Source organism: Prionailurus bengalensis, chromosome F2 (genome assembly GCF_016509475.1).
Source record: "Prionailurus bengalensis isolate Pbe53 chromosome F2, Fcat_Pben_1.1_paternal_pri, whole genome shotgun sequence".
Classification (NCBI taxonomy): domain Eukaryota; kingdom Metazoa; phylum Chordata; class Mammalia; order Carnivora; family Felidae; genus Prionailurus; species Prionailurus bengalensis.
The window spans coordinates 6908550-6976662 of NC_057353.1; the positions used below are offsets into that span (position 1 = coordinate 6908550).

At 41.7% G+C, this 68113-nt stretch overlaps 1 protein-coding gene and 1 non-coding gene across 2 annotated transcripts; one reads left to right on the top strand and one right to left on the bottom strand.

The window, feature by feature from the left end:
* The first annotated feature begins 37471 nt into the window (after positions 1 to 37471).
* On the top strand, positions 37472 to 52495 carry RP1 (RP1 axonemal microtubule associated). Its single transcript, XM_043601083.1, has 4 exons — positions 37472 to 37601; positions 42327 to 42965; positions 43766 to 43937; positions 46360 to 52495. Exons 2-4 carry the CDS (start codon positions 42339 to 42341, stop codon positions 51984 to 51986), a joined length of 6426 nt encoding a protein of 2141 aa, XP_043457018.1. The 5' UTR covers positions 37472 to 37601; positions 42327 to 42338; the 3' UTR covers positions 51987 to 52495.
* A 308-nt stretch (positions 52496 to 52803) lies between these two features.
* Positions 52804 to 52888, bottom strand: TRNAR-UCG. The gene has a single exon. It is a non-coding gene; the product is annotated as a tRNA-Arg (tRNA).
* Positions 52889 to 68113: the final 15225 nt, after the last annotated feature.

The window sequence follows — 68113 nt, forward strand, 5'->3', positions numbered from 1 at the left end:
AATAACGTCTAGTCTTGGTTACTGTGGGGGAGGTGAGTGAACTAATTTTTCTCGTGGAGCATTTTTGCAGGTGTTTCTAAGATATTCTAGTTTTGAGAGGTTGTTTGGACACTTGTTCTTAAGTTCAAGAGCCTGTGGGCCATGCGTGGCACCTGGGAGATGAGCCCTAAAGCCCTGGGGACACTTGGAGGGTGTTAGGCAGAGCAGTAGCAGGCATAATCTTAGTTTTAGAAATAACAGCTGACATTTATTGACAACGGAGGCAAATAGGAGAGTGGCTCACGGTGGGGCAGGACTCGCTATATGCCTGAAGGCCACTTAGGAGGCTCTCAGGACCGTCTAACACGGGATGACAGAAATGAGAAGAACCACATCAAAGAACAGGAAAAGAATATTCAGGGAACGAGACGGAGTGGGGCTATATTAGGGACTCATGCAGTTTTTCACGTTCAATAAGTTAACACTCAAGCTGCAAACATCTTCCTCGTTTGCAGAGTGGGTACACTGAGAGGAGAGGCACGGACGTGTTAGGGCAAGTTCACAGGAAGAGGGATCACAGCACGTGGGCCCCGAGCTGGAAGCCCGCCCCCTCCCCCCCCACCCCGCGCCTGTGTCTGCAGGCAGGTGCCTCAGAGCTCCTTACATCCATACACTAAAGTGCTGCCTGAATGTTAGATATTATCTTAGATTTTTTTCCTTATCAGTTCAAGAGGAGGTTTGTTTGCGTTTCGATGAGGTGACTAGCTGTTCTGACTGCCGTGGAGCTGGCAGGAGCAACAGGGGACACACAGGGGCCCCCAGGCTCAATGCATTTGCTAGGTGCGCAGGCGAGAGGTCCCTCCTACGTCGCTCAGTGCTGTGTTCCCTGTACCCCCTCCCTAGCGAGAAGAATGTGGCTGGTCCCCGAGGTCTCTGCACCGAGGCAGGGTCCAGTGGCTCCGGCTCAGAACACCTGCCCCGAGTCTCCCAAACCTGTGTGAGCTATTTCACTGCCACCTTCCCGTTTCCACCTGTCAACTGAGGATAGGAAGGGCAGGGCTGTGGAAGGCCACCACCTACAGTGCTTAGTACATTGCGAGCACACAACATACAAACAAGTAGATCTTACTTGTCCTGGATCTGACACGTGGACTTCATTTGAGCTGGGAGACCCGCACCGTCTGTAGCATATTTGGTGTCATCCCCGTGTGGGTGGCCGTCAGTAGCTTTATGTGGGATGGAGTGGGACCCTCCGGGTGGGGATATGGGTACATGGCTGGCTCTCGGACTCCCCTGAGGATTGGAGACAAGGCTACTCGGCAGCCCCAGGAGCTGTGACAAAGATCTGGACACTAGAGAGATCGGAGCTGATCTCCAGAGGACCACACAGTGAAATTGCCCCGGCAGGGACTGGCGGTAGGAGTTGAGCCCCCTTACCCCATAGCCTGGCCTCATGGACTGAAAAGCCAGTCCAGGTAAACCTCCTACTGCTAACGCTTCTTAATAAATCCCCAATCGCCTCAATTCGCTTGGTATATTTGAAATTAGTGGCATAATACCTTCATTAAAACACACTATGAAATCTCTCTCTTCCTTTTGGACAACCATAATTTATGTGTTTAAAATTTGTAATGTGGATTCTGAGTAGGCTCGAAGTGATTGGTAAATTACTTGCCATCGACACCATAGTAACAGGTGTTTCCTTTCTGTTTATATTTGCTGTATTCAGTGTCTTAGAATAATTTAATAGCAACATAACGTAAAAGCCAAACAACACCCTTAGAAACTTGTAAACACAGGGCGCCTGGGTGGCTCAGTCGTTCAGCGTCTGACTTTGGCTCAGGTCACAATCTCACGGTTCACAAGTTCAGGTCCCACATCGGGTGAGCTTGAGACCTGCTTTGGGTGAGCATGAGCCCCGCTTTGGGGGGGCATGAGCCCCACTTCGGGGGAGCCCCGCTTCTCTCTCTCTCTCTGCCCCTTGATCCCTTGCACGCTCTCTCTCTCAAAAAAAAAAAAAAAAAAAAAAAAGAGAAACGGAGACTGGGGCATTACCACAGCTGAGGGATTTCTTCAGTACAAGGAAACGCTAGAGGAGTTTGGCAGGCCTATGACAACTAGTCAAGTCAGGCAGGAAGTGAACAGCACAAACCATTAACTTATAAAAGTTGTGGCATTTCAGATGTCAGTGGTGTATAAACTCCACCCACTGGATTATTTTATTCCAGGTTGATTTACGTAGTCACAAAAGAATTTTAGTAACTATAAAACAGAAAAAAAGATCAACAAGAGGTATCATTGCTAGAACATTCTATGAGCACACCTCTGCTTTCTATGCACGGTTGGTGAATGCCGAATTCCGATTAATTATGCATCCTGCTAATATATGAATTAATATCAGAATAGCATACATGCAATACCTGTACTTGAATAATGGAAACACATTCAAGTGCAAATGAAAATAATTTTTGTTTTCCCTTGAGAAGGTGTTTCAAAATTTTATAGCATTTCAAGGACATTAATATAAATATTACTTATTGCAACAAAGTACCAGAGCTAAGAAGGTCTATGACATTGGCTGTCAAATGAATGGATGGTCCCTAACTTGTCTAGAGAAAGATGAGGTCCTTACAGTTAACAGTAAGTAATTTAAAATGAATCCTCCCAGAACACTCAGCAGCTTTTCTATTACGCCAAGGATTCAAGGCTCAGAATTTCAAATTCCTTGTCTTATGTCATATGTAAAGCTAGTGAATATGGGTGTAACATTTTCATGCCCATTAAGAAAACGAAGATTGACGGATGCCTGCTTTGTTTCAAATAGTTGCATTAGTCACATCTCAAGTTCCTTGATGTTTGAGACAAGGCTTTCCCAAGGAGCATATCGAAATGATAACATTTGTTTAGGATACATACACTAGTCTCTAGAATAAGTTAAAAGAAACATTTTTAGTAATATTAGGGTGTGGTGAAGTGTTACTATTAATTTATAATTATTCAGATTTCAATATGAATAGATTAAAACAGCATTTTCAGAGTAGATATCACACAGTTGGCGCCTTGTTTAGCACAGAAGAGAAAAGGCCTCTGAAGGTTTTGTGCAAAGAACAAGGGGTCAAATGCCTTCTGTTTCTACAGGCTCTGCCCTGAGTGAGTGCTGCAGGCTCGTCAGGCAGGCCGGCCACACTGGGGCATCCTTTACCAAGACCTGGAAGGCCCAGGTCTCACAATACTCAAGATATCCCAGTTGTAATTGTGGTCTCTTTCCCTTAAGTCTACACCCTGTTATCTTCTCCCCAGGTCTTACCACCCTGATAGGGAAGGAAATCAAATCTAAAGAAAGAATGAGGAGAGCGTAATTCGTTTCCTCCTAAGGCCCAGAACAGAAGGTCTAGCCCTTGGGGTTGGCTCTGGCTGCTATGGGGCTTCCTAAGGAGATCAGAGATTGGGAACGGGTCAAAAGGGAGGAGGTCCGCGGCCACTTGTCCCCTCAGTCATACTGGAAGTCTGGATTCCTGAGACATGCGCACTTGTTGGGAAGGGCCTCTCAAAGAGAACTGCAGGGCAGGAGAGGGTCATTTACCTCCTGGGGTCTCCATTTCCATATATGTGATGCAGATAAAACACCTCTTTTGTAAGGTGGTTTGGTAATTAAGAACCCAACACATTTTAAATGCCTTACAAGTGTTAGGTATTATTTTTAGACACCGAAATCTTCATTTCCTGGCCCCAAGGCCCACTCATTTGCCTAACACATGGAAATAGCCGAAAAGGACCAATCTATAAACAGTCTAATTGAAATGTTGGCCATTTCATCACAAATGTGGGTAAATGCACCTTGAGGAGCTACCTCAAGATATGCTTATGTGATTGATTTGGTGGCCCGTGCATGGCTTTTCTGCACAGAGATGTTAACTCTCTTCAGAACATTCTAGGCCAGGTCTCCTGTGGGTGGGGCTTGGCAGCTTTCATCCCTGTCCTGGTATTCTTTTTTTTTAATTATATTTTTTAGTTTGTTTGTTTGTGCATTTATTTATTTGAGAGATAGAAAGAGAGAGAGAGAGAGAGAGAGAGAGAGCGAGCAGGGGAGGGGCAGAGAGAGAGAGAGTGAGAGAATCCCAAGCAGGCTCCACGGTGTTAGAACAGAGCCTGATGCAGGGCTCGAACTCATGAACCGTGAGATCGTGACCTGAGCCAAAATCAAGAGTCAGATGCTTAACCGACTGAGCCACCCAGGTGCCTCCGTCCTGGTATTCTTGATAGGGCCAGTCAGCTCAGGGAACAGATATCCTTTGGGATTTACAGCAGTGGTCTTCAACTTGTGAAGGCCTGTTTTCTTACTGTAGGCTTCTTTACTAGAAGGGTTTCTCCTATCTGGTCATGATGGAGTCTGATGGTGACACTAAAATGAATGCCTCCAAATGCCGGGTGCCTGTGCCACGGTTTACGACAAAGGTGGGGTGTAGAGTCTGGAGCCCGAGTCTGGCCTGGGTTTGAAACGCACACCCGTGGTGCAAACATGGTGAGCACCCAAGTTCTCTAAACCCAATTTCCTTCTTGGTGACACAGGGAGAAGAGTAGGATTGGCCTTAGGAAGTGGTCATCAGGTCATTCTTCCCTACATGGGCATGATGGGAGACAGTTCACACAGTCCGTGGACAGAAGACTTGTGGTTAAGGGTTGGAGAGGAGCCTAGCCTTCACTGTTACTCTCTGTGGGCACAAAGCTGGGCTTGGAGGGCCCTGGGCCCTAAACAAGCATGACTGCTCTAAACAAGCATGAGGTTGTTCAGGGCCTTTGGTTAGCTGGGCATCTTCTGTATTAGTGTCGTAGGGCTGTCGTAATGAAGCACGGTGGACCGGGTTGTTTAAGAAACAGAAATTTATTGTCTCACAGTCTGGAGACTAGAAGTCCAAGATCAAGGTGTCAGCAGGGCTGGTTCCTTCTGAGGGCTGTGAGCGGGAATCCAGTCCAAGCCTGGTCCTTGTTGGCAATATCTGATGTACCTGGACTTCTAGAGTATCACTCCAATCCCTGCCGCCATTTCTGCATGGCATTCCTCGTGTGTGTGTGTGTGTGTGTGTCCAAATTTCTCCTTTTTATAAAGATACCAGTCACATAGGATGAAGGGCCCACTCTATCCAGTATCACCTCATCTTGATGAATTGTATCTGCAATAATCCTATTTCCAAATAAGGTCACTTTCCGAGGACTGTGGGTCAGGCCTTCAATATATGAATTTGGGGGGTGAGGACAGGACACAATTTAGCCCATCATGCCTTCCCTTTTCCTAATGATAATCTTTTACTCCTTTCAATACAAAATTAATCGATGTTCTCCTGATAAGAGAGGGAGACAGGAAGACTTGAATCCCTACTTCAGAAGGCAGTGAGCTTCCCCCAGGCTATCCTAGAGGTCGGCCAAGATGCTAAAACTTAAAATAGGTCCTATGTATTCCGCCTTCCAAATCAAAGGAAAGTTCCCATATCTCAGGTTGTACTCTCTGAGGAGAGTGAAAGACCTCACCTGGCAAAGCCTCACCCCTCCTATTTCCTTCCCTGCTGTGGGAAGGACTGGCCAGAGCAGGTGCTGGTCAGATCGGAGCCATTCAGTTCGAGAATCTCCATCCAGTGGCTGCCTTATTCCGCCTTACTCATTAAGAGCTGTCCTAGCTCAGTTAGGTTGCCTTCTCCTGTTTGAGCTGCGTTTTGTAACCCAAGCTGGCCCCAGAGCGCTGTGATCAACAGGCAGTAAAGAGCTGAGCTCGAAGCCACATCTATCTCCCCAGACCCTGGCCTCCACCCCACTTGTCTGGAAGTGAAATCAAGGGAAAAGAGAAGAGATTTAATGGTGACTAATTATTTACAAAGGGCTCAAACAAGCAACTGCTACAGGCCACAGAGACAAAACCACCTCACGAGGCCAGGGAAGGTGTGTTGAACTTGACCGAATGGAGTAGGCATGTTCACAGGGCCCCAGGTGCACCCTGTGGGGAATGCTGAGGACAGTGCTCTTGGTCCTGGACACCCCCCTGGTCAGCCTCTGCTGGGAGCCCTGAGGGTGGTGGTGGGGGGAACCAGAGCTGACCAACCCCTCCTGGCTTAACCTTGGCCTTGGGTGTTCCCTGCTTTTCTTACACATGGTTTGAATACTTAAATCCCTGTAGCTCAAAAGGCAATCTGGCCTTTGCTTTTCCAAAGATAAATCTTAAAGGAAAAACTCTTCAATATAGGCAATTATTGTGTCTCCTTACGTCTACATGCCTGTTTGACATATTTTTGTCAAACTTTGCTTTAGTCACAGAATGTACTATTGTTATTCATCAGTTAAGGGCTTTAGACTTACAGAGGGATGCCTGCACTTGGCAAAATTAGTAGAGAACTTCCATTATATTCTGGTAAAAGGGCCAATTTAATATGGGCATCAATATCGAAGCAATTTTTTTCTTTTACAGTTCAGATCCAAACACCCTTCAGGAAACTACAAAAGGCTTTATTTTAACAGCATAATTCAAAGCTTATCAAGGTCACAGACATTTCACTTATTATCAAGAGGCTTCCCGAGGAAAAGTGAAGTAAAAATATAGGCTTCCAGAGCTTTACTTTTTAACAGGTAGGATGGAGAGGGAAAAATGTTCCCACTGGTTTTGAGGTAATTATTTTCAGCAGAATGGTCTTTCAATGCAGAAAGCAATGGGAAACTAGACCTCCCTTTGTAGATACAGGTGAAAAAAATCCACTCTGTGTCGGAGAAGAATCTGTTTTAAAGTCACGGATTTGAGAACGTTTCATAAAATTTCGGGGTCCCTTGAGCATTTCTCTAAAATCTTTAGAAGAAATGTTTATAGTCAGTGTGATCTATTTGTGATTGCTTCAGTAGATCAGGCATTGCTGAAATACCCAAACTGTTTACTTTTTGTCTGTATGTGTGTATTGGGGGTGGGGAAGGTGGAGGGAGATTTGTTTCTAGTGTAATGCCTGGCAAATAGCAGGTGTTTCTCTCAGATAATTTCTGTTGCACATAACCGAAACGTGAAAAATGGACTTAAATGTATTTCTTTCTTCCTAAAAAATGTGAAATACAGTCTAGGGTTGATACGGTGGATCTGGAACGCGGAGACTCAGAATTCTTCCATCTTTTCATTCTGCTGTGGCTGGCTCCCATTCCCTGGATCGCCTTATGGTCCAAGATGGCTGTGAAGCCATTGAACCACATTTTAGGACGTGAAGGAGGAAGAAGGGGGGAAAAAAGGAACCCCTCCTTATTAATGAGTCTTCTTGAAAGAACCGTACAAGACTCCCGCTTCTACCTCAGTGGTTAGAACGGTAACGTGGTCCACAGGTGGCTACAACAGACACTGGGAAATGTGCTTGATTCCTTTTACCAAAAATAAAGAAAAAATGGATTTTGAGATACAGCTAGCAATCCTTGCTATAGAGCTCAAAGAATATTTGTTTGATTGGATTGGATCAATTGGTCAGAACTGGTGTACATGAGATATTTTGTCGGTTCATCTTCTCTCATGAAAAACTGGGTAGGAAGCTTCTTATCATACCTTGCAGTGTGATAAGTGTGGGGTTTGGGAGAGAGAACGCTGGTCCTGAACAACATTGACCTTGACTTTCTGTGGGCAAGGACATTGGAACCCTTGTGCTCTCTTGTCCTTCAAGAAGTTGGGTGTGAACACGAATAGTGTGAGACAAAGGCTTTCAAGTTCCATCAGGTGAAAATCAAATGCTTTGAGGGTGAATGGGATTGATCTGACCTCTCCAGTTCCCTCCATACAGTCAGCACATGGGACGAGATCTAGGGAAGACCCCAGTTCCCTCACGCATTCACAGAATGTTCTCATCACTCTTCAGAAACAAATTATGCGGGTATTCCGTGTTCTGTGTCTCTTTGCTTTCGTCTTGTTTAAGGTACTTGTCAAAGTGTTCTTCGCTATTTTCAGATAAATCAGCAAGCACACAAATAAGAACACAGTTTCTCATAGGAACCTAATGGCCAACACTTGTTGAAAAGGAAACCTGGGTTTGCGGTCTAGATTAAGTAATGTGTGCTTGTTCATAATTTCAGTTCTCAGCCTGCTAAACTCCATTGTTAAACAGGAAACAGAAAGAATGCCATCAGGCCCAACAGAAATCCAAATATAACTGAAGTCTGGCACATCACTCATGATGCGAGTCTTGAAGGTACGGTTGCTTTGAAACTCGCGCTATTGTTGCTGCTGTGAGCGTTACCTCCTTAGCCCTGTGTGGTCTCCATGGGCTGTGAATGGCGGCTATCACTGTATCATGGAGGATGTGTTCACTCCGTCACTTGCCAACCCTCCATTCCGCCCTTTCTGGCTGTCTAGGCTCTCCCTTCCCTTGAGAAGGGCGGAGAGTGTGAGCTCTGTGCTGGTCCTGCCTGGAGCAGGTACACCACCTCCTCCCACCCACCTTTCTTTGTTGGTAATTCCTCACCCTCACTCCTTTCTCCTTGTTTGCTCATGGAAGTCTCCCCTGGCCCACAGACTAATCTAATTTTCCCAGGGCAGCTGCTGACTTTCCACAGCATGCCTCACACTTGTCATGACTTGTTTAGAGCTCATCTTCCCTGGGAGACTTGGATTCAGGGTCACGGGGATTGTGTCTTCTGGTTCATGGCTCTAGCGCATGTGTTAGCTTAGTGCCTGACACATAATAGGTGCTTAGTGAATATTTGTTCGTTGTCTGACAGATGCAGTCCCTCCCCCCCCATCACCATAGACAGGTTCCCAGGGCCAGGCATGTACTCAGAGCCTCTGTCAATGACTACATAGAATGGAGGTCTTGGTCCCCAAGGCTGGTGAAATCGATCTGTTCACTCCCTCCCTTTTCAGATGAAGCAATGGTTTTAGTTTCCAGGTCTGACAAACAAATTACCACAAACTGGGTGGTTTAGATGAGAGAGTGTTATTGTTTCCACAGTTCTGGAGACTAGTAGCCCAAGACGAAGATGTCAGTAGGGCTGGTTCCTTCTGAGAGCAGAGAGAGAGAAGGATCAGTGGCCTGCCTTCCTCCTAGCTTCTGGTGTTTGTTGGCAATACTTGGTGATCCTTGGCTTGGAGAAGCATCACCTTGATCTCTGAGTTCATCTTCACATGGTATTCTCTCTCAGGACATGCCAGTCTCCATATTTCCCCTTTTTATAAGGACACCAGCCATATGGAGTTAGGGCCCACCTTAATGACCTCCCTTTGACTCCATCATCTGCAAAGATCCTGCTTCCAAGCAGGAAGCAACTACCGAGGGCTAGGACGTTAATGATCTTTTGAGGGGGACACAATTAACACATAGAAATGATTCAGTTCACAGCACATTGTCCCCTCCGTTGAAAGATGATGCTCCTGACTCACCATTTTTGGAACGAGGGGTTGGGTTTTTTCCCAAGGTCTAGTCTTATTTGTTATCTTTTGTGAGCAAGAACAGTAAGACAGAGGAAAGCTTGGGTTATAAATTAAGGGGTTAGTTCACTCAGGCAATGGAGCTTGTTTGCTAGGTTTGGAAAATGGTCTTCACGTGGTGTTTTCAACGGATTGTCGTTAGACCTACTTGGCTGCATATCTACCAAGAAGTGCGGTCACTGGAGTTCATTTATTCCCATGGATCAATAAACAATTATTTAGAGAAAGTGACTTTGTCAACAATTTAATTAAAGTCACCCAACCTTTGAAATGAGAAGTAATTCCAGGTTTGCCACATATTAGCTGTATGGCCTTAGGCAAGTCACTTAATTGTCTGGACATCAGCATGCTATCTGTAAAGCATGTACTGGATTAGGTAACCTCCAAGGACCCTCCTGACTGGAACCTTCTGGGATTACGTAGTTCTTTTAGTGTTGAAAGCAGAAAAGTTCTCTAAGGAATTGGGCTGTGCAGAGTATAAAAAGGAATCAGTTGTTAAAAGACATTTCCGATTCATTAGCGTAAGTAGGTATGAGGTGGTTCCAGGCTCAGCGTAGAAGGAAAGGCTTGGTCCTTCCCATCATCCATTTTTCTGTGCTCATTGTCCACTCTTTGCAAGCAACAGACCAGCACACAGGACACATGTCCTCTGCTAACAGGGCACTATTCCCCTGACCCACCCCAGTGGTCACACACTGGTGGGTTTGTAGTGTCAGAGTTTGCATGGTTCGACTGTGTCATTTTCATCCTCAAAATAAGTAATTTTCTAAGGAGTTATTTATTCGCGTGTCTGCTAACGTATTTTAGAACCCGATCAGAGTTTTAGTTACTTGTTACTAGGTACAACTGAGCCTTTGAGGTGTCCGCACTCACTCTTGATCATCTTGGCATAAAAACTTCTGCTAATAATAGCATCTTGACTATAAACAAAGATCTTTAGATGCTCTGTCCTTCCATTGTACCGCCTCTTACAATGCTCAATGTATCCTAATCCCTTTTCTTTATTTTGTCATAAAACTGTGACCCCTGATTGCAGGGAGGATACAAAGTAGACCAGCTGTCTAAACCGTGTTTGGATAAATCAGTCATCACCCTCCTTTTTTCCAAGAAAAATGAGACATAGTGCCTTGAGTGAGGCGTAGACCCTGCTTTCCATTCGGTCTTTCCAAAGCAAACAGAAAAGAGGCGCAAATGTCTGCTAACTGTGCTGTGTCACCCGTGTGGGCATTCAGTTTTCAGGATGCAGCCATCCTTACTGTGAGCAGAGAGGGAGGCCAAACTATCAGTGTTTTGTCTCACTTAACACTGAGATAAAAAATAACATCAGGAGAAAGAGAATTGATTAGTGAACTTATTTCTAGTTTCATGTTTGAAAAGAATATAGAGTTTGATACGAAGTCAGGGAGACAAGCTCTCAATACAGCAGCCTTTCCCTCAAATTTGAGAATGCCTTGAGTTACAGTTAAGTAGTATCTAATTTCAGAGCTTTACTTTTTGCAAAAAAAAATCCCCCTTGACAACAGTATAATGAGGTGAGGAGTTGATTTACAGCAACGTAACAATAAAGTCAATCATCAAAGTTTTATCCCAACATTTTACATTCTGTGTTAGGTATCAGTCACTAGGTGAGGTGTTGAGCATAGATGGTATTTAAAAAAAAATTTTTTTTTTAATGCTTATTTATTTTTGAGACAGAGAGAGACAGAGCATGAACGGGGGAGGGTCAGAGAGGGGGAGACACAGAATCCGAAACAGGCTCCAGGCTCCGAGCTGTCAGCACAGAGCCCGACGCGGGGCTCGAACTCACAGAGTTCGAGATAGTGACCTGAGCCGAAGTCGGCTGCTCAACCGACTGAGCCACCCAGGCGCCCCGAGCATACATGGTATTTAAAGCAACACAACCTTATGGGATTAGAACAGCTCCGATTTACAGAGGGAGAAGACAACACAGAGGGAGTTCAATAGTCTCCTCAGGTTCATCCAGTTAGGAAATAGCATGCCCAGGATTCATGCATGGAGCAGGCCATTTGACTCAAGCCCTGAGCTCTTTCCAAATATTCTGGGGCCCCAAACAGGGGCCTGATTGGCACAATTGGGGCCGGTGTCACACAGCTTTGCTGCTGAGGGAATCCGACGACTACAAAGGCCTCGCTTGGACACGGACTCCTACGGCATCATTATTCCGAGCCAGGCCAGTACTGGTGGAGTTAGAAGGAGGAGGGCTGGAAGCAGGCACGAAGGGGCATGCAGAGGTGAGGGAAGCAGTTCCTCAGAGTACTTTTGGGAGGAAACAAAGTACGCACATCATTACGATAAAAGGGACAATAAGAGTCCCATGAGGAACTGTGAAATAATGATCTTGAGAGTCTAAGGAGGGAGAGATCCTGGTAGCAAAACCCATTCTGAACTCCACTCCATCGATGACCACGGACGGTAGTGGGCTGCATCACTGGGGAGAAGATAAGGAAAGGCATATTTGAGGACAGGGCACGGGGATGGTTCTAAAGGATGGTGAGGGTCTTGGTAAGAGGAAATTCAGGTGGGAGGTGGCCTTCAAAGCAGGGGGAATGATACGAGAGAGGCATAAGGGTGGTGCTACTGTACAAACAGAAAAGATGCTACCGTAGAATAGCATCATTTGGGACAAGTACTGGAAAACGCAGCCCAAGGTTCGTAAGACTGGGGCCTGGGAATATTCCAGTCCAGGGACTTCAAACTCAGTCTCATGGTTCTCCAAGGAGCCTAGGACCGGGCTTCAGTGAGTCTGTGAAGTTCTATTTGGAACTTGGAGAATGTGTCCGTGTTTCAGTTATTTATTGCTGCATAACCAACCACTCCAAAGCAAATTAAAATCGGAGGGACCTGAGACAGCAATTTATTATTTCTTATGATTTTGCAATCTAGGCTGGCTCAGCCAGGAGTTAGAACTTTGCCCTAGAACTCCAACCAGGCGTTTGGGGTCCTATCACCTATTTTCAGGCTCCTTCATGTTTAATGCCTGTCTTTCTGCCAAGAGTTTGGAGAAACAGCTAACCCCATCCGGAGGCTCCCTGTCAAAGGCCACCTTGGGGGACGTGTCCACAATTTACACGGAAACTCCCTTCGCTGTCAAGTACAGAACTTCTACAAAAGGGCGGACATCAGTTTGGCTCAGTGTGAATCAGAACTTTCTTATATCTGGAGCTAACTTGTCCTCAACCAGGGAGCCCTCCACTTTTAGATGAAGTGAAGAAGGGGATGCATAACTGTGACTCAGGGATTCTGCAAAAGCAATTCCTTCACTCTAAGACGATGGATGGTCTTACCACGACCTGAATTAGTTGTTCCCTAACGTAACAATGCTATTGAGATGCAGAAAAGCCACTGAGATGTCTGGAAACAGTGGGGTACTTGATCACTGGAAGCATAGAAGATGTCCATTTCCGCAGCATCACGATTACCTAACTGGTGGGAGAGTTCTTTCTTACCCTGCAGGTATGAGCAGAGAGGAGGAGGACACCGCTTTCTCAATCACTCACGCTTTGCTGCCTTAGAAATCTCCCAGCCCAGGGGCGCCTGGGTGGCGCAGTCGGTTAAGCGTCCGACTTCAGCCAGGTCACGATCTCGCGGTCCGTGAGTTCGAGCCCCGCGTCGGGCTCTGGGCTGATGGCTCGGAGCCTGGAGCCTGTTTCCGATTCTGTGTCTCCCTCTCTCTCTGCCCCTCCCCCGTTCATGCTCTGTCTCTCTCTGTCCCAAAAATAAATAAACGTTGAAGAAAAAAAAAAAAAAGAAATCTCCCAGCCCATGTGCTATTTACATATCCTAAGGAGAAAAGAAAAAAAATGAATGAATATGTCAGACTCTTACCACTGATTAAGGCTGGTAATCAGCCTTGGACATCTGCTCGCTTAACAACTTTATTAGCAGCCACAGAGTGTATTTGTACTTCTCTTGCATTGCTTAAGGACGACCTAATTTACATTGGGCCTCTTCTCAGGCTTTAAAGACATCCTTCAAAGGTATGTTAGATATCAAAAGAATCTTTGACAGCTTGTGTTAAAAAAAAAAATGATGTCACGTGGGTCACAAGGAAGAGATTCCAACCTAGGGGTTCCCATTTTGATTTGGGACCTGAGTGTAATAAATTATCTTTGTCATAGAACGTAACAGTTCTGGTCATATCCCAAAATGCAGGGAAAATGTTAGACGTCTGAAAGCAAAAACACCAGGAAGTGATTTATTTCAGGACAAGAGTTAATCTCTTTCCACTTTGGGTCCGGAAATTCATGGGCTTTGTTTCCTAGATAAGACTCCCTACAGCTCTGGCCAACAGGAATAAGGTGGTGAGGCAATCCTAGGTGTGGACAGTGTTATCAATAGCCTAGGGTTAAATTTGATAGCTATTTCTGACAACCAGGCTTGATTAAATTCATCAATCAGAATATGCTTTAGATTTCTTTATGATGCTGATATTTGTAGTTGCTCTATTACTCAACAATTTTAAATATAAAACAAAAACTTTAAGAGAAAGCTATCTGAGTAATGGGAAGAAACTATTTTTAGTGTAAAAAATGTCAGTTGTTTATATGTGACTTCCATGTAAGGGAGAAAATGCTACTGCCATTATAGTAACTGAAAGAAAAATGTTAGAAATAACGAATCTGCATGCCAAGTTTACGGTCTATGTGGTTTTCCTTTTGTGAATAATTACTTTTTTGTTTGTACAAAATAATGAATAATGTATTATTAAATTCACATGTCCTTCCTACATGGTAAGTATGTTATGGAGCAGTCACATGTGTTGCGAATTGCTAAGTGTTAATAATTGTGGCTAACATGATTTCTTGGTGTTATGTTACTTCATCTCTTTAAATCCTCAAAATGAAATTTAAGGCAGATATGATAACCTTATTGTAGATGAGGAGATAGAGGCTTAGACTGTGTGATTACCCAGGACACAGAGCTAGAAAGGGTACAGGTGGGGCTCAAATCTAGGTGTGTCCGTTGTCAAACTAGGCATTTCGTCAATGTGCTCCCCCGGCTTTTCACACAGTACATTGATAACCTCAGACTTGGATAAATTCCATTGGTGAGAAACTTGGTAGACATTTTCACACAGGAGAAGTTGGAAGCAATGAAGTGTTTTCTAATTATAGAGTGAGAAATGGCTCAGAGAAATCGAGTAATTTCTTAAAGGATATTAGTTGACAAAAAGTAGTTGAAAGTTTACAGGATAATTCTGTATTTCGTGTCTTTTGCCTTGGATTTTTGCTCTGGAAGTGAAATGTTTTATTTTGTAATTTTAAAAAATATTTGTTTATTTTATCTTTGAGGGGGGGAGGGGCAGAGAGGGAGGGACACAGAGAATCCCGAGTGGGCTCGGCGCCCCAGTGGGAAGCCTGACGCAGGGCTCGAACTTACGCAACTGTGAGGTCATGACCTGAACCGAAGTCAGATGCCTTACTGACTGAGCCACCCAGGCGCCCCTGGAAGTGAAATATTTAAAAATTTCTAACAAGGGTCCCACGAGGATGTGGTTCTTTCCAAATAAGAATACATTATGGTTTCACAAAATGAGTTGCTCTGTTTTTTTTTTTTTTTTTTTTTGTCCGGTGGGTCAAAGGAAGGACTCCAGCATTTGTGGCACAGAAGACACTGTGCTAAGCAAGTTACTTCATTTAATTCTGACAGCACACTGGGGGCTGGGTGTTAGTGTAGACATTTTTCAGCTGGCAAAACAGTGTCAGGAAAGTTAAGTGCCTCAACACAAGTCGTACACGCTATAAGCCACAGGGCTGGGATTTGGACGCATGTCTGCCTCTTAGAATTCTTCTTAGAATTCTATTTATTGTCCCTTGAAAAATGAGGGAAATGAAATCATTTCCCCAAATAAGCAGATTCTTAATTAACCTTCCAATTGTTTTTGTTCCAACGCTTCATTCTGAAGGTTGGATATACGGTCAATGAGAGTTGCGACTCGAAATCTACAGCAAGTTTGAAGAGCTGTGTTGGTGTTGTTGTTCCGAGAACTGCCAATCTAATCAACATAGCTTTTGTCTAGGAAAGGGAAGTCAGGGGCTTCAAGTGTCCAGATTTCCACTTGCGTTATCGCAGTAGACACACAGCTGCAAATCAGTAACTACAGACCGGCTCCTTTGATGATTCTCCACATTTCCCTCCAAATGAGGGAGAAAAGTAAGAAAACTGATGTTGAGTCTAGTCAGCATGTTTTACCCATAAAGATTCAAGAAGCTGAAACGTAGGATCGATTCTGAAGGCTGAAGAGCACGGGGGCATTAATGACTCACCTTCCTGGGCAGATGTGCTCCTCCCTGTCGCAAGGAAGGCTTTGCTCACTCGTGTTGTATCTCCATCCTCTGTCAGTCTGGGGTGTTTGGATTATCGAGTCAGCTGCAGGAATGAGTCCTACTATTTCTCTTAAGGGCTGGGGTAGCTTCCTTAAAACACCTGGTCCCATAAGTCTGTTCAGACCCTGATTCAAAGCCTTGGATAATAGATGGGGCGCCTGGGTGGCTCAGTCCGTTACGTGGTGACTTCGGCTTAGATCATGATCTTGCGGTTCGTGAGTTCGAGCCCTGTGTTGGACTCTGTGCTGACAGCTCAGAGCCTGGAGCCTGCTTTGGATTCTGTGTCTCCCTCTCTCTCTTTCTCTCTCCCGTTTGCTCTCTCTCTCATAAATACATAAAGATTAAAAAAAAAAATTAAAGCCTTGGATAATATAGATCCAGGATGCCGGAAGCCACCCTACAATGACCAGCAATGAAAATGTGCTTGCTGAATATCAGTGGTTAGGGAAGGTGGGAACTTTAGACTCCACTCCATACCCTGGCATTTCCCCTCACCTTTGAGTCTAGGTTCCTCTTGCCCACAAGTTAATTCCGTTTACCAATCCCCTCTTCAAAATGGGTCTGCACACACGGACCTACAATATTCACCCACTTCTCTCCGAGCCTGTCTCTAGAGATAGCTCTTAGAGGCAGCTGATGTCCTAGGAAGTGTAGTATTCTGCTTCTGCTTTATCCTCACATGCTGCCTGGATCAGGACACGCCTTCTGTTTGGATTTGGAGAGCCCTGGATCAGGGCTCAGCATACGGCGGCAGAAAAAGCAAGAGTTCGAGCCAGATGAACTTAACGGAAATATTGGCTCCAACGTGCATTTAACTGGCCATGGGACCCAAGACAAGTCTCAGCTTCCTCATATGTAGAAGGAGATGAATAATTGCTGTGCAGGGTTGTTGTAAGCTCAGAGTCAGTGCGTATAAAGCACCTGCTTTAATGACTGGCATGTATTAGCCATTTGATAACTGTTAGTGTTTATGATGTCTTTCAATGAACTATTTGGACAGTGGGAAGCAAAATGTAACTCAGACATACTTAAGACTCTGGCATTGGGGCGCCTGGGTGGCGCAGTTGGTTAAGCGTCCGACTTCAGCCAGGTCACTATCTCGCGGTCCGTGAGTTCGAGCCCCGCGTCGGGCTCTGGGCTGATGGCTCAGAGCCTGGAGCCTGTTTCCGATTCTGTGTCTCCCTCTCTCTCTGCCCCTCCCCCGTTCATGCTCTGTCTCTCTCTGTCCCAAAAATAAATAAACGTTGAAAAAAAAAAAAAAAGACTCTGGCATAGTTTGTAATATTGAAAACAAGGAAACCAGGACTCGAGTTCTCCTCTACTAGTCCAGGGATTTTTAGAGAATGCCTATCCTGGTTTTGGTGAGGCTTCATCTCTCTTAGGTATTTTAAAGATAGATCTGACAAGGAAGAGGAAATTCTCCCTGTAGTACTGTATCTGGATGTGGCAACCAGGGAAAGCCAAGGAAACCTTTGAACCTATTGGAAACTTTAAAATTTAGGCTGAAGAACAGGAGGGGTTGACAACTTACGGAGGTTCCTTAGACACTGGAATGGTTTTACAAATAAAGTGCCTGAAACCAAAACTCTTAGGTCATCTAAAATTAGACTGGACAAACACTCGAGCTATGCTGGCAGGGAAATGAACAAGGTGGCCTAAGGACTTTTTCCATTTTTAATTTTTGTCAGTCTATGGAAAGCTCTCTTACTTTTTTTTTTTTTTTTTTTGTATTTTCGAATGTATTTTTTTTCTTTAGCCCTCTTGGTATTTTTTTTCCCCTCAGATATATTTATAAATTCTACAACGCTTAAAATTACAGCAAAAATGCCATTTCATACTGTTAAGTTTAGTCCATTTTAAATCCTGTCTTGCAAATTTCTCCTCCTACAAAGCAAAGCTGTCCCATCATGTTGCCTTATGGCCATTGCTATTTTTGAATTACATTTAGAGTAGAGTTAATCCACCTTTGATGAAGAATTTAGTATCCATTGGCAGGTCAACTTGTGATTTTATGTTGTGAATATAGCTGCAGATTATGGAGCATGGTTGAACTTAAAGTATTCTCAGGGATGGAAAAGCAGTCCAAATGCAGAAGGATCCTTTGTGCTGTAAAGATTAAAGAAGCAATCTTGCAAGAACAATGCTTCCACGATGGACAAGGCTTTCAGGACGGCCTGTCACAGAGGAGTGCAACTGGTTGTGAGCATACGGAAGGGAGTTGGGTGTGAAAAAGCAAACAGAAGAATGGGGAAGCAGTAGGAGAGGCCAGTGTGGGACTGAGAGGGACCCAGAGAACGTTAATCATGGCACTGACGTTCAGAGCTGGGCTCAGAATCCAGACTGGTGCAGGAAGCACGTTTGGAAGATTAGAGCAAGCAGTCGGGCTGGAGTTTAGGAAAGTAGCTGCCGTGTTAGGATCCCACCGTGGCAGGAAGCAGGGCCCAGGGAAGGATCTGGATAATGGGCTTTGGCAACAGAAAAGGACACAAGCTGGCATTTCAGTCTAGCCTGAGGTTTTATAATTGCCATGTTAGGTCACAAGCTAGTGTTGGCAGCCTGTAGGTGCACGTAAGTGAGAGTAATGGGGGGAACATGCTGTTGAGTGAGATTTACAGGAAGAGAGGGGGTTGCTGACTTTATAACAGCTCCAGACATAGGTCTACCTTGATTTCAGTGGCCCTTGGCTTTCAGTTTCTACTCAGATGCTGGATCTTCCACCTGGGAAGTAAAATGTGAAGGAATTAAACAGACACTTCTAGAATGTCTACCATTTAAAAAGTACCTAGAAGAGGTACATTGAACTAAGACAGCAGCCCAGGACATAGCTTTTTTTATTTCTATTTTACAGAATATAGGGAGGCTCAGATGGGTGATTCACCCTAGTGCACACAATAATAAGCGGTAGCTTTTAGATCTGATTCCAGGTCTGTGTGATTCCAAAGTCCCCACTGTTTCCACTCGTCCATATTGCTTCCTACAGAGACCCAGTGACTCCAGGGGCTGGACTTGGCATAGAGCAGCTTTTCGGTAAGTATCAGGTGCTGTCGACTTTCTCCTTGCCCATATCTCTTTCTCCTACTAATCTCTTAGAGATCCATTCTTTGATTTTCCCCCCAATTTTTAAAAATACTGTATTTTTTAGAGCAGGATGAGGTTCATGGCAACACTGAGCAGAAGGTACAAAGATTTCCCAACACTATTACAGTAACAACCTAATGAGGATCCAGCCTCTACTCCTGTTCTAACATCCATCCTCCTAGTAGTAACCAGAGTGAACTCTAAAATATAAATCAGATTACTCAGGAAATAAACTCCAAACTCCTTACTATGGCCTAGATAGCCTTAAGTAATCTGGTCTCTTTTCAGTTTCTCTGATATTACCTTTCTTTACTTTTTACTTTGTTCATATTTTCCAGCCATGCTGGCCTCGTTCCTGTCTCAGGGCCTTTGCACATGCTGTCCTTGCTGTTTGGAGTACATTTCTTCTATATCTTTGAATAGCATTTTTTGTCTTTCAGATTTAGTTTTCCCCTTATATGTTCCCTTCTCAGAGAGGACTTCCCTGGGAAACTAAGTAGCTCTTATTACTTTCTACTAAATTAACCTACTTTTATCTTTTTCAAATCATTTTTGTGTCAAATTATCTTATTTACTAATTTTCTCTTTATTTCGTCTTTATTTTTTTTCTTTTTGTTTTTCCTTTTGTTTTTCTTTTCCTTTCCTTTCCTTTCCTTTCCTTTCCTTTCCTTTCCTTTCCTTTCCTTTCCTTTCCTGTTCTCTCCTCTCCTCTCCTTCCCTTCCCCTTTTCTTTATTCTTTCTTTCTTTCTTTCTTTCTTTCTTTCTTTCTTTCTTTCTACCTGTATTTCTTTCAGCTCTTATGGCATAGAAGGTCACCCCAAAGTTAGTGGCTAAAGCAATACCGAACTCACAGTTCTTTGAGTGAGTCAATTAGACTGGGCTCAAGTGAGTGATCTTCTGGGTTAGACTGGGCTTACTCATGCATATATGGTCAGGTAGGTGGCTCTGCCTCTGAGGGCTGGTTGCCTGTTGGCTGGGGTGGCTGGGGCACCTGGATGAGGTTTCTCTCATCATTTAGCCGGCCAGCCCAGGCTTATTTATGTGGTAGATAATAGGACTGTCAGAAGAATAGAGTGCATCCGTTCTCTTGAGGTTTTGGCATATTGTCACTTCCGCCTCATTCTATTGGTCAAAGCTGCCCAAATTCAAGGGGTGGGGAACAGACATCACCTCTTAATTTACAGATTACCTTGTAAAGGGGTGTGGCTATAGAGAAAAAATACATACTGCTAATCATTTTTGCAAACAACCCACCGTAGCTGTGTATATTTAGACTTCATTTTAGATTCTTAGCATCTGAATCCCTTTTTGAGTTTGGGAGATTACCCACCTTATGGATTTTCGTAGGGCAGAGATTATTTCTTCCTGTAGGAACGGAACAAGCCTCATATTTTCATCCCCCCCCCCCCCCCACCTAAGGCACAGGCAGTTGTGCAGATTGGAAGAGAACAAGGTAAGCCAGCAGACTCCCGGGGGAATTGATTTTTTGGTGGGGGTGTCTCCAGCTCTGCGGTATAGAGCGGCTTTCCTCATCGGGTCAGTTCTATGCAAGGTTTGCTATGTTGTTTCTGGAGTCGTAAGTTTGAGCCTTATTCTTTAGACATCTCACAGATTCTGTAAACCCCTCCATAAATACTTTAAATACTTTAAAGTATTAAAGTATTTTAATATACTTTAATACTTTAAAATACTCTTTAAAATACTTTAAAATACTCTTTATTTAATTAAAAAAAATTTTTTTTTTCAACGTTTATTTATTTTTGGGACAGAGAGAGACAGAGCATGAACGGGGGAGGGGCAGAGAGAGAGGGAGACACAGAATTGGAAACAGGCTCCAGGCTCTGAGCCATCAGCCCAGAGCCTGATGTGGGGCTCGAACTCACAGACCGCGAGATCGTGACCTGGCTGAAGTCGGACGCTTAACCGACTGCGCCACCCAGGTGCCCCAATTTAATTTTAAATACTCTTTAAAATACTCTCTTTTTTTTTTTTTTTTTTTTTTTGGTAATCTCCCAGGGTCAGATTTGGTTGCTTTGCTACAAAGAGCTCTGTTGCAGCAGTTGGTATCAGCAATGGAGTTCATTTTTCTCATATAACAGGAAGAGTTAGGTAGTTACCAGGTTAGCCCAGCTGCTCAGACAGCTTATCAGGATTCTCCTTCTATTTTCCTACCTGGCCATCCTTAGTGTGTATAGTTGTATCTTCATGCTGTTGCCTCCTGCTAGCTCTGTGTATTCCTTTCATGTTCGAGGCAGGCAGGGGGAACATGGGCTGGCACAGGCTGTGTCTGTTTATTTTATTAAAAAAAGCAAAAGTTTCTAGCAGTGCCCCTTTAGATCTTCCCTCACACTGTCTTGGCCTAAATAAGACCACCTAGATGGTGGACCTGAGAGATTGGGAGGGGAGTATCTGACTCTAACCTCCATGAGGAAGGCACGAAGGGAGGAGGCTAGAGAATGTGTGTTGAATAAGGTGATGGCCGGTGCCCATCACATTCTTGGTCCCTCTCACTATAATGATGGTTCCTGGGGACCAGAGGCTATGCTATACTCATTGCAGTCTGTCCACTGCTTAGCAAAACGTTTGGCACATTCATTGACTGACTAGCAACGGCTGGAGTTTTCTTTTTAAAATATACCTTATCTAGGGGCACCTGGGTGGCTCGGTTGGTTGAGCGTCCGACTTCGGCTCAGGTCATGACCTCGCAGTCTGTGAGTTCAAGCCCCGCGTCGGGCTCTGTGCCGACAGCTCGGAGCCTGGAGCCTGCTTCAGATTCTGCGTCTTTCTCTGGCCCTTTCCTTCTCGAGCTCTGTCTGTCTGTCTCCCTCTCAAAAATAAATAAACTTAAAAAAATTAAAAACATACCTTATCTTTTGCATTACAGAACTACCCAGGCCCAGGCCAATTATTAAAGATTTGTTTTCATGCAACTCTCCCCAGTCTTTTCCATCCTCTGCCTGCATTGCGTTCTCATCTGGAATATCGTTTTTGTCTTGTCCTTTTTTCCTTCTCAAAAATCTGTATTAGTGCTGTTGCAGGAAATCTCCATCTCTCAGCCTGGGATTCAACTCCCTGCATTAGCTGTCTCTTCCCTCTCCCACATCAGCGACTTAATTGGTAATCACTCACAAATCCAGCTAATCTCGTGGCCATCTGGTATACATCGTCATATCCAGTGTATGCAGGGTGACAGACGGCAGGGCTTATGGGGACAAAGGCAAAAGGCTTCACTGTGAAGGGAATAGGTGAGACCAGATACGGGGAAGACTCTCTGTATGGGATGGGCTGCCACACTGCTCTGTTGAAAGCGTAGGGTCAGTTACCATTCACTTTGAACTTGTGTTTAGTTCACAGTCTCATTGGGAGCACTCCTATCAGGCAGGGGGCTAGGACTCGTATCGGGATTGGACTGAGCTGGTCCAATCAGTGGAGTGCTGACAGCAGTCTCTTTGTCCCCAGCTAAGTGGAGCATTCACCAAGATCAAGAATAGCAGATTGAAACACAGTCTGGCCCACAGCGCTGAGAGTACAGGGAAGGCTCAAGTTCTGGGGCATGCAGGTGTCCAAGGGCTCCCTGTCCCGCTGAGCAGGAGCCAAGTCATTCCTAAACCCCTAGAGAGGATAGGACCACGGACAGTCAGCCTTGGAACTTGTTGGTCTGAGACTGGGGAGGCTGAGTCTACAATTTGTAGCCTCAGTGGTGGCAGTCAGAGCGTGTCCATTAGGTATGGACTGGCGATAGAGTCCACTTGACGTCTTCTCTCTCCCTTTACGAGCATTCCACTTTTTCTTGGGAATTTTCTGGTGTGCTTAGAGGGAGATTTTGAAAAACCAAGGGGGCCAATGATGCTAGATCTCAACTTATTTGATGAATAATCATTCAAGCCAGTTTTACAATGAAACAGTATAGACATAGATAAATTTGGCATGATGTTTTTCAGGCAAAATTGAGTTAAATTTCAAACTTCAGTTTAAACTCCAGTCTATGATTATGCATTCATTCATTTCATTAGGGGTGCTAGAAGGGAAGGAACAGAAATAGAGAATTCTAAGACAAATCAAGGGCCACTGGAGACACTGTAATGATTATGAAAGTTGTTCATTAAAGATATGTGTACTAAGAATTTAAACTGAATTCAGAAATTTCCATTTTTAGAATGAGTTAAAAAGACCATGCTTGGGTTTAAAAAAATATTCTCTAACAGGAAAGGAAAGTTCTTGATGATAGCATTTGGTGCTAAGGATTAGAATAAAACTGCTATTTGGAGAGAATATCTAAATGTCTTCTTTCTTAAGGTAAAAATGTCAAGCCAGAGTAAAATTTCAAGGTGTTTTTCTCACTTAAAAAAAAGTAACCTACATCTGTCTTCAAATAAACAAATCCTTCTGAATAGTGCACTTGATTCAAGAATGTCTATGTCCTCGGGGCGCCTGGGTGGCACAGTCGGTTAAGCGTCCGACTTCAGCCAGGTCACGATCTCGCGGTCCGTGAGTTCGAGCCCCGCGTCAGGCTCTGGGCTGATGGCCCAGAGCCTGGAGCCTGTTTCCGATTCTGTGTCTCCCTCTCTCTCTGCCCCTCCCCCGTTCATGCTCTGTCTCTCTCTGTCCCCAAAATAAATAAACGTTGAAAAAAAAAATTAAAAAAAAAAAAAGAATGTCTATGTCCTCTAAGCAATAAGGATCCTCCAAATAATTTAAACTAACAGTCTAATCACATGGATAGGTTGGAACTTTCCTGCATCATTGTTTTATAGCAAATTGGTATCTTTAAGCACCTAAATATTTCTCTGTGGTAGGGTGCTAAGAATCCACCTGGGGACAGGGGGCACCTGGCTCTCTCAGTCGATAAAGCATGGCACTCTTGGTCTCAGGGTTGTGAGTTTGAGTCCCACATGAGGTGTAGAGATTATTTAAAAATAAAATCTTAAAAAGAAAAGAATACCCCAGGGGAAATTTACCCCACATCACTCTTTTCACTGGCAGCTTCTAATAACTGACTTGAAATCCCAAGAATTACCTATCAGTTGAGAAAGAAAATTATAAACCTAAGATCTATTTACCTGATTATTCTAAGCAGAAACTTTGCTTTATTGTTTTGCCAAGGTATTTAGGAATAATTTTGTGTATTGACTTACTTGTCTCTTAAACATAGCTTGGTTATATACGTTTTGAAGATAACTGCATTTTCTTTCACTCATGCTGAAGTTATTCCTTTTTTTGGTGAAATAAAACTTATTCCTTACCAGTATTTTGATCACTCTTGAAGACTTTATGGAAGATATGATTTACATATCTTTTTAGAGATATTTTTATAGATATATAAAATCTATATATATCTTTTTAGAGATATTTTAGTGCCTATTTTTTAGGCACATTTTTTAGAGAAACCCGTTTTTTTTCATTCAGTAAATACTTACCAAATTCTGACTAAGTGATTATAACTCAATAATTTGCCCTGAATTAAAAATAAGTTTTGTCAAACCACAGAAGTGATAAGCTATAATTTAGTATGGCTTAAATTCTTGGGATATGTAGAATTCTACTTCAATACTATTTTTCTGTAAGACTATAACAGACTTCAAGACATTTAAATCAGAATCATTTTGAATTTTATTTATCTGTCTATTTATTTATTTATTTATTTATATTTATGAGAGAGAGAGAGAGAGAGAGAGAGAGAGAGAGAGAGAGAGATATTGCAAGGGGGAAGGGGCAGAGAGAGGGAGAGAGAGGGAATCCCAAGCAGGCTCCGTCCTGTCAGCATACAGCCCAATGGGGGCAGGGGTGGGGGGGGCGGTTCTTGAACTCACGAACCATGAGATCATGACCTGAGCTGAAGTCAAGAGTTGGATGGTTAATCGACTGAGCCACTCAGGTGCCCCTCATTTTGAATTTTAATTTGGAGTACATTTAGATCAGTTTCATCTGATTAGCCACTAATGGGAATGTGAAATTCCACTGTGATTTGGGTTTTTTCTGTTATCTCAACAGGACGTAGGCTATCTTGTCCATTTTAGGCCCTGTCCATGTCATAAACTCTAAATACGTAATTCTAGAGTTTGCTCATTTCATTACATGAGTAATAACATTCACCTTTTTCACAATTCTTTCTCTCAGCGATTCCAAGGCACAGATTACATCCTGTACTTGAATGCTTCTAAAATCTTTTGCTTCTTTTAATCTCTCTCCCAATCTGTAGTGTCATATTAATAACCGCTGTTTGAACATTATCACCTGCATGTCTTTCAAGGACCTTAACGAAGTTGGTTAAGATGGAATGGATTTATGCAATTCCTGACTTAATATCCTCTCCTCTTATGTTGGCTACTGTTGTTTGTGACACTGTAATTTTGCCCAGGCGTGAAAAAGTCAAGTTGTCCATTGTAATGAGGCCGTAGCAGGCACTCAGTAAGAGTCAACCCTTGCCAATTTTGCCCCACCTGCTTCATACAAGTTTTGCTGAACTGTGCTCTGTGCTGGATTCTTTACTTATAAAAGATTATTCATTTAAAGCATTAAATAAATTATCTATCTCCTTGCCTTCTATAATCAACCTATTGTTATGCTATTTTTGGGTCTACCTCTGAAGTTTTGGGGGAATAATTTCCTTCCTTTCTATTCCTGTTTTCATTACTCTAACTCAGGCCCTCAGGAACTCTTGATTTAACTATTTTTAGAGCCACCTCCCTGGTCTGTCATCACCGTCTCCTCCCTCCAAATTATCTGACTTAGCAATGTCAGGGAAGTGTGCAGTCCTGATGAAGTCATTTCCCTGCTCAAAAATCTCAGTGCATTTCCATGTTCTGTAGAATGGAATAAAAATTCCTTAGCCTGGATTTTTTGATTCTCACACAGATAGGCTTCAACATTAACTAGAGAACATTACTGCAAGGTGGTAAGGGGCTGTACTATTTACTAATTGTGTGTCCTTTGGTAAATTACTATTCCTTTCTCAACACCAGTATTCCTACCTGAAAAACAGGGACGATAATAGTACATATCTCACAGAGTTATCATGAAGATTAAATAAATAATTCATTTAAAGCATTAAGCATGGTGCCTGTCAAAAATAAGTAATCCATACATATATTTTTAAAGTTTATTTATTTTGAGAGACAGTGCAAGCAGGGGAGGGGCAGTGAGAGAGGAGAGAGAGAATCCCAAGTATGCTCTGTGCTGACAGCATAGAGCCCAATGTGGGGCTTGATCTGATGAACTGTGAGATCATGACCTGAGCTGAAAGCAAGGGTTGGACACTTAACAGACTGAGCCACCCAGGCGCTCCAGTAATCGATACATTATAATATTATTATTACAGAGCTGCTAGATGAGTTGATAAACAGATGTTATTCGTGGAATTTGGTATCCATTCAGTTCTACTCTGTAAGTTTTGCAAATGGGGAAATGAGTCTGCTATGGCCCTGGGAATTATGGCTCCCCACTATTTAGTTCCTGTGTATTTCTAATTAGCAATTATCTCCAGACGAAGGGCTATGCCTGTTATGTTGTATGGAGCACATTAAAACTGTCGTCACCACTTGCCTAACAAGACTAGTCATAAAACCCTAAAGTCTACCAATTGGTGAATGGATAAAATATGGTATATTCATGCACCAGAATACAATAAAAAGGAATGATGTACTGATACATGCTAAAACATCACCGAACCTCAAAAACATTATGCTGAGTAAAAAAAGCCAGACACAAGAGATTCTATATTGTATGATTCCATTTATATGAAATGTCATGAATAGGCAAATCTATAAGGAAAGAAAGATTACCGCCTGGAGAAATATCGGTAAATGGGGACAAAGTGTCTTTCCGGGTTGACGGAAACGTGTGAGAATAGTTATATGTTCTTTTATGACATGTGTCACCCATACCACAATCAAGACATAGGACTGTCCAATCACTACAAAGATCTCCCTTGGGCTACCCCTTTATGGTCACACTCACTGTTTCCCAACACCATCCCTACCCCTGACAACCATTAATCTGTTTCTCTGCCTCCATAATTTTGTCATTTCAAGAATTTTATATAAATGAACTCATACAGTATGTGAGCCCATTTATATTTAATGTAATTTTTGGTATCTTAGGGCTTAAATATGCCACACTATTTTTAAATTTTCTGTTCTGTTTTTTCATTTTTCTATTTTTTCCTTCATGCCTTCTTTTAGAGTTTTTGGAGTTCCATTTTGATTTATCTATATTATTTTTGAGCATATCTCTTTGTGTATGTTAGTGGTTGCTCTAGGTATTACATTATACCTATATAATGATCAATTTACTGAGGTAGACATTTTACCAGTTTAAATGTAGAAAGCTTCGCTCCCTTTAAACTCTCTCATTTATAATTGTTTTAATATTTCCCCTACATACATTGAGAATTATGTAAAGCAATATTATACTTTTTGCTTCAACTGTCAAAAATCATTTAAAAATTTAAGAGAAGGAAAGTCTACTATATTTACTCATATTTTTGGTTTTTTTTTCAAAAATTTTTTTAACATTTATTTATTTTTGAGACAGAGAGAGAGAATTAATGGGGGAGGGTCAGAGAGAGGGAGACACAGAATCTGAAACAGGCTTCAGGCTCTGAGCTGTCAGCACAGAGCCCGACACAGGACTCGAACTCACGGACTGCGAGATCATGACCTGAGCTGAAGTCGGCTGCTTAACCCACTGAGCCGCCCAGGCGCCCCGTATTTTTGGTCTTTTTAAACAAAGTTTATTTTTGAGAGAGAGAGAGCGCGCGTGGGAGTGTGCGAGTGGTGGGGAGGGGCAGAGAGGGAGAGAGGCTCAGCATTGTTAGCGCAGAGTCCCCATGCAGGGCTCAAACTCACAAACCATGAGATCATGACCTGAGCTGAAATCAAGAGCCAGACAATAACTGAGTCACCCAGGCATCCCTTTGGTCTTTCTGTTGCTCTTTTTTTCCCTTCGTGATATTCCAAGATTCTTTTTATCATTTCCTTTCTATTAGATAACTTCCTTTATCAATTCTTTTAGAGTAAGTCTGCTGGTGACAAATTCTCTTAGCTTTCCTTCATGTGAACATGTCTTGATTACCTTTCATTCCTCAAGGATGTTTTCACTGGATCTAGAACTCTGGTTGACAGCTATTTTATTTCAGCATTTGAAAAATGGTTGCAACTTCCTTTTCACTTCTGTGGTTTCTGATGAGAAATCTGCTGTCACTCAAATTGTTTTTCCCTTATAGGTAATGTGTCATTTCTCTATTCTGTTTTCCAAATTTTGTCTTCAGTTTTCTGAAGTTTGATAATGATGTGTCTTTGTGTGAATTTCTTTTAGTTTATTGTCTTTGGGGGCTCAGTTGGCTTCTTGAATCTGCAGTTTGTCTTTTGCACAATTGGGGAAATTTTCAGCCACTATTTCTGAGAATTTTTTTTTTTCCAGCTCTACCTTCTTTCTTTTTTCCTTCTGCAATTCTGATGATCCAAATGTTAGCTCTTTTGTTAAGGTCCTAGAATTTTCCGAGGTTCTATTTTTAAAAAACCTATTCTCTCATTGTTGTTCAGATTGAGTAATTTCTATTGTTCAATCTTCAAGTTCACTGATTCTACTTCTGTCTTTATTGTGCTGATGAGAACATCCATTGAGCTCTTAAATTCCAGTTATTATATATTTTCAGTTCTAGGATTTCCATTTAATTCTTCTTTATGTCTTCTATTTCACTGCCAAGGCTTTTTATTTTTTGTTTCAAGGTGTTTGTCATTACTTATTGAAGCATTTTTATAATGGCTGCTTTAAAATTATTGTCAGATAGGGGCGCCTGGGTGGCGCAGTCGGTTAAGCATCCGACTTCAGCCAGGTCACGATCTCGCGGTCCGTGAGCTCGAGCCCCGCGTCAGGCTCTGGGCTGATGGCTCGGAGCCTGGAGCCTGTTTCCGATTCTGTGTCTCCCTCTCTCTCTGCCCCTCCCCCGTTCATGCTTTGTCTCTCTCTGTCCCAAAAATAAATAAAAACGTTGAAAAAAAAATTAAAAAAAAAATAAAATTATTGTCAGATAATCCCAACTTTTTTGTCATGTTGGTGTTGGCATTTTTGATGTCCTTTTCAGTCAAGGTCAGATTTTCCTGGTTCTTGGTATGAAGAATGATTTTTTTTAATTGTATCCTAGATATTTTGGGTATTATGAGACTGTGGATCCTGTTTAAAACTTGTTTTAGCAGATCTTCTTTGACACAGTGCTGCCAGGAGAAAGGGAGTACCTCTCTTTAGTGTCAGGTGTGGATGGAAGTTCAGGTTCCCCACATTGCCTCATTTGGCATCCTGGGGAAGGGGGACCTTGTTACTTCTGGGTAGATGTGGATTTAAGTAGTGTAGGAAGTTCAAAGTGATGTCAGGTGTCTTTATGTAAGTGTAAATACATTTTAAATACCATCAAATCTGTGATCCAGAATGTCAAATTATAGCATGTGGATTTCAGGTTTCCTGTGTGGTCTCATTGACCAGTGGGAAGAGGTGGCCTCACTACTATCAAATAGTGGTGAAAGCTTTGGCTTTCTTTTGGGTTCCTTCTGTGGATTCATTACTGCTGGTGGGGATGGAAGTGCTGAGTCGCTACTTGGTCTTCACTGATGTCATCTCAGCATGGGAAAGGGAGAGATGCCACCATGAAGCTGGAGAAGAAGAGAAGTCAACACTCTTCAAGGCAGATGGAGGTTTCTTTTTCTCCATGGTGTGCGGCTGTGGTTGAAGATATTGTTTCTTCCTTGCTAGGGTTGCCCTTTTCCTAGACCTTTGGCTAGAGAGAGCTGGCTTCTGTTGGGCCATTTTTAAATCTGATTCCATTGGTGTTTCTGAGTTGCTGGCTTCTCTAGTACCCAGTCTGGATGCATGAAGCAAAAAGACAACCCAGGGAATGGACTGCCATATCATTCCTTGTGTCCTAAGATTCCTAGTCCTTCTGCCTCCTTCTCTGTATTTATTTTATATATAATGTCCAAGGTTTTTAGTTTTACTTAGCAAGAGGAATTAGAAGTGGTCTTTTATTACAATCCTGTAGATCCTTGAGATTCTGTTCATGTAAAAAAAAAATCCATTTTCTCTTTATTGTTCAAGTTGGGTAATTTCTTTTTTTTTTTTTTTTTTTTTTTTAACGTTTATTTATTTTTGGGACAGAGAGAGACAGAGCATGAACGGGGGAGGGGCAGAGAGAGAGGGAGACACAGAATCGGAAACAGGCTCCAGGCTCCGAGCCATCAGCCCAGAGCCCGACGCGGGGCTCAAACTCACGGACCGCGAGATCGTGACCTGGCTGAAGTCGGACGCTTAACCGACTGCGCCACCCAGGTGCCCCCAAGTTGGGTAATTTCTATTGTTCCACCTTCAAGTTCACTGATTCTTCATGTCTTCTCCATGGTCTGTTGAGACCATATACTCAGCTCTTAAATTTCAGGTATTATATATTTTCAGATCTAAGATTTCCATTTGGTTCCTCTTTATATCTTCTATTTGTTTGCCAAGGCTTTCTTGGTCTGGATAATAAATTTTTATCAACTAATCTGACCATTTTGTTTTGCCACTCTGCTTTATAATGTAGGGGTATTGATTTGCAGGACCTATAAGGAACTTATATAATGGCCAGACAAGCAAGTAATGGGGTTTATCAAAAAGGCACCCTCTTCATTGTAAAAAAAGTTAAGCTTTGAAATCCCATCATAAGAAAGCAAGGTAAACAGAAAGAAAATCAAAAGTATTTTCAACATGTAGATAGGTGTAATTTTTTTCTCTGAAAAAGAAATGATTTCACCAACAACTTACACATTTTTGTTCATAGAAGTACAGTCCACAAGAACCTGAGACTGGTAAGAACCCAAATGCCCTTTAACCAGTGAATGAATAAGGAAAATAAAACAAATTTTAAAAATCCATAAAATGAATTACAGTTTGGCAATAACCAGGAATGAGGTACTGATACATGCTATAAAATGGATGAAACTTAAGAAGTATGCTACACTACGCTAAATGAAAGAAGCCACGCATCACTAAAGACCACATATTATATGATTCCATTTATATGAAATTTCCAGAATATGCAATTAGAGACAGAAAGAGATTCCTGGTTGTCTCTGGCTGGTGTGCGGGTGGTTGGATGCGTACAAAGTTTCTGGGGTGTTCTAAAATTAGAATGTTCTAAATATTCTCAAACTATATTATGGTGATGGTTGCACAACTCTGTGAATATCTCATTGAATCATCCACTTTAAATGGATTAATTTCATGGTATATAAATTGTAACTCAAGAAAGCTGTTTAAAAGTAGAGAGAACCACGGTGGGGTGTTCAATGGACGTGTGTGGGAAGCTTTGTGCCCTCTGTTGTCATTGTAGGGAGTTATTTGTGCCTAAGGAAAGGGTAAATGACTCGGCTGTGAGAACAGCATGGGGTGGTTTTGCATATACACTGACCATGATTCCATTTTTATGAAAGGTCCGGAACAGGCAAATCCTATTAAAAAATGGTGCAAAATAACAGGGGGAATCTAGTGAAAATTAGAAGTTTTAACTATAGTTACTAGGCTAATAGCAAGTATCATGACAACAATAATCCACGTATACTGAAATCTCTGTTTTTAGTTCTTCTCTCTCTGTTACGATCGTTTTGGTCAGATCTCCAGCAGTAACCTTCTCTTGTTCTTTTATTTGGGCTGAATCCCTCCATCTTGGCATTTGGTCCAAGTCTCTGCCTTCTTCCGTGTGTTTGAAAAGTCCTTTATGTTTCCTGTTCCTGAGAGTAATGGCTTCGTGAAGAAGAGGTCACGTGGTGCCCAGGGCCTGGAGCTTCACGGAGTGGCTGCTCCATCCTTCGGGCCAGAGGCTCTCCTTGCCTGCAGTGGGCAGTTTTTCGACCTCGGCCAGAGCGTGGTGGATTTCGCCCACTTGTGCTCTGCTCTGCTTGTTAAGTGAGACCCGATACCACTTCCGCTAGGCTGGAGGCTGTGCGGAGCCCTCGGGTCAGGAGACGTGCTGTGGTCGGGGTTTCTGCTGGTCTGCTGGGGAAAGCACCCATCACCCCGGGACCGAGGTTAGCTTGACCGAGAAGGGCAGCACCACCAGAGTGTAGGGGTGCGGGGCTTGGTGTGAGCAGGCTAGGCAGCCAGTGCTGGGGCAGAGCTGCTTTCTGCAGGTGGCTCTGTGTTGACGCTGAGGGAGGGGCCGGGGAGAGAAACGGCTCCTGCTGGCTCTCCTTTGTCCCCAGAGAGGCGTCTGTGGTCAACACTGCCTCTCAGGGCCTCCTCCAAGAAGAGAGAATTATCCCCGTCTGGGTGCCCCAGGCGTTCTTCAGCTCACAGTTTCCAAGGCAGTCTGCCCCCACTCCTCCCTCCCCACCTCTGCCCCCTCCGCCCCCTCCCCCGGGGCTGTGTGCCAGGCTCCTCCCCAGGAGCAGGGCAGTGCCCTCAGTGCTCTTTCTCAGCTGAGCCCGCTGACCTTTAAATAAAACTCGTCTTCTAGCCCCGCTGGTCGAGAGAACTCTGGAATATCAGCACCGCTCGTTTTCACAGCCAATGGCTTTGGGGAACTGTTCTCCGTGTCTGATCCCCTGTACCTGTGTACTCTTCTCTCTCTCTCTGCAACCAGGGCTTTCTCCCCTCCACAGCACCTGTGATCAGTTTCTCCCCCAAACCATGTTTCTGTACTAATTGCCTTCTTCTGAGTGGCTTTTTCCTCCTTTTAGTTGTGGTTTGTTTTGTTAGTCTTCAGGTTCATTCCTGGGATATTTAGAATGATTTGATACTTGTCTAGTTGTGTTTGAGGGACGACAGGAGCCTAGGGTTCTGCTATGCTGTCATCTTAGCCCCGCCTTCCTATACCACATCCGTGTATACTGAAATCTTTGCTAGTTAATCTCTTTCTTCCAAGAAGCATTCCATACGACATCTTGCTTAGTAGAGTCTATCTGGGCCGAGTTTGTTTTCCCGTTAGGCGCTAAGCATCATGAGGACAGAAGCTGGGCCTGTCTTATCTCTCGTCCCGTTGCAGGATCCAACACCAGAGATCAGGCTGTTTTGCTTAGTCTTGGGGGACTCTAGGTTGCAGACAGGCAGGCTGAGGTGTGGGAAATGCTCTGTAGGTGGGCCCAGCAATGCCCGATTCAGCAAGGCTGGGTACAGGCAGTAAGCTGTGAAGGATATATGTCAGGGAAAATCGAGGGTACAGACCAAGAAATGGTCCTGTCCTATCAGATCATAGCAGGTTAGTGCTGCGCAGTGTGAGTGAGCCTCTATCATGCTGCTTGATAAATCTTCCCATATACACAGTTGCTTTCTGAATATGCTAGCCTTTAATGCCTGCTTCCAAAAGGGGGGAAAGGGAAAAAGGGGGGGGGATCAGAGGTGCTGTCCCTTTAAATCCCGTTAGCTACTTCAGGCAGTGGGAGTTGCAACCATTGCCACCCACCTCTGTATGTGCCCCCATGACCAGGAGCAGTAATTAGGAATTAGAACACAGAATGCCAGTATTTGGAGGACAAGGTCGTTATTACTCACCCTGGCTCCCACAAGCTGCTTCAGGAATGCAGGCTCTTTTCCCCATAGTTGCCTGCCCCAGGGCTGGTGGAGGAGAGATAAGTGGCGACTACCATGCCAGTGGCTGAAATAGACCAAACTTGACCACAATTTTAGCAGCCAAGCCTTCTGGAAGCTGTGAGCATTCACATAGCGTCCAGAGTTCCAAAAGAGTTGCTTCAGAGTTTCTGCCAATGCAAGTGCTTTCCAGGTATTCCGAGTCCTAGCACCTTCTACCACACCATTTCCCCACCACCTACCCCTGTATTTAACTTCAGTTTCTAACACAATATCCAAATCATCAAAGTAAATATTTTACAGTAATCTTGGAAACTACTCCTCTTCTCAAAACCCTCCTTTGGTTTCTCATCTCGCTTCAAAGTCTTTACTAAAGGGCACAGGGCCTTACGTAGCTTGGTGTCCTGCCACTCACTGTAGGCACCCTGACCTTTCTATCACTTCCCAAGTACCTCACATACTTCCCACACACTCTTGACCCAGGACCTTTGCACTTGCATCCTCCGCTAGAAACGCTCATCTCTCGGATGCCTAATGCCCCTTCCCCTCACTGCTTCCAGGTATCTGCCCACACAGCACCTTCTCACGGAGGCCTCCTCTGACCTCCAGCACTGCTACTTGGTTTCATGTTTCTTCATAGCACCTAGCATCGTGTAACATGCTGTCCACTTGTTTGTTTACGATCCGTTTCCGCTGGATAACATAAACTCCACGAAAGCAGAGATGTTTTCTGTTGCATTCGTTGCTGTGTGTGCCTGGTGCACAACGTGTGCATTAAATGTCTGTAGAATTAATGAATGAACAAATACATGAGGGAGGTTGTGTGACAAACCCCAAGTTTGCAGGGCAGTGCTGCTGTGGGCTGAATTATGTGCCTCCAAGATTCGTATCTTGAAGCCCTAACCCTGCAACGTGATGCAATTTGGAGATGGGGCCCTTGGGAAGTAATCAGGTCATGAGGGTGGGACCCTCATAGGGATTAGTGCCCTTCTAAGAAAAGACACGGGAGAGCTCTCTCACTCAGGTAAGCATGAGCACTTGCACTCTCCCTGCCCTCTAGCTGTGTGAGGACACAGTAAGAAGCTGGCTGTCTGCAAACCAGGAAGAGGGCCTCGCCGGCAACCAGACTGACTGGTACTTTGACCTTGGACTTCCCAGTTTCCAGAACGGTGAGAAATCAATGTCTGTTGTTCAAGCCACCCGGTTTGTAGTATCCTGTTACAGCAGCCTGAGAAGACAGGTTGCCTAAGACAGATGCCACTGTCATAATCCGGGAGACGTTTGACGTGAGGGATGGTTTCCAAGACAGAGACCTCTCAGGTTCGACATCCAGCAACGTAACTTCATCAGAATGGACTATACTCAGACTTCCATTTGGGTTGGATGGAAATGACAGAGGGTGTGTTCCATGCTAACTGTACAAAATGATGATGCATCCTGATTAAATCTGGTATCTGCCCTGGGTTCGTTGGGCCTGCCTGGAGAGGTAAATTCTAGCAGTTAAGATGAAGGAGGGTTCTTCAGGCATCGATCTCTCTATAACCTACTGTATTAAACACAAGCAGAGGAGCATTCCTGTAGTAGACATTTATCGATTGTCTACCGGGTACAAGGCACTGAGTTATTTCTGGAAATTCTGAGGCGATAGATAAGTTGCACTTCTGGTGCTTAATGAGCTTACTAAGAAATCACCAGTTGTGGGGCAGTATGAAATGTGCAAGAGTGTGTATTTTTACAAATAAGAGATTACAGTGGAGGGTATCTATTTCAGCAGGGAATGTTCACGTAGTGGGAAGGCAAGGGGTTCATGAGAGGTTTCTGAGGTGAACTGAGTATTGGACGAAGAGAGGCAAAGGTGGATGGTGATGGAGGGCAGGGAGTTTGGGCTACGAGAAGGCATTCCAAGTGAAAGAAACACTAGGCCCAAAAGTTTGAGCCACATTTAAGAAGCATCAAATAATTCAATCCAGAGTCAGACACGTGGGTTGAGATGAGACTGGAAAGGTAAGCTGGTCAGATCATAAAAGGTAAGCAGGGCAGGGTGTGGGGTGTTTGAGCAAAGGCTGCAAGGACCGTGAGAGTGTTTAAAAAGATTAACATGGAAAAAATAATTTCCATTCATTATTAGGACATTTAGGCACTCTCTGCCAAACACATTAATCCTAGTTAATCCTCACGATGAGCCTATAAGGGATTTCCTCACATTTCATGGCCAGGAAACAGGCGGAGGAGAAACGAAGTCAATGGCCTGAGACCACAGAGCTAGGGGGAAGGAGGAGACAGGAGGTGAAGTAAAGTCTGACTAACTTCAAAGCACGTATGCTCAACCACTGTGGACTGCAGTCCCTGGGATCTGGCTTCTCTGCCAGTGGTGACCACGTAGAATGGAACGGAGTCCATGTATGTCAGACAGGTCACCTCAGATATCATGGCCACTGAAGCCATTAGCAGGGAAGAACCTTAAAGTGAGCTGTGTCATAGAGGCTTCTGGCATTTCTTAGACTCCTTATAATCAAAGTGTGGTGGAATGCCAGCAGCCACCGGCATCAGTGGATCAGAAATGCAGACTCGAGGGTCCCACCCCAGACCTACTGAGTCAGACGCGACGGTTTAGCAACATCCCCAGGGGATTCATTTGCAACTTCAAGCTTGAGGAAGAATGATGTAGACTTTCCACACTGGCGTCTGCCAGAGACAAGTGCCATGGGAAAGAGCACGGTGGCACGATTGGGCAACAGGTGCACTTAGTCCCTCTTCCCAACTGGAGTCGTGGGAATGCGGCATGTGCCATGGGAGATGCTTAGAAAAGGAGAGCTCCTTTGTGCTGACGTATGAAATTCTACTTTTGCTAAAAGTGCCCGGAAGAAGTTCTTTAGTTGACATTTTTTCATTGTTCATTAGAACCGATGGATGTGAATTGTTTATCAGATGTGGGTTATAGGATTCAAAATAATGTCAACAGAAATGCCTCATTAGTCTAACTATTTCAGGGCTGGTTATATCTAACTCTGAATTTTGTAAATGTGCACTTCAATTTGGAGCTAGTAATGATGCCATCCATGCCTATTTCTACCCTGTAAACATAAATTTCTTTATTGAGTCAATAGGCATGTCTTTGTGTGAATAGTGATGATTATAAATGGACTTTGTATCAAAGTTAGACATTATCGTTTCTCGTATCTACCCCTCCCTCCCAACTTCTTTCCTTCCCTTCCTTCATCTTTCCTTCCTTCACTTGGTGACTCTTTCTCCTCCCTCCCTTACTCTTTTTTACTTTTTAATAGCTGACTTCTTATGAAGTCAGTGTTTACCAGGCAGAGCGTGCCATTTCATAATCTTTTTCCTTTTGTGATCTGTTTGGAGACAACATTCGAGAGCACATGTTTGAACCTGATCCTTTTTTCCTGGAGGACTGCTTACTTTGTTTTTGTGGTTCAGAGCAGAGGCGGGAAGCTTGGAAAGAAATCTGATTAGGTGAGGTATCTTCAAATCAGATTAGACTACAGGTAGCCATTAGAGGCAGCAGGTGCATCTGGGGACCTCGTGTGTGACAAAGTCTTGCAACTTGCTCAAATCCCATCATGATTAAGCAAAGCAGAAGAGTGCTGTGTATGCAGAAGCATAAAATCACTTTGAGTGGTGCCTCTCTTATTTGTCTTGTGTTAGGCTGAGTAGCCAAATTGTTCACACAGCCATTTTCATTAGAACTACATTGATGCCGTGATAAACAGGAATGCTTAAATGACTACCATGAGCAAACACTGACTTGGAATACTTATCAAAGAATGATAAAATGTCAAACGACTTCATTTTTAGCAGCATAACAGCCTTTTCTCTTTAACATAAATAAATGGGAACTTAAGGCTGTCTGAGACAGAAAAGCTTATGAATTGGTGATCTTCTCCTGAGAATGAGACTGGGTAAGCAAGACACTGCCAGAAAAACTCTTAATTAGGAAGACTTCAGAGCTGTGCCGCACACTAGGAACTAGTTTGTTTCTGGCTGTGGTCCCCTTAAGGTAAATTCTGTCTGGTGATTAGCATCACCTTGGATTAAATTAATTGGCTGTACTCAATCCCTGAGTGGATACACTAAGAATAAATCCAACGACATTAGTTTCCTCGCATGAAATGAGCAGGTTACCTATCCAGTAACCTTACATGAATTATACAAACAACTTAAGACATTTTTTTCTGTAAAAGGGAAGCTTCAAGTTCTGGTAAGTACAAAACTATTTGCATCTTTATTTTGAAAACAATCTGTTTAGCTAGTTGTATTTTATTTTCCATCTTATATCTAGACTACATATGTGTTCCATCTTTAACCGTTAGAAAAAAGGAATCAATCTTGCTAATGATCATTACTTTTTATCCAAACATGCCAGAAACCTTCACAATATGCCGATATTGAAGTAGGAGGGAACTTCAGTATCAGGAAATCAAGAAAGTCTAGTATATTCAAGCGGGGGTAGAGTTTTTTGTTCTTTGTTTTTTTCTGATTACAAAGGCACTGTTTACCCATTGGAGGATTCTGTGCAATCCATTAAAGAAGGAAGTTACTTTTAATTCACCAATGCTTATGATCACCATAGGGGATAATTGGTGTATTTCCTTTTTTGAACTCGCACCCCCAACCCCACCTCACAGAATTATGATAATCTGTGTAATGGACTAATTTTTCATGTAATGTCAAATCTCTGAATTGCCACAGAACTGACCGTATGACTATACTAATATTATTTTGTTGTCTACTTCATTCTTCTTTCTGAATTGCCTGAATTCCTAGCGTGTTGTACATTAAATTTAAGATATAATTAGTGAAATGACACACGTACAGCTTATAGGTCTCTAATTTGCTTTATCAAGTGAATGGTGGTGGGGGCAGGCACAGCCCTCTTGGTAGAGCAACTATTTAGCTCTGGGCAGTACAGATATTGAGAGCAACGACGGCACAGGGAGGCCATAACCATGGGTGAGCCCAGTGAACCAAAAGGTGTTGAAGACATCTGCTTGATCTTAAAAAGCAATACAAGTATTCACGATCATTCCACAGTCTGACTTTTGGCAACGAAGAGAACACAGAGCGGAGGGGAAGATATTAGCAGCAGGCTGTCGAGCCACTGGAAGCCCGTTGCACTATAATGTGGACTGCAGGGAGGAGATTTTGTTAGCCAGGTCCTCTAGGAAAGTAGGAATCTGCTTTCCTCTTGGTACATCTTTGCACCGGCCTAACCTGCTGGGAGAAGAATCAGACCGCTTCAGGCTACTTTGTTTCCAGATATCCCCTAAGTATATTACTGCCTTATCCCAACTTCAGTGGGTGTAGAATAAACCTTACCATTTAACAAGTATAGAAAGGAATATTTTAAAATTTTCATTCACATTCTGATTGGTTTTTAAGGCTGATTAAGAAAGGTGCACATTTGGGACACCTAGGTGGCTCAGTCAGTTGAGCATCCAACGTCGGCCCAGGGTTGTGATCTCCCGGTTCACGGGTTTGAGCCCCGCTCAAAGCCTGGAGCCTGCTTCGGATTCTGTGTCGCCCTCTCTCTCTGTCCTTCCCCAACTTGTGCTCTCTCTCTCTCTCTCAAAAATAAATAAACATTAAAAAGATTTTCTTTTTTTTTAAAAAGGTGCACCCGTGTCTTTGGCGGAAGCTGCACTGATCCCTGCCATCTTCCTGCAGGGCATCTCCACCACTCGGCCTCTGACATCTCAGCTTCACACAGGCTCTCCTGTGGAAGCTGCCATTCCTTCCCACCCTCAGTGCCACTCCCACAGGCTGGGCTACCAATCCCTTCTTCGTATTCTCACGACGCCCTGCTCCTCCTTTATTGGGCTAGTCATTTCCCTGCGAATTTCTCAGGGAAATTGTAGAAGATACATAGGATTATGTCAAGGCAGAGGCTGAGACATTTCCTCTGGAAGGAATCTGGCTTGTACTTTCTTCTCCAATAATGATAATGCTGTGCACTATATGCCCACAGATCCTTCAATTCAATAACACTGAATCTTTATCATGTTCTGTGTTACACACACAATGCCCACCTTACTGTAGACTCTTAAACCTCACCTGCACGTATACAAAATCTCACCATTACAAAACTTCCCCGCTGACTTCTACGCATCCCGAGAGATCCTCTTATGTGCAATGAGGACCATCTGGATTTATATTTTATTTGTTTTCCCTACAGTCTCCTCCTCAAGAAGCCTAGCAGCCGTCCTGCTACAGGTTCTTTTTCTACAAGGGCTCATTCACTCCTGGGCATATGGCATTTTCACAGGACATGGTACCCTCATCTTCTTCCCTTCATGCATCAGGTTTAAAACCAGTGCTCAGGGTTGGGCAGCAGTAGGGTAGCACAGTGGGGGCCACCTTTTCCCTCCAACTGTCCTCATGTTCTATGTCCTCCTTCCTGGTGCCAGCACAAAATCTCCGTTCTTTTATTTGAGCCACAAAACAAAACAAAACAGAAGGAAACAAAAACCAAAGCCACCCCCAAAACAACCCCCTTAGCCTAGCAGCTTACATAACGGTGTCCTAACTTGATGATCAGGTCAACAGTTCTCCAAGTAGTGCAAACCAGGCAGAAGACTATTGCAATTAAAAGTCTCACTATGGGGCGCCTGGGTGGCTCCATCGGTTAAGTGTCTGAGACTTCAGCTCAGGTCATGATCTCGAGGTTCTTGAGTTCGAGCCCTGCATCGGGCTCTGTGCTGACAGCTCAGAGCCTGGAGCCTGCTTCAGATTCTGTGTCTCCCTCTCTCTCTGCCCCTCCCTCACGCGCACTTTGTCTCTCTCAAAAATAAATAAACGCTAAAAAAATTAAAAAAAAATCTCACTATACACTTACAGATAAATACAATTTTCCAAAATTAAGTGGAAAATGTGTTTCAAACACTATTAATGTAAACTATTTTAAAAAAAAATTTTTTTTTCAACGTTTATTTATTTTTGGGACAGAGAGAGACAGAGCATGAACGGGGGAGGGACAGAGAGAGAGGGAGACACAGAATCGGAAACAGGCTCCAGGCTCTGAGCCATCAGCCCAGAGCCCGACGCGGGGCTCGAACTCACGGACCACGAGATCGTCACCTGGCTGAAGTCAGATGCTCAACCGACTGCGCCACCCAGGCACCCCTAATGTTAACTATTTTAAAATGAGTATGTAAGTACACCAACCTAAAAAGTTACTGGAGGCAGAATTCTGAAGTCTTTTATTTAAATACGGAAAGAATTTATCTCTGACAGTTAGTGAGGGCATGGAGATTAAGTAGCACCCCAAGGTCAGTGCACAGTTTATCAGCTGAGGATAAGAAGAGGTGCAGTTTTGCTGACTCCATTGCAAAGGTGGATTCTCCAGCTCTGGGAGCACATGCCTGCTACATCCTTCATTGTCTTAAGTACTTTAATTACTGTAAACTGCTTAGGGAGGGAGTAGGGGGCACATATGGAACTTCCAGGCTGATCTCGGAGTTTATTTTCCTAAATAACACATCAATAAAATTTGTAAGTCGTCCTGGGGATATGTGAAGAATCAGACAACAGTTTGCAAACATTTAAGTAGGTGATTTGGGTCAAATTTATAGCTGATTTATAATGACAAACATGCCTTTTTCATCTCTGTAATACTGACCACTTATATTTAGTTTGTTCAATTTGTCTTTACGGCTGCAGGCCTGTCAAAAGATACTAATAATTACATTGATTTAAAACAACAGAAAAGAGGGGCGCCTGGATGGCTCAGTCGGTTAAGCGTCTGACTTCGGCTCAGGTCACGATCTCACAGTTTGTGAGTTCGAGCCCTGCGTCGGGCATCTGTGCTGACAGCTCAGAGCCTGGAGCCTGCCTCAGATTCTGTGTCTCCCTTCTCTCTGCCCCTACCCCAACTCATGCTCTGTCTCCCTCTGTCTCAGAAATAAATAAACACTAAAACAACAGAAAACAGTCACACAGTGTGACAAATGAGAAATGAACCCAGAAACAGACACACCCTTCCCTGAGCCGCTCAACTGTCAGTCAGACTCTGGTTTCACTTGGAAAGTAGAGACAAAAACCTCAGTGACTGGCTGAAAAGGGCCTTTAAATTCCCTCCTAAAGTTTTAATTTTAGAACCACCGATGGGAGCAGTCCCTAGATCGCATCATTTTTAGCAACTCATAGCAAAGCTGCCCTGTAGTAAGAAATATTTGTTTAGTGCAGAGTTTCCAAAAGTAGATTAATGGTATGTTAGATATTTTCCCTGCATTTTTTTATATCTGTAATCGAAACATTTTACATTATCTTAATGGCCCCCATCTAAGGATTCACATGATTCATTTCTTCTAGAATTTAATGTCAAGAAACATTTTCCTCTAGGTGAACTCATCTGGTTGTATGCAATAATTTGAGCTTGATAAACTTTTCCTGTCTCCCCCTTTTTCCTGGCAGTCAAGGAAAAAACCCCCAAATACATCTATCTATCGTATAACAAATACATATGTGTGTATGTGTGTGTGTGTGTATACACACACACACACACACACATACTGGAAATGGCATGGCACATATATTTTATAAACGGCTTTTTCACTTAGTAATAAATTATGATCATTTTTTATGCCAATAAACATAAACTCATTTTTAATGGTTGTACAGCTGTCCATTGCATGGCTGTATATATAATTTATTTAACGACACCCCTATTGGTGTCTTTAGATTGTTTTCATCTTTAAATTACACATATCCTTATTTAACTGTTTTACTTGTGTCTTTTTATTGTAAGCCCCTTACAAGTTATCATTCAAAATAGGCAAAATAATAATGAATAATGAATGAATGCATGGATTCATGAAATCCTAGGAACAGCCTAGATACCTACAAGTATAATTAGATTACATTTGAATTATCATGTATTGTTTATGGTGTTGTCACTGTCGAGATGAATAATTTTTTCCCTTTCGAGGTCTCGGCCAAAATGAGCGAAACTTCTTCCACTAGTTTTTCCGTGATTCATCCAACCTCTTCTGAAGGTCAAGGTCCTTCTCCTCGCCATTTGAGCGTCATGCATCCTGTTGTGGCCAAAAAGATCAGCTTCTACAAAAGTGGAGACCCGCAATTCGGTGGGGTCAGGGTGGTGGTCAACCCTCGTTCCTTTAAGACATTTGATGCTTTGCTGGATAACCTGTCAAGGAAGGTGCCCTTACCTTTCGGGGTGAGGAACATCAGCACCCCTCGGGGAAGGCACAGCATCACACGCCTGGAGGAGCTGGAGGACGGCGAATCGTACCTGTGCTCCCACCGGAGGAAGGTGCAGCCGGTGGACCTCGACAAGGCCCGCCGGCGCCCGCGACCCTGGTACAGCAGCCGGGCCATCAGCACGCACGCGCACAGCTCCCCACCCACGGCGCCCGCCGCCGCCGCCGCTCCCGGCATGCTACGCGCGCCGCGGAGGCTCGTGGTCTTTAAAAATGGCGACCCGAAGACGAGGCGCACGGTCGTTCTGAACCGAAGGGTTACCCAGAGCTTCCAGGCCTTCCTGCAGCACTTGATGGAGGTCATGCGGTTCCCGGTGACCAAGCTGTACGCCACGGACGGAAGGAGGGTGAGTGTTCAGGTGCTTCTCACGTCTGAGCTCCCGCCGTGTGGGACGTGGAAGGAGGCCCTGGAGAAGGAAGGCTTCTTGTGCCTGTGTGTGTGTATTCCCATCCTCGTGGGGTGGCGGGGGCTCACCTGGGTGGGTGGCCCCGTCGTTCTCTGGTCGGAATTGAAATCTGAAATCGCTGCATTTCACCTGCAACTGACAGCATGTTCCCCAGGCCCTTTTCTCAGCTGGCTCAAGGAAGACCTTTGGCTACAGCTGGATATTTTGGTGGCGAATGCAGAGGCAGTACTGGATACCTTTGAAAGGTTTCTTTGGTGGTGCGCCTGGGTGGCTCAGTGGGTTAAGCTTCTGACTCTTGGTTTCAACTCAGGTCGCGATCTCACGGTTTTGTGAGTGAGCCCCACATCAGGCTCTGTACTGCAGGGTGGAGCCTGCTTGGGGTTCTCTTTCTCTCCTTACCTCTCTCAGCCCCTCCTCTGCTCTCTCTCTCAAGGTAAATAAATAAACTTAAAGCATAAAAAAAAAATTAAAATAAATAAAAGTCTTTAGTTATAGCAGAAGACCAGAAGACCCATATCTTCAGCTAGTATGCTGGCTCAGTAGGATGTTGATTTAACCACCTTCACCTTGATACTTGGTAACTTTGTATACAGTATTGATGCCTAAGGAATGCTTGGTGATTATCTCTTTCAAGCCCTAAAGGCTGTTGAATTGATCCCTTCTGCTAGAAAATGACCATATGAAAAGAACAAAATTTCATGTTGCTCATGTAAGGACCTTAACTCTTTGGTTTCTTCTAGGTTCCCAGTCTCCAGGCTGTGATCCTGAGCTCTGGAGCTGTGGTGGCAGCAGGAAGGGAGCCATTTAAACCTGGAAATTATGACATCCAGAAGTATTTGCTTTCTTCAAGATTACCAGGGGCCTCTCATCATGTGTATACCAAGGGAACTGCTAGGTCAGAAAGAAGAAAGAGTAAGTCACTTAAATATGTAGCCCTTATTTTTAGCCCTGAAGTGTGTGTGTGTGTGCGCGTGTGTGTGTGTGTTTTAGCCACAATATTAAAAAAAATACATGCTTAAGTGGCCAATTTCCTTCATCACATGAGAGAAAATGAGGGGGTCAAAAACATTCTAAACTGGAATTGGTCATATGAATAGTTGGAAAGAGTCATAGAGATTGTATGATTCTTTTTCAGATTTTCCCAAATCGATCAATGATATATTTGTTTAAATTGATGAGGTATGCTTTATTTGGTGGGGGGGCGGGCATTTGATACCTAGATAAAGAATAAAAATGGCAGCCTTTCTTGATTTGGAGAGGAATTCTATGGAATTTGTAGAAGTGACATCTCTGGTTGTTGTAGAGATTTTTGCAAATAATACTATGTGGCATCATAGCTGAGCTCAGCAGGTTAGTTGAGTGTATTTTCAAAAGTCTCTAACTACATATGAAGTCTTTCTGAAGTTATTACAGTAAAAATTACAGGTCTCATCCATTTTTTATTTATAAAAAAAAATTTCACATAGTCAATTCACGCTGGTTAATAATAATCCGGGTTGACAATTCCTTAGGAAATGCTACACAATATCGCATTATCCTTTGGGTAGGGGAGAGGAGGGTTTATTGATACCCGAGTGTGGGATGGGCTATAAATTCTCTATGAAGGTGTGGCTAATTGTATTATTCATTGTGCTCAATATTTTAATCTCATTATTCATTGTGCACAGTTTTTTTTAGCGCTTTTGCTAAGGAACTGAGTGCCATTTATACTTAAATTTTGGGTTTTATGTAGGCACTGAATAATACACTCTTTAAGTAGTATTAATCCCTCTACTTATTGCTGACATGGGTGAAACTCATCTATTAGGGATAAACTCAATACGTATCTATTAATGTTTCTATTTTGTAGGCATTAGCTGCCAGTTGTCTGTTAAGCATATGGTAGTACTCTTTCACTGTGCTCATTTTACTAAAATGATTTTATTATTTTGTGTTTGATATGGGTTGCTGAATGTGATTTTTGATGGTGCTAGGGAATCTAAGGGTTTTGTTAAATTTTATTTTAAAAAGTTGTAAGTGAAACATTTTTATTTGCAATTTTGGTAAATGTACACCAAAAATTGGAGGACATATTTTAGGTTTATACTCTGAAATGTTAAAGGTATTTAATTGATGCCAAGAATATGCAAATGTATGCAACCTGCTTATAAGAATTTGATTGAGTTTAAGAAGCATGAGTACCAAAGTTGTCTTTAGGATGCACATTAAAAATATAACCAGATATCTGGATCTTTGTCCATCTCTATTCTCTTTTGTGCCCTATATCAAATCAATGCACTAGTTATACAAAGGGAATGCTAAATTAATAATTATTACTTGATTAGTCTTGACATTTATTTGTTTATTTTTGAGAGACAGAGAGAGAGAGTCTGTATGTAAATGGGGAGGGGCAGAGAGAGAGGAGACAGAGAGCTGTCAGCACAGAGCCCAAATGCAGCGCTCGAACGCATGAACTGTGAGAACCAAAAGTCAGGTGTCAAAGTCAGATGCTTGACTGACTGAACCACCTAGGTGCCCTGATTAATCCTGACTTTTAAATAAAGTCTAAAAATGTTTTAGCTTTCATAATGCTATAGTGCCTCTCTTGGAAATACAAAGACAGGAAAATAAATATTACTGTAACTTTTTACTTGCTTTGTTTGCATTGGTAAGCAGCACTTCATTAGACTCCAATTTTAGTACTGGCAAACAAAACAAAACAGAATCCCACAAAAATCTTTTTTTTTTGTTAGAATATTTAGCAATTTCTACTTTATACTTATTAAAATTGCCTAATTAAACTAATTAAAATTAAAATTCTGTGGATCTTGTTATTTTAGTAGGATTATAGATTTTCTTTTTTAAAATTTTTATTTAAAGTTTATTCATTTATTTTTGAGAGAGAGAAAAAGAGAGAGAGAGAGAAAGAAAGCATACAAGTGGAGGATGGGCAGAGAGAGAGGAGAGAGAGAATCCCCAAAAGTCTCCACACTGCCAGCATGGAGCCCGATATGGGGCTCGAACTCACAAACCATGAGACCATGACCTGAGCTGAACCAAGAGTTGGATGCTTAACTGACTGAGCCACCCAGACACCCCTAAAGGTTCTCGTTTTAAAAGTAGCTTGTAGAGATGCACCAGATATTACAGTGACTTTGAATTCAAATAACAAATGAATACGTAGAAGTGAGAAACCTGCTAATAATATCTTACTATAAAATTTAGAAAATGTGGTATTTTTTATACTAATTATTTTTTCTTTCCTTTCTTTGCTGCCTCTTCTATTGGATATTTATAACTTCTCTATCTTCTACACTTTGATGTGGGGCATTTTTTACTCTCAAAATCTTGAAAGTGAGAACACATGTGCCTTCAAGCCCAAAGTCCCAGATTTATTCTGTTTCTTCCAACAAAATGCATAATAGTGATTGCTACTCAGACCATTCTTTTGCTTCTGAAAATTACTTGGCCTTAGAAAAAAAAGATTCTCAGAATTTATTGATATATCCTTCTGAAGATGATATTGAGAAATCAATTGTTTTTAATCAAGATGGCACCATGATAGTTGAGATGAAAGTTCGATTTAAGATAAAAGAGGAGGAAACCATAAAATGGACCACTGTCAGTAGAGCTGGTCTTTCTAATAATGATGAAAAGAGTGAAGTAGGCAGTTTTCCAGGAAGAACAGATGATTGTTCCTCTGGTTTAAAGATTGCAGCATGCTCATTGTCTGCAGATGTCTCATCTCTGAGGAAAGGCCATGATCAAGAGGGCAGTTTGGCTGAGGAGATAAACACTCAAACGACAGCTCTAGAGGCTGAAACTTGCACATCTGCTAGTTGGGAGAATGCTGCTATGGACACAAACACCCTCCAGGAAACTCAGGATCAAGCGAAGCGTCATTTTTATCGGCCACCTACACCTGGGCCAAGGAGGGTGAGACAAAAGAAATCTGTGAAGGGGCGTGTGACCTTGGTATCTGAAACTGAAGTTCAAGAGGAAATGATTGGACAGTTTTCCTATAGTGAAGAAAGGGAAGACGGGGAAAACAAATCTGAGTATCACATGTTTACACATTCCTGCAGTAAAATGTCATCAGTATCTAACAAACCAGTGGTTGTTCATATCGATAACAATGAGAAGATAGAGGCATCTTTAGAAAGGAAAAAGGAAAGCAGACTGCTCAAGTCAGGTGCAGTACATGCTGATGTTGTAGAAATTACAAGTGAAAAGGTGTTAGAGATGTCTCATAGTAATGGCTTGCCACAGGCTGCATTGGAACATTCAGTTGTGGAGGAAGGTATAGTTAATAGTGTAACATCAGACAACAAAACTAGTATCAAAAACTTAAGACCTTATGGTAACACCAGTGATAGAGTCGGTCCTGTTTTAGCAGATACAACTCATTCTTTAAGTAATGACTCTGGAACTGACATAACTGTTTTTGAGACCCCAGCTTCAGTAGGGTCCTCCACTGTCACCACAAGAATTGACAGACTAATTAATGAATGTGCTCAGCGTGATTTAACAAAATTTCCAGCAAATGAAAAGCAGATTTCATCATCTGCTGCCAGCAAAAAGAAGATGAAATGTCAGCAACAAGTGATAAACTCCAGGCATCAGGATGGGAAGGTTGCAACCAAAGCAATTCTTAGTAAGAGTAAGAGAATAAACAAAGGAGGTAGAATTGCACAGGAAATCAGATTAAAGGATTCACACGGTTCCCTTAAAAGAGGAATACTTTGTGAGGAAGATCTCCATGCAAGTGATATGGTAATAGAATCAAATTATTCTTGTTCCAAAAGTGATCTCAGTCCTGTGAATCCCAAGAATATCCACGTACAGAGTCCTACGAAAGTTCAAGGACTTTTAGCCAAAAGAAGATCCAGACCACTAAATAAAGTAAGTTTAGGAAGACCTGCAAAAAATGAAATTGGTCAAGGAGATAAAGTATTTCCCTATAATGACTTTAGGTGTTGCAAAAATAGTTTTGGAGATCAAAATTTATTTCATGTGTTTAACTTCCTTGAGCAAAACCCCAATGCTTTTTGTGGACCACAGGCTCAAGCAGAAGTAGCATCTTGGTATTTGAGAGGAATGACAAAGAGAAGTGTAGTTTCAAAAGTTAATAATTCACACATAACTTTGAAAACGCAGAAAAAACAAAAAGGAGATAAGTTGAAATTAAGTACTACTATAAGCAAACAACATGTTACAACCAGGGCAAATTCCTTAGCTTCTTTGAAAAAAGCTGTTTCTCCTGAGGATTTTAGCCATCATTCAGTTCAAAATTATATACAGAGATGGTTGCAGAACATAAATCCACATCCAACCTCGCAACCTAGAAAATTAGCTCCAGTATGCAAAAAGGAAAGGAGTGTGGTAAGTTGTAACAACGGTAGTTTTGCAGAAACGAATTCCCACTCAACTTCTGGAAAAGGAAATAATTCTGTTAGGGAAAGTAATAAACACGTAAGTAAAAATGCTGGTTTGGCAAGAAATAATCTAGGTAAAAAAATAGGTAAATCTTTTGACAAAGATACCAGTGAAGAACTTACTGAAGATCTCTGTGACAGCCAGGTTGAATCTCTGAATGATGCTTGCTTACTTCCCTTGAATGAAGATTGTGCTGTGTCACAGTCAGCTATTGATGATCGTAATACTAAAATCCAGGTATGTGCTAAAAACTTAGGACCAGAGGTAAGCCTTGTTTACCAAGAAATAAACCTAGCTACAAAAAGACACAGTGTGGAGGCTGCTATTCAAGTAGATCTTGTAGAAGACACTCCAAAAGACCTCTTACCAGTCCTGTTGCTTCGCCAACTGCAGGCTTTACTTCCTAGTATTCCTAAGACTCAGAATGGAGTTATTCAAATGCCAGGTTCACTTACAGATACTCCCTTTCCTTCCCCAATATCTAAGTCATATACCAATGTCCTTCTAGCTTGGCTTCTGGTGCTAACCTTAAAGGGAAGTATAAATAGCTTCTGCCAAAGTGATGCTCACAAGACTACCACCAGAACTTCAGAAATACTTGCATTATTAGAAGTCCTAAAGCATACTGCCATCACAGAGGAAGCTGATGACTTGGAGGCTGCTGTTGCCAGTTTAGTGGAGGCCACCACAAATCACCTTGGACTTGCTGAGAAAGAACAAGATACGGCTCCAATAGGACTTCCTGCAAATTGTTCCACACCCAACATTCAGAGAGTTCCTGAGTGCACTGAGAATGAAAAAACACAGAAACTCTCCTCTATAGATGGAGGCTACTCTGCCAGTGAGGACCATGCCTCTGAAGTCTGTGTTTCAGAGGTGACTTACTCTACATGTGGGATGTGCACTGGGAATAAGTCTTATCCTCCAAAAGAGGCTTGTAACCTCAGTGACGTTTTTTCACCTATTGATGGCCATACCGTAGATCAGACCTCCATGAATAAGGCTTGTCTCCTAGGAAAGGTCTGTTCACTTACTCATGCTCTGTCTTCTGATAAGGCTTGTGCTTATGAGGAAAATTGTGTTTATGAAGCAGCTTGCCCAATTGATGAGGCCTACATTCCCCCAAAAGACAACAATACCAATGACTTTTTAAATTCCAAAGAAAACACATGTACTGAAAATTTGGAATTGACTGAAGAATTAGAAAGAGTCGATGAAGGTCAGAAAGACCTAACTATTTTGGCAGACCCTGGGTGTAAACATGGCTTTAATACATTGGTGTCACACCAAAATATCAACAATTTAAGCCACCGTGACTTTCCCCTAAATGAAACCGAACCAGAATTTGATGAGGAACATAGCTCTCTGGCTGAATTTAAAAATTATTCATTGAAGAAATTTCAGGGTCGAAATGCATATGCATCCTCTGATAAGGAAGACTCAAAGACGTCTGAAGAACCAGGCTCAATAACCAATAGCTTGACATCCAGTGAAAGAAGCGTTTCAGAATTGGAATCTTTTGAAGAATTAGAAAACCAAGACACTGATATCTTTAACACAAAGATACATGCAGAAGAACAGGCCACTGAAGAGTTGATCCAAAAAGAATTCGAGGCTAGTAAAAATTTGGAATTGGTGGAAGTCTCTCGCAGGTACATTACAGAAGAAGAAAAAAGAAGTGGTGTGATTGGTGAGACAGTCAGTAGGAGGCTGGAAACACCACCATCTTTAGTTTTTTGCTATGATTCTAAGCAAAATAGTGAAAAGGAACTCAATGAAGGAGAAACGAAAATGAGAGTAAAAATGATGGTGAGAAGCATGGAAATTGGAAGTTATTCAGAGTCCTCTCTTGATTTTAAAAATTGCTTCACAAGACCTGTGACTTCTGATTGGTCAGACTTTAGACAGGACAGTGAGAATGAACAGCCATCCAGTCATGGCCCCAATGGCAGTTGTGAGGAGATCACCCAAGAGAAAGAATACAATAAAGGGTTTGTTAAAAGAACAATTGAAAAACTTTATGCTAAAGGGGAGATTATTAAACCATCTTTTTTTCCTGGGTCTACACACAGATCTCAGGTTTGTCCTTATAATTCTATGGAATTTCAGTGTGCTAGGAAAGTAGGTCTTTATGATTCTGAAGGTCAGTCATTTGGCTCTTCTGAACAGGTATCTAGCATTTCATCTGTGTTGCAGAAATTTCCAGAAGAAGGCCAACATAAATGTGACTTTAATGGTGTGAGGGCCAATTATCATGGGGGAGACATTGTAGGACGTGGTACAAAACAAAATGATCATCACAGACTTGTCAGAGATCTGGAGGAAGGAGTACTGATTGATAAAGGCAAGTGGCTTCTGAAAGAAAATCATTTGTTGAGAGTATCATCTCCTGAAAATTCTGGCTTATGTGGTAATGCAGACACCACATCAGTGGATACTCTACTTAATAACAGCACTGATGTACCATATTCACATTTTGGAAATTTGGCCCCAGGACCAAACATGGCTGAGCTATCCTCTTCAGAATTGGAGGAACTGACTCAGCCCCTTGAACTGAAATGCAGTTATTTCAACATGCCTCATTGTAGTGACCCTGAGCCTTTTTGTGAGGATTTGCTAGATGTTCAAAATAGAACTTGTGCCAAGGAGAGAATGCCCAATGATCATGTGGAGGAGAAAGCTAGTCATAAGTCAGAAAGAGTATGTACATCAGTCACTCAGGTCTTCACGTCAGCTGGTAGCAAAGTCCATCCTGTCTCTGATGATACTATTAAAAACCAACCATTGCCTGGTAATAATGTAATTCATGGTGCACTTCAGGAAGGGGACTCTCTGGATAAACTCTATGCTCTTTGTGGTCAGCATTGCCCAATACTAACTGTTACCATACAACCTATAAATGAAGAAGACAGAGGATTTGCATATTGCAAAGATTCTGATATTGAAAATTTCCTGGGTCTCCATTTGTGGATGAAAATACACCCATATTTGCTACAGTCGAACAAAACCGTGTTTAGAGATAAGAACGATAAAGCAAGTGGTAGAAAAGCATTTATTGATAATGCCATTGATGATACCTTTAATCGGTTTTATTTTAATAATACATTTGACTTGATGGATAAAAGGAAATTAAGAAAATTAAAAAGAAGTAGCTCCTTGGACTTAGAGGAAGAAAGTAATTTAAAGAAATTTCAATTATATTTAAAGAAAACGTTTTGTGTGAACTTCTTGCACCCATCATTGTTGGTTGTAGATATTGTGAATTCAAATACACAGGACCCCAGCAGTCAGACGAATGAAATCTTTCAAGTAGTTGATGAGAATAACAACTTATTAAATAACAGATTCCAGAACTCAAGAACAAATCTCAACCAAGTAGTAAGAGAAAATATCAACTATCATTTCTTTGAAATGCGTGGTCAAACCTGCCTATTTTACAAAGTTGAGACACCTTTAAATATTAGCAACAGAAATATATTAGAAATATTTTATGTATTTGAGGATGAAGATCTTTTCATTTGGGAAGAGGAAAACCAATTTGACTGATCTTGAAAGCACTGATGAACAAGAAGATTTATAATTTCAATATCAGCGCCGCCTTTTTAAATCAGTGCATTTTCCCCCCTCATAATATGATGAAACACAAGGGATGGGTATAGACTAGATAACCTCTAAAAATTTCCCACTTCTTTAAAATGAGCTTACTCTAGAAAGCTTGCACTTGGATAATCTTGTTTGACTTTAAGTATTCCACTGTTCTTTATTTTTCCAAAAATAACAGACTCAGTTTTTATTGTTATTTTTGAATTTTCTGTGTGTGTTTTCCCTGAGTGTACATAATTTCCTATAACTGTGGGTTTTCTTCTAGGACATCACAAATGTCCTAAGGACAGGAATTATATCTTTTTTCTCTGTATTGTCTGTTTTTTTGTAAAATATATATTGGTGAATAAAATATATTGGTGAATAAATGGAATAGACTTAGCCTCAAATGTACTTCCTTTATTAATTTTAACTACTGATTTAATAAAGGTATGATTGTAAGGTTTATACAACATTCTCGTAAGTTTCTTGTGCCAGTGTCTTGAATCTAATTTCCTGGGAACATCTACCTAATGAACTTGTGAGCATTTCACTGGGACAGAATTAATCGCTTGTTCTCATGATGAGAAAAAGATTCTTTACTACTATGCTTCTTCTCTATTACTTTGCCTAGAAATTATAATATATATATATATATTTTTTTTTAATGTTTTTATTTATTTTTGAGACAGAGAGAGACAGAGCATGAGCAGGGGAGGGGCAGAGAGAGAGGGAGACACAGAATCGGAAGCAGGCTCCAGGCTCTGAGCTGTCAGCACAGAGCCCGACATGGGGCTCGAACCCATGGACCGTGAGATCATGACCTGAGCCGAAGTCAGATGCTCAACCAACTGAGCCACCCAGGCGCCCTGAAATTATAATCTTTTATACATTAGTAAAATGTCAAGAAATCCAAGTAAGTCAGAAAAAAAAACCAAGGAAAAACATAAAGTATGCTCTGTGAAGAAAAATTAAAGGAGCTGGAATGATTTTAACTTGGAAAAGAAAAAGGTGACTTTAAAATTCTCAGCATTGAAGAACTGCTGTGAAGAATTTGACTTTTTTTTTTTATGTCGAGCTGCATAAATAAGAAATTTAATTAGATATGAATAAAAACATGTCTAGAAGGATAAATAAATTTGATTAGACTATAAATTGCTTGTTTTGAATACATGGGGTATTTTGCCTGGGATTTATCCAGGGAACCTTTTAAGTAAAATTCATTACACCTAATGATTATATGATGGTATAGAAACAAGTCTTCTAAATCATTGGAGTCTATGTTTCTTGTCTGAAACTGACTCAGAGTAGAACAGTTAACGTTTTTTGGAGCCACATATGGAGGTGCTAAAATAAATTTGGCATTGAGTAATTAAAGGTAACTAATTACATAAAAAAATACCAGTTCAGCGTGAGTCATAAATCCATAAAAAATATGAGTTGCTATTTATTTCACCAGATAAAGACTGCCTCTACATAGAGTATGCTTTTTTTACGTTAAGTGATAATGCTTTTCCCATTGAAAAGTGGAAGCTGTGGTGTTACGTTAGCTTCAGTAATGACCAGTGAGAATTTTGTTGACATAAAAGGGCTGAAATCGTGGAGAAATAATAGGGGAGAAGAATTCATTTTGTGCGTACTTTATAGTAGTGTCTGTGGTAGTCTTACAGATTTATTAAATGTAATCCTTCTGTGCTCATAAAGACTGCGAGTTTGGCTTTGCTATTCCCTTTTTATAGGTGAGAGAATCTAGAGCAGGCAGGTAAAGTATTTTCATCAGTGGTGCACAGTATCATGCCAGAATTTGGACCCAGACCTTTGTGCTTGAAAATCTGCTACTTTTACTACACCTTTGTTCTTTTTATATGAGGAAAGAGTGGTAAAATGTTAAAAAAATTATTTAGTGCTCTCCCCAAAGAAGAGAGAGAAGGAAATTATTTTCCTTTTTAATTCGGAAAGAGAATGATATTTAGATGTATCAAGGAAATTGGGGAAATCACAATAGCTGGGAACTTTCGGGAAAATATGGCATGTAGCATATGATTTTTTAGCGGTTTTACTGCATACGTTACATTACTATAATGACACTACCGGCTGGGCCCAGATGATATTGGGAAAAAGAAGTTGAGAGTGACATACATGAATTGGTAATGCACGACTGGGTAATGTTCTTATTTAAGATAAATGAGTTGATATGCATTGAATTCTGAGATTTGGAATCGCATCTTATATCATGTTTCTCTCCCAGTTCTAGCATGTGGCGTGGAACATGGTAAGCACCTAGTAAATGTGTGTTGGATGGTTACAAATGCTTTTTCTTTACCCCTTATCTTCAGATCCACACATGTAGGGAGATATGCAAAGAGTCTAAGGGATAGAACTGAGTTGTTTGTATTTTATGAAGCAATATTTAAATCATTAAAAAGGTCCATGAAAGTGATTTTTTTCTTTTAACATTCAAGTGATTAAAATTTTTTTTCACGAGACTTGCATTGAGAGGTAGAAGACTAAATGAAGCTTCAGAAGAAATTTAAGAATGTTACACCGACTTGGCTTTTGTTTTAAAAATGAAGTGCTAGCCTATTGTGTTTTGGAGAATACAGCCAAGTTCAGAATCTTGGAATCCAGGTGGAACGGTGTAATTACTGTTTATGCCCACAAGATGTCAGCTGTGCTATGCTTTGCCAGTAGCTCTGTTGCAGCACTCAGCAGGAGGCTTGCAAGGCCAAAGGGAGGGCATCCAAGACTGGGACACTCTCTGGGCAGTTTGCTTCCGCTTCAAAGAAAACTGAGGATCCATTTGTACACACTCTCTGGGCAGTTTGCTTCTGCCTCAAAGAAAACTGAGGATCCATTTGTACAACTCCCCTCCCCCACACGTCTTAAACCCAGAGGGCATATCAAGAATCAGAATTAGAGGAAATACTCTGTTAGTACCAAGGAGCTGAAGTTCAAAAGTAGAGGTGATGTTAAAAATGCAACCTGTCCAAGAATCCTCAGAGTTGATCCCAAGGAAAGGTGAATTTTGAGAGAGTGGGGACAGCCCCAAATCCGAACTCAAGTTGAAACTAAGTTAATGAGTCATTGGTTCAGTGATTCCTACATGAAGTTTTCAGATATCTTCATCTTTCAGTGACATAAAGCACATGTCCCGTTTTCAGGGTTCATATTGAGGTTTCAAAGCCATGTTTCATGTTTGTGACACTCATTTTGTTAGTTTTCTCATCTATAAAATGGCACCACCACTTTAAAGGTTTTATGACGCAGCTACCTTACAAGATTGTTGTGAGAGGATCACTTCAGGGAATGATTGTAAAAACGTTACAATGTGCTTAATACATTTTAGCGGGTTTGTTTTTTATTTACAATTTAAATTTTGTTACCCTTTTAAAAAATTGAGGTATAGAAAACACACAATGTTATATTAGTTTCAGGCACACAACATAGTGACTTGACAACGCTATATGCTATGCTCTCTAGAAGTTGTAGCTACCATCTGTCACCATATAACACTATTACAGTAGCACCAACTGTATTCCCTGTGCTGTACCTTTTATCCCCGTGACTTATTTGTTCCATAACTGGAAGCCTGTACCTACCGCTCCCATCCCATTTTGCCCCTCCCCCTCCCCCCTGCCCTCTGGCAACCACCAGTTTTTTTGTGTGTTTATGGGTCTGTTGCTGCTGTTTTGGCTTGTTTTGTTTTTTAGATTCTACATATAAATGAAACCATACGGTATTTGTTTTTCCCTAACTAACTTATTTCACTTAGTGTAGTGCCTCCCAGGTGCATCCATGTTGTTGCACATGGCAAGGTCTCATTCTTTTTTATGGCTGAATAATATTCTGTGTATGTGTATACCACTCCTTTATCCATTCATCTGTTGTTGGACATTTGGATTATTTCCGTATCTTGACTATTGTAAATAATGCTGCAATAGACATAGGGGTGCATATATCTTTTTGAATTACTGTTTTTGTTTCCTTTGGTGGGATTACTGGGTCATATGGTATTTCTATTTTTAATGTTTTTGAGAACCTCTGTAGTGTTTTCCACAGCAGCTGCACCAATTAACATCTCCACCAGTAGATGGAGGTTCCCTTTTCGCCACGTTCCCTTCGCCACTCGAAGGTTCCCTTTTTGCCACGTCCTTGCTAAAACTTACTTCTTATTTTCTTAATACTAGCCATTCTGACAGGCACGAGGTGATGTTTCATTGTGGTTTTAATTTGCATTTCCGTGATGATTAGTGATGTTGAATATCTTTCAAGTATCTGTTGGTCATCTTTGGAAAAATAACTATTAAGGTTCTCTGCCCATTTTTAATCAGATTATTTATTTTTTTGGTGTTGAGTTGTAAGTTCTTTATATGTTTTGGATATTAATCCCTCATTAGATATATCATTTGCAAGTATCTCCTTCAATTCACTGCATTGCCTTTTTTTGTTGTGTTGATGGTTTCCTTTGCTGTGCAAAACCTTTTATTTTGGTATGGTCCCAATAGTTTTTTGCTGCTGCTTCCTTTGCCTGAGAAGACATAGCTAGAAAAATGTTGGTGACAGCGATGTCCAAGAGATGAATGCCTTTTTTTGGTTGTTGTTTTGTTTTAAAGGAATTTTATGGTTGCAGGTCTCACGTTTAGGTCTTTAATACATTTTTAGTTTATTGCTATGTATTGTGTAAGAAAGTGGTTTAGTTCCATTCCTTTGTACGTAGCTCTTCAATTTTCTAACACCATTTATTTAAGACTGTCTTTTCCTGATGGTATATTATTGCCTCCTTTGTTGTAGGTTAATTGATCATATAGGTGTGGGTTTATTTCTGCCCTCTCTATTCTGTTGTACTGATCTATGTGTCTGTTTTTGTGTCAGTACCATACTGTTCTGATTACTGTAGCTTGTAGTATATCTTGAAATCTGGAATTGAGATACCTCCAACGTTGTTCTTCTTTTTCAAGATTGCTTTGGTTATTTGAGGTCTTTTGTAGTTCCATACAAATTTTAGTATTGTTCTCATTCTGTGAAAAATGCTGTTGGTATTTTGATCGGGATTGCATTGAATCTATAGATTGCTTTCAGTAGCATGGACATTTTACCAATATTAATTCTTCCAATCCATGAGGATGGAGTATCTTTCCATTTGTTTTCTTTCATTTCTGTGTTCAGTGTTCTATACTTTTCAAAGAATAGGTCTTTCAGCTCCTTGGTTAAATTTATTCTTAGGTTTTCTTTCTTTTTTTTTTTTTGGTACAGTTGTAAATGAGATTGTTTTCTTGATTTCTCCTTCTGCTACTTTGTTACTAGTGTATAGAAATGCAACTGATTTTTGTGTATTAGTTTTGTATTTTGAAACTTCAGTGAATTCATTCACCAGTTCAATAGTTTTTTTGTTGGAGACTGGGGTATTCTAAATATAGTATCATGTCATCTGCAAATAGTTGCAGATTTACCTATTACTTACTTATTTGGATATCTTTTATTTCTTTTTCTTGTCTGACTGCTGCAGCTAGAACTTTCAGTACTATGTTGAATAAAAGTGGTGCGAGTGGACTTTATTGTCTTATTCCTGATCTTAGAGGAAAAAATTTCATGTTTACACCATTGATTATGATGTTAGCTGTGGGTTTGTCATATGTGGTCTTTATTATGTTGAGGTATGTTCCCTCTAAACCCACTTTGTTGAGAGCTTTTTTAAAATTAAAAAAAATTTTTTTTTAACATTTATTCATTTTTGAAACTGAGAGAGACAGAGCATGAGTCGGGGAGGGGCAGAGAGAGTGGGAGACACAGAATCATAAGCAGGCTTCAGGCTCTCAGGTGTCTGCATAGAGCCAGAAGCGGGGCTCAAACTCACGGACTGTGAGATCATGACCTGAGCTTGAAGTCAGATGCCTAACCGACTGAGCCACTCAGGTGCCCTGAGAGTTTTGTTTTTTTTTTTTTTTTTAATTATGAACAGTTGTTGTATTTTATCAGATGTTTTTTATGCATCTATTGAGACGATCAAATGTTATTTTTCTTTCTTCTTGTTAGTGTGATGTGTTCGTGAATATTGGGCCATTCTTTTATCCCTGGAATAAATCCCATTTGATTGTTGTAAATACTTTTAAAAAATATATTGTTGAATTTGGTTTGCTAATACTTGGTGAGGATTTTTGCATCTACGTTTATCAGAGATACTAGCCTGTAGTTTTGTTGTTTTTTTTTTGTTTTTTTTTTTTTTGTTGTTTTTTTGTAGTGCTTTTGTCTGGCTTTGGTATCAGGATAATGGTGACCTTGTAGGACAAACTGGGAACTTTTTCTCCTGTATCTTTTGGAATAGAAAAGAGTAGGTATTAACTATTTTTTAAACGTTTGTAGACTCCGCCTATGAAACCATCTGGTGCTGGGCTTTGTTGGGAGATTTTTGATTATTGATTCAATGTCATTACTAGTAATTGGTCCCTTCAAATTTTATATTTCTCTCTGATTTAGTTTTAGGAGATTATATGTTTCTAGTAATTTATCCTTCTAGGTTGTCCAATTTGTTGGCATCTAAGGTTTCGTAATATTTTCTTATAATTCTTTGTATTTTTGTGGTGTTGGTTGTTATTTTTCCATTTTTGAGTTTATTTGAGTCTTTTCTCTATGTGTCTGTCTGTTTTTATGACGAATCCAGCTAAAGGTTTATCAATTTTCTTGATCTTGTAAAATAGCCAGCTCTTAGTTTCATTGATTTTTTTTCGGTTATTCTGTTAGTCTCTATTTCATTCAGTTTTGCTTTTATCTTTAGTATTTTTTCCCTCTACTAGATTTGACTATTCTTCTTTTTCTAGCTCCTTTGGTGTAAGAGTAGGTTGTTTATTTGATATTTTTCTTGTTTCTTGAGATAAGCCTGTATCACTATAAAGTTTTCTTTCGGACCTGCTTTTGCTTTGTCCAAAAGATTTTGGATCATTATCTTTTCATTTTCATTTGTCTCCATGCATTTTTTGGTTTCCTCTTTGATTTTATGGTTGGCCCATTATTGTTTAGTTGCATGTTGTTTAGTCTCCATGTATTTGTGTTCTTTTCAGATTTTTTCTTATAATTGATTTCTAGTTTCATGCTATTGTGGTCAGAATAAATGTTTGATATAATTTTAGTATTAAATTTTTTGAGACTTGTTTTGTGGCCTAATATGTTATCTATCCTGGTTAATGGTCTGTGCACACTTGAAAAGTTACCAGTGTATTACACGGGTTACAGTGTTACCAGTGTATTCTGCTGGCTTTGGATGGAATGTTCTGTACATATTTGTTAGGCCCATCTGGTTTAATGTGTCATTCAAAGCCACTGTTTCTTTGTTGAATTTCTGTCTGGATGATCTATCCATTGATGTAAGTGGGGTGTTAAAGTCCCCCATTATGATTTTATTATTGTCAATTTCTCTTTTGATATATCTTAATGTTTGCTTTATGCGTTTAGGCATTTTGTGTGGGGTGCATAGATATTCACAGTTGTTATATCCTCTTGTTCGGTTGATTTATCCTTGTGTAGTGCTCTCTTTGTCTATTGCTACAGTCTTTGTTTTAAACTTCATTTTGTTTAATAAGCATTGCTCCCCCAGGCTTTTTTTTGCTTCCGTTTACACAATACATGTTTTTCTGTCTGTGTGTGTCTTTAGGTCTGAAGTAAGTCTCTCATAGGCAACATATTAGATGAGGTTTTTTTTTTTTAATCCATTTAGTCACACTATGTCTTTTGAATGGAGCATTTAGTCCATTTAAAGCAATTTGGGGTGCTGGGTAGCTCAGTTGGCTAAGCGTCTGACTCTTGGTTTCGGCTCGGGTCATGGTCTTGTGGTTCGTGGGTTCAAGCCCCCCTTTGGGATCTTGGTTGGCAGCACAGAGACTGCTTGGGATTCCCTGTCTCCCTCTCCCTCTGCTCCTCCCCTGCTGTCTGTCTCTCTCAAAATAAATAAGCATAAAAAAAATTTAATGATGGGTATGTCAAATGGTATTGCTATTTTGTTAGTGTTCTGATTATTTTGTAGTTTCTTTCTTTCTTTCTTTCTTTCTTTCTTTCTTTCTTTCTTTCTTTCTTTCTTTCTTTCTTTTTTCTGTATTCCCTTTGGTTTGATGGCTTTGTTTAGTGTTATGTTTGGCTTTCTTTGTCTTTATTTTTTATGTATTATAGGTTTTGATTTGTTGTTACCACTGGGTTCTCATATAACATGTGTATAGCAAGCAGTCTGTATTAAGTTGAGGGTTGCTTAAGTTTGAACACATTCTAAAGGCATTAAGTTTTTATTCCTCCATGTTATTCCTCCATATATTTTACATCTTTTTATGTATCCCTTGACTGATTTTTTTTAGATATAGTCATAATTGATTATACTGCTTTTGTATTCTAACCTTCATACTGGTTTTATTAATGATTAATTTACTACCTTTACCTTTACTATAGTTTATATTTACCTGTGGAACTTTTTCTTTCCATAATTTTCTTCTAGTTATGGTCTTTGCTTACCATTGAAAGCATTCCCTTTAACATTTCTTATAAGGCTGGTTTAATGGTGATGAACTCCTTTTAACTTGTTTGTTTTGCCCATTATGAATGGCAGCCTTGCTGGATAGGGTATTTTTGGTTAGAGGTTCTTCCTTTTAGCACTTAAAATGTAACATGCCACTTCCTGCTGGCCTGCAGAGTTTCTGCTGAAAAATCTGCTGATAACCTTATGGGGTTTCCCTGTATGTAACTGTTTCTTTCTTCTTGCCACATCAAACATTTCCTATCATTATTTTTTGTCAGTTTAATTATTACGTATCTTGGTGTGGCCCTCCTTGGGTTCATCTTGTTAGGGGCTTCTGTGCTTCTTGGGCTTGGATGACTGTTACCTTTCTTAGATGAGGGAAGTTTTCAGCTATTTCTTCAAATAAGTTTTCTGTCCCTTTGTCTCTTCTCCTTCTGAGGGTCCCATAATGTAAATGTTATTATGCTTGATGATGTCACTGGTCTCCCTTAACCTATTCTAATTTTTTATTATTCTTTTTTCTTTTTGCTGTTCAGCTTAGTTGCTTTCTATCGCCCTGTCTTCCAGATTACTAATTTACCTTTCTGCATCCTTTAGTCTGCTTTTAATCACCTCTAGTGTACTTTCAAATTTCACTTCTTGAACTCTTCAGGTCTGACTCATTCTTTCTAGCTCATTGTTGAAGTCCTCATTGAGATCCACTCTTTTCTCAAGTCCAGTGAGTATTTTTACGACAATTACTCTGAATTTTTTCTTAGGCATATTGCTTATCCTTGTTTCACTTAGCTCTTTTGCTGGGATTTTTGTCTTGTTATTTCATTTGTGACACATTTCTTTGTCTCCTCATTTTGTCTAACTCTGTTTCTGTGTATTGAACAGATCAGCTACATCTGCTCGTCTTGAGAGTAGTGGTCTTGTGTAGAAGACTAGGTCATGAGTTATCTGTTAGCACAGTCCTTCCTGGTCTCTAGAATCAGGCTCTGTTGGTGTCCTGTGTGGGTTGCATGTATGCTACTCTTGTGACTGAGCCACTGTTGCCTTCAGCCTAACCCAGTTGCAGTGACCCATTTTGCCCACTGTGGGTGCACCGGGCAGGGTCCTCGTGCTGTTGAGAGGCCTGTCTGACGTCACTTTAGGCTCTTTGGTGGATGGGGCCAGCAGTAAGACTAGCTGTCTGCAGTTTGCTTCCCACCTCAGCTGCAGGTGCCCCGAAGGACAGGGCTTGCTCTCTTGGCAGCCAGCCAGGAGGCTGGGCTATGAGAACTGCAGGGCTCACTGGTGTCTGGGGTTATCTATCCCCTCCCCATTTTCTTGGTTCCTGCCAGGGATCCTCACGTGGTATGGCTGGGCAGGAGCTGCTTTGGAGGGATGCTGCTAAGGCAGGTAGGCTGGGTGGGGCGGTCCGCAATGGAACACTGGGGTAGGGCATGTGGTGCTAACAAAGTAGATAGGAGTGTGTTAGCATAGGCTAACAAAGTAGATAGGCTCCCACAAACATCTGGCTATCTAGACTGGGGGGTGGGAAAGAGAAACGGCGTCTGGCAGCACTTTTGTTTCTGGAAAAATCTCTTGAGGATCCCTACCCCTCCAGCACATATTCCAAGATTAGTCGGTAAACCTTCACATATACCTCGGGTGATTTTCAAAATGCTGCTTCTTTGCTGTGTCTAAGGCTGAGTTATTTATTATGCTGGATATTTAAAGAGTAGAGACTCAATTTCCTATTGTCCTCTAGCTCTTTTGGCATTAAGCTCACTAATTTGTAGAGTTATTGGAGTTAAGCCCTACTGATTTTATTTATTTATTAAAATTTTTTTTAACATTTATTTATTTTTGAGAGGCAGAGCACGAGTGGAAGGGCAGAGAGAGAGGGAGACACGGAATCCGAAGCAGGCTCCAGGCTCTGAGCTGTCAGCACAGAGCCTGACGTGGGGCTCGAACCCACCCCACTATGAGATCATGAACAAGTGACTGAGCCACCCAGGCACCCCTGATTTTTAAAGCTCCCAAAGTTAAGCCCTACTGGTTTTCCAAACCAGATGTTTTGGAGACTCATCTTTCCAGTGCAGGTCCCCAGTGCCTGGGGTGCTTAGTGTGGGGTCTGATCCTTTTGCTTCTCTGTGCTTGCGGCCCCCCTCCTGTTTGTGGATAGTCCTGCCAGGAGTTTAGTTCCCAACTGTGTCTTTGCCCCTCCTACCTTTTTTGATATGGCCTTTTCTCCACAACTAACTGTGGAAGGTCTGTTCTGCTACAGGTCATTTTCAGAGTTAGTTGTACAGATAGAGCTGTTATCTTAGTTTGTCCATAGAGCAAGGTGAGCCCATGATTCTCCTAATTTTTCTTCCCGAACTATCACATTAATTCTTTTTTTCAGAAGAGCCATAGTGTCCATGACTTTTAAAAATACACTTTAGAAAATTTTATTTCTGAGTGTGTGTGTGTGTGTGTGTGTTTTATCAAATAGCTAGGTGGACTCTGGCTGCTGGCATGCACTACCGTGGCCGCTGGGTCTCACCTTGGTTGCCCAGCAGTGGAGGCTCGTTGTCAGGAGTCAGGCTGAGAGCATGTAGAAGCACAGTGAGCCCGGTGGTGCAGGCCAGTGACAGGAAATTGGGTTGGAATCAGGCCCACAATCGTCAGTGGGTCTGTCTGTTGGCGTGCACCCCGTGGCTGCAGGGTATTCCCACAGGCATGCACGTGGCAGTGGAGGCCATGGTGAGGGTTGGGCTGGTAGCATTCAGGTGCACAGCTGGCACCTCTGGCTAGCCACAGGTGAGCCCAGTGGCTCAGGCTGGTGACTAGAAATCAGACTGAATCTCGGCCTACAGATAGCCGTGGGGGCCTTGGCGGTCAGCGTGCAGTGCCATGGCACCAAGAACTTGCCGTGGGCCTACATGTGGCAGTAGAGCCTGGTGACGAGAGGCAGGCTCTTTGAGTGCAGGTACGTAGCCAGAGATGCTGGCCCTGAGCGTGCGTGGTGGAGGTCAGCCACAAACGTCTAGACTGGCATCTTGTGCTTGCATAGCTTTACAGGCCCGTGCGTTAGCTGCTGGTGTGGGTCCCAGTCTTCAGAAGGGGTGGGTGGGAGGCAGTGGGGAAGGGATCAGGTGGCTGGTACATTTAGATACAAGTGCCTGAGGGGCAGAACTGGTGAAATCCGGAGGGGGCCTGTGGGGGCTGTGCTGGCCATTGATCTCTTCAGTGGTGAAAGCTGCTGAGATCCTCTGGGGAGCAGGTCAGTTGAAACCGTGATCGCACTTGGGCCACAAGGCTTATACTGGGAGCCCCTGTTCTTAGTCCTTGTTCCTCGCCATCTCTGTACGTCTCAGCCTTACCAGTCTCTAGGTGGGGTGAAACCAAAGTGGGTCTTTCAGGTGGTGCCCCAAGGGCTGGGGGAGCTGTTTGTTCACCCTGCTCTCCCTTTCCTGGTGAGGGAAGTTCTTTGTCGCTGTGGCGTTTCCTATTGGTGCTGGGCGGTGGTGTCCTGGGTGATGAGATGACACAGACCAAATGAAGCTGTATTTTCCTCTTTGTGTGGTTATTTTCCGGGGTTTGGTTCACTCTGTTGCTGAAGTTGCTCAAGTGGATTCCTGAGCTCTCCCAGAGTTGTCTTTGCTTGGATAGCTGTCTAATTGTTGATCTTTGTGGGAGGATGGAGACGGGGTCTCCTACTCCATCATCTTGGCGACGTCTCTCCTGTCAGAGTAATACTGATGGATCGCTGGAATCTAGAGACTACTACATAAATAAGAGTGCTTAAAGCTAAAGGTGAATCAGTATAACCAAATGAATTAGGATGTTAGATTCATGGAGAAACATGACTTGCACATTGCAGGAATTTTATTACATTAAGACTGAAAATGGCTAATAAGAAATAAGCGACATTTAATTCTACATATTCACATAAAGGAGTACACATACACACACATGCGTACTTATGTGCAAAAAATATCCCATGTATTCTTATGAATGTGGTGTGGAAAATTCAAAGGAATAATTCCACCTCATTTATATGATATTGGGAATACTCGCGTTTAAATGTAAGGCAGTGGGAATTCTGTCAAAAAAATAGAATGACTTGGACCAACAGAAAGCTCTGTCGATTTGTTATTTCATGGCTTTGCTTACTTTCTCTCTGTTCACCCATTATTTTACACTGATGCGCATACTGAGCTCTGGCCTGGATTTCATTGAACTTATGCTCCCTCTTTCCACCCTTCTGGAAGGTACGATGTAGTATAGCACTGTGTGGTTTCAGGCTGCCACTCTGTTCCTTCAAAAGGTTATTATTGGAATCAGCCTGATACACCTTGTTGGCGGTCCACCGGGTGTAATTCTAGCATAGGCTTTGACCTGGGCTAAGTTGGGTTAACACAAAGTGTCTAATTGATATGAAGTATGTGGAGTGATATGGAACATCTTGATAGCACTGACTTAACCCTTGAGTGGTCTTGAATGAGATAGGAATGGGATCCTCCGGGACTGCCTAGATGGCAGGTATCTGCAGACAGCTGGTCCACTAGTTTCTGTAGGGCATTAAGAGCCAAAACCACATAGTAGGCCTGCACTGGCCGATTATCCGGCTCAGTTCTTTGAATGGTGAATCCTTCCTTTTATATTTTTATTTTTTATTAAAGTTATACATGTATAATTAGTTTTGAAAAGTCAGAAGTACAAGGCTCAAGAGATGCCTGGGTGGCTCAGTCGGTTAGGTGTCTGACTTCGGCTCAGGTCATGATCTCTCGGTCCGTGAGTTCGAGCCCCGTGTCGGGCTCTGTGCTGACCGCTCGGAGCCTGGAGCCTGCTTCTGATTCTGTGTCTCCCTCTCTCTCTGCCCCTCTCTTCTCTCTCTCTCTGTCTGTCTCTTGAAAATAAACATTAAAAAAAAAGGAAATACAGGCCTCAAAATAAAAATAATAGACTACTTTCTGACCTTTTACATACCTAATTCCGACTCTGTAGAGGCATCTACTTTTTAAAACTTTTAACTCTTTCTTCTGTTATTTATTTCTGAAAATACTGATTTTTTTCAATTTTAGATTTTGTTTATTGATCTCCCACCTTCTACTTCTGTCCCTGTTCCTCCCAATAATGTTATAATTTTTAAAAATCAGGACACCTGGGTGGCTCACTTGGTTAAGCATCCAACTTTGGCTCAGGTAATGATCTCCGGTTCGTGGGTTCGAGCCCCGCACTGGGCTCTATACTTATAGCTTAGAGCCTGGAGCCTGGTTCAGATTCTGTGTCTCCCTCTTTCTTTGCCCTTCCCCTGCTCATGCTCTGTCTCTCTCTGTCAAAAATAAATAAACATTTAAAAAAAATCACTATTCAGAGTTTTAATTTTAATTGCCATGTAAATATTGTTTCTTTTTTTAAAAAATTTTTTTTTAACATTTATTTATTTTTGAGACAGAGAGAGACAGAGCATGAACGGGGGAGGGTCAGAGAGAGAGGGAGACACAGAATCTGAAACAGGCTCCAGGCTCTGAGCAGTCAGCACAGAGCCCGACGCGGGGCTCGAACTCACATACCGCGAGATCGTGAGCTGAGCCGAAGTCGGCAGCTTAACCGACTGAGCCACCCAGGCGCCCCTAAATATTGTTTCTAAATTGAGCCGCTTTATGTGCTTTGACTGTATTTCCTTTCTTGACTACTTCTTGTTTTCCCTGAAGTTAAAAATTGATTGTCACGCATTCATTACAGCCCTTCTCCAGGGCTGTTAATCTGTTATCGACATAGATGTGTGTGTCAGTTCTTTTATTCTATTTTTCCCTCCTTGGGGACATTAGCTGTCTTGGAGGCATTCTTCTTAAAGTTCCTTCATACCCTACCCCATCTCTTTTCATCCAAGACAGAATGTTTGCTCTCCACACCTATCATTCTGAAGCTTTTCTTCAGCAACATCCTGGGAATCTTTCCCTCTCTATACTGAATGTCCTATTTCTTGAAACCCACATCCTACTATTAGTTTAGGTATTAGTTTTGATAGAACAAATTCTCTGATAGTTTATAGGGAAGAATGCACAGAAGGTAAAATTTTGGGAGGTCTTAAATATATGAAGCTACCTTTATTCTGTTCTCATATTTAACTGACAAAAGCGATACAGCATTATAGGTTGGAAATAGGATTTTGAAAGCTTTCTACGTTTGTCTTTATCTTCCAACCCAATGTGAAAAGTGCTAAGCCATTCTCATTTCTGCTTCAATCTATTGGACTCTCTTTCCAAAAAGCTTTTAGGACCTTCTGTTTATTCTGGTATTCTGAAATTTCACAAAGATGCACATTGGTGTAAGTATATTTTTCATCTGCTATACTAAGCATTCAGTACCCCATATTCTTCAATTCCGGAGATTTGTTTTGTAACTGTTTCTTTGTCCTTTCATTTTAGATTTCCCACTATGAATATCATCTGAAGATGATGAATCTCTGAATTAGTCCCTCAATTTTTCTTTCCTGTTTTCTTTTTTTCTCTTTTTTCTAAAAAAAAAATCCCGCTTTATTCAGGTATAACTTACATTTAATAAACCCTCCAATTTTGCCTATGTTTTAATGTTTTTCACAAATATTCAGTCCTGTAACCAGTACAGTCAAGATCTAGAATATGTACATCACCCCAGAAAGGTTTTTCGTGCCCCCTTGCAGTCAGTCTCCTTGGAAACCACTGATTTATTTTCCATAAGTTTCATATTTTTTCTAGACTGCTGTGTTTAACAGTATCATATGGAATGTAATCTTTGATGTCTGCTTCTATCACTTAGCAAAATGCTTTTGAGATTCATTAATGTTGTTAACCTGAATCAGCAGTTTTTCTTCATTGCTGAGTGTTATGCCATTATATGTTCATTTATCCATTCACCAGTTAAAGGACATTTATTTGTATTATTTCTAGTTTTTAGCTATTATGAACATAAGTTATGTAAACATTCATATATAAGCCCTTTTACAGGACATGCTTTTATTTCTCCTAGGTAAATATCTAGAAGTGAAATTGCTAGGTTGTATGTTTAACTTTATCAGAAATTGCCAACTGTTTTCACAAGCGGCTGTACCTTTTCATATCCCCACCAGCAGTGTATGAGAATTCCAGTTGCTCTGTATTCTTCTTTGTACTGGGTATTATCGGTCCTTTCATTTCAGTGTGTGTTTAGTGATGTCTCTTTGTGGTTTTAATTTGCATTTCTCTAGTGACTATTAATGTTTGCCGTTGACCTGTCTTTTGTGGTACAGTGTCTTTTCAACTCTTCTGTTGGGCGCTTGTAGTCCTAGTCGTGTATTCTGGGCACAACATGTTCAGATATAGGTTTTACAGATATTTTCTCTCAGTCTATAGCTGGCCTTTTCTTCCTTTTTTTTTTTTTAAATGGTGAGACTTTCAATAAGCAAAAGTTTTTAATTTTGGTAAAGTTCAGTTATTTTCTTTTTGTGGTTTATGTCTTTCAAACTCTATCTGGGAAACCTCTGCCTGGCCCCAGTCATGGGATTTACTTCTGTGTTTTAGGAATTTTTTAGTTTTAGTTCTTATGTTGGGTCTGTTTGACCCATTTAAAGTTATTTTTTTGCATATGGTAGGAAGTAAGGGGCAGGGCTCATTTTGTT

What these genes read in the sequence shown, in the direction of transcription:
- RP1 (XM_043601083.1), top strand. Translation starts at nt 42,339, where the DNA reads ATGAGCGAAACTTCTTCCACTAGTTTTTCCGTGATTCATCCAACCTCT. An exon ending in ACGCCACGGACGGAAGGAGG is followed by an intron (nt 42,966 to 43,765) that starts GTGAGTGTTCAG and finishes GGTTTCTTCTAG; the next exon opens with GTTCCCAGTCTCCAGGCTGT. An exon ending in TAGGTCAGAAAGAAGAAAGA is followed by an intron (nt 43,938 to 46,359) that starts GTAAGTCACTTA and finishes AAATCTTGAAAG; the next exon opens with TGAGAACACATGTGCCTTCA.